General features: G+C 38.3%; 2 protein-coding genes across 4 annotated transcripts in view; both read right to left on the bottom strand.

Moving 5' to 3' along the window:
- Positions 1–2,176, bottom strand: part of LOC117406817 (serine/threonine/tyrosine-interacting-like protein 2) — a 14,442-nt gene extending 12,266 nt beyond the window's left edge. The window contains exons 1-3 of one of the 2 annotated variants that reach the window (XM_059029235.1): positions 2,087–2,161; positions 1,733–1,839; positions 827–965 (exon numbers count right to left, since the gene is read on the bottom strand). In XM_059029235.1, coding sequence (XP_058885218.1) covers positions 827–936 — 110 coding nt within the window. In that variant the 5' untranslated portion in view covers positions 937–965; positions 1,733–1,839; positions 2,087–2,161. Of the gene's footprint in view, positions 1–826; positions 966–1,732; positions 1,840–2,086 lie in introns of both variants that reach the window. The other variant, XM_034011141.3, reaches the window with a different exon arrangement.
- Positions 2,177–14,571: 12,395 nt separating this feature from the next.
- LOC117406949 (prolactin receptor-like) lies at positions 14,572–49,184 on the bottom strand. Of its 2 annotated transcripts, XM_034011418.3 has the most exons (10): positions 48,784–49,184; positions 47,841–47,947; positions 41,574–41,673; positions 24,611–24,752; positions 20,449–20,618; positions 19,069–19,241; positions 18,055–18,208; positions 17,448–17,535; positions 16,833–16,902; positions 14,572–16,044 (listed from the first exon to the last, which is right to left on the bottom strand). In XM_034011418.3, the coding sequence occupies exons 2-10, from the start codon at positions 47,886–47,888 to the stop codon at positions 15,265–15,267; spliced, it is 1,725 nt and encodes a 574-aa protein (XP_033867309.3). In that variant the 5' UTR covers positions 47,889–47,947; positions 48,784–49,184; the 3' UTR covers positions 14,572–15,264. The 2 variants fall into 2 exon arrangements, with proteins under 2 accessions (XP_033867309.3, XP_033867310.3); XM_034011419.3 differs by lacking the exon at positions 47,841–47,947.
- Positions 49,185–72,089: the final 22,905 nt, after the last annotated feature.

The raw sequence follows: 72,089 nt of genomic DNA, 5'->3' as shown, positions 1-72,089 counted from the left end.
CCCATTTTAATTCATGAGTTATTTAAAGTGCGTACTGATTCATTAAACAAAAGTTCACAACTTTCACAACAGTCTAGCAGACTTTTTAAATTGTACTGTATACTGTATAGCCAATCAAAAAAACCTTTTTTGATAGAAGATCTTTTTTTTCTGTTAAGTAAATAAATGCTATCTGATGGTACAGCTGTTATACTGCTGTCACTCCTGTCACCCCTGCCCTCAGCCACGTGGATTCATGCCAGAACCCCTGTGGCCTGGCTCTAAAGGTAGAATAAATAGACTGTACAAAATGAAATCATTTTCTCACCCACATAAAATTCATGTAATTTGAGTTTCCAATTCTTCTATTGCTTCTGTTTTCATTACATCCTTGCACAGAAGTTGAAGGTGAGACCGATAGTCAAGTTAGTCACGCTCTCTTAGCTTTAGTCTCACACTAATGATGCAAAAGCCCTTGTGGGAGAACTAACCAGAATCCTGTTTTAACTGTCTGTAATAGAGAATGTATTGCTATGAACCACACTGTGTTCAAAGATGTAATGACAAAATAAAAAAAAGTTCCTCCCATGTAACTGGAGTATATTAATTGATAAAAATGATTTTACATCATGTTATAAACCTGAACTTTCACCTCAAAACTGCTTAGCAAGAGCCAATAACTGGCAATGTTCTATAACAGTTTTCCAAGGAAAACCATTCTGATTAAACCATACTCCATTGTGCTTTGACCTTATAACAGCATCCTAGAACAGCAGCAAACCTTAAACTAACTAACACTGTGTACCATCTAGCAAGACACCCTATAACCTGTTCTATCTGTACCTACCGGCTCGGAGAGGGGCTGCGGAGGTACCTGGCCTGCACAGACCGCACATCTGCAGTGTCCTCTTCCTCCGGGACCACCTGCTCCCTGTCCGAGTCTCGCGGTAATGCCATAGCATGTAGTTTGTTTCTTTACCAACAGTCTGGAAAAGTTTAATGAATACAAAGCTTAATTTAATTAATTATAGCAGGAAAAAAAAAAAATTCTTTAAAAAGCTCATAAAATAAAGCTTTGTTGCCGACTTGCTGAGGGAGATTCGATACCAAACTAGTGTACCTTGGTATAGTTTAAAATTCGGACCCCCACATCGGATTTCTTTATAAGTCAATCACCAAAAAAAAAAGTTTCAGAAGTAATCAGCGAGATTGTGTCTCAGCTATTTTTAACCGTCTTAACCCTGGAGCCCCCTGCAGCCCAATGACCGAACAAATATACAGCATTGGAGCACATTCTTCCAAATATTTAACTTGATACCATTCCATCATACGGTGCGGTAGACTGAACTGACAGTACTTCACACAGCAAGGATGGTACTGTTAATCACTGTGATCGTTTAGATACAATAAAGGTAAGATGCATACAATAAAATGCATGAAAAAGGTCTGTGGAATAAATAATGAATTGAATTTAAAAAAAAAACAATGCTAATTTTCAATACAATACCATACAGAGCAGGAAAAATTATGTACATCTTTTTTTAAAAGTTTCACAACCATAATATAACAATAGTGGTACTGTGCATCTTGCGTCTTTTTAATTGTGAGCAATAACGCTTCGTTAATATTAATGAAGTTAAGGTTAGGGTTGGGCTAATAAAGTTAGAGTAATAAAATAAACAAATACAAAATGGTAATATCTTAGGACAACTGTGATTCCTGGAAATTCTCCATTTAACATAGTGTTTGTTACCTTCACTATAAGAGCAGAGGTGGTCTACTGCCTTTCAAAAGTGCTTCATGCGTTCAGGTTTGTAGAGGAAAAGTGACTCCTTTTCTGAATCTCAGTGGAGCTGTTCACTTTAACAAAACACATGAGTCTGAAATATATTTTAGGCTTCTCCTGACAGCTGCTGTTTGCCATCAGGGATGTGTCAAGTGAGTGACCAGTGTGGGCACACACACAAAGCACTTATTATGAGAACATGGAACTCAATGTAAAATACTAAAGCAAGCACAGGGAAAGGTTAACAAGAAAAACAACATTTAGACTACAACATAACTGCTTGCTTGTAAAATACAATAATGAAAAATGACAAGTGCTTACCTTTACTGGATAAAGGGCTCTTTCTTTCTTTGTCCCCTGCTAGCAGGACGGGTGTGACTCTGAAAGGCTTGAGTAAGAAACTAAACTTAGTGACACTGTCAGATTGGCTGTCCTCTTTGACAACCCACCCCCACTTGACATCTGAAGCCGTGACACATCAAGCTACTGTATGTGCCTACAGAGCTTTAACACCTTAAAGTTCTGAACCCGCTGGCCCCTAGTTTCATTAAACCCTGATAGCAATTAACAAACATAGCAAAGAAAAAACAGACCCCTACCAGAGATATTCACTGTGTACTTTACCACACAGTGCATGGGTTTTGTTGTAAGTGAACTAAGCTATTTTATCTAATGTTTATCAGAAAAAAACAAACCAGACATATTATAAAACACTCCTTATTTGTAGAAGGAGTTGTTTGAACAGAATCCCAGTCTTGGTATCAGAGGTTCAGCTCTGTTGTGCTGTTCGTTACTGTCTTCTCCTCACACAAGAATAAAATAACCACACAGAGTCATGGAGTTCCCTAGAAATGTGTTATTATGGACTTACATCTGCCAATACTAACAGCAAAGAATCTTCTAATTGGCAGATGTTCTCTTGTGTTTGTGATATCTGTATCACTGAATACATTGACAAACCCTTATACAAGTTTACCGTAGTAAAAGCATAGCAAGTGTAATAAAGCATGGGTAAGCATAGTAAAGAATAGCGAGGTATGGTAAAGCATATTAATAAACTTGGCAAACCAGGGCAAGCTATGGTAAATGCCTGGTAAAACTGCAAAAATACCATTAAAAAATAGTGAGGGAAGAATTCTTCTTGAAACGGTTGTTTTGTTCAATTTGCTTTTGAGCATTGAGCAGCACTTTGCTCAAGGCACTACTGGTCTACTTTTCCCCCTTCGCCCTTCTTTATTTTTCAGACACAGTCGACTAAAGAAGTTTGCAAAAGGTTACACTTTCAATATGATTTAAAGGGATGACGTCAAAGGCTTCCCTCTTATTTCCTTTAGCAATATAATTTGGGATTAAAACATTTTTCTTCTTTGCTTGCTTTTTTTAAAATTCAGTTTTTTATAATTAGATTGTGATCTGCTTGCCACTCTGAGTCACTCTATGAGCCAAATAGATGTGCTCTGTCAACTATCTGCACCAGTATAATAATGTATAATATTATATTATACAATATTATAGCAATAACTTTAGGATGCATTTACCAAGCTATTTTCAACATTCGTTTTTAGTTTTTTAACTTTTAACAACTACTCTAGCTTACTAACAAAGGTTTGCATTTTGTCACTAGTTAATATATAGTAAAGTATTTATGAACTAATTAAAAAACGACCAGCCTTGTACTTCAGTGAGCATCAGAGCCTTATTGGGGTTATCAACTCGAGTTTGATCATATTATTGTTCATTTTATAGTTGTTTGTTTCTGGATATGCAACTATATCAGAAATGGTTAAAGCATCAAGCTTAACCAGAGACTAGCCTCTTATTTTCTGCTTCAAGAAATCTCTTCTGCACTTAAACTGGTTATCCCTCAATGACTGTGTTTGAATGGTGTTGTTTTCCACACATTTTCTTGTTCTTTTACAGTGCGCAAATCAACTTCTATCTAGATTTTGTTTGAACCTATTTTTTATGCTTTATTATCCATAACTGTCTTTGTTATCCATAGCAATGGAGGTGTCGAGCTGTTTGTTACCATCTTCATGCGTACAACCTGAATTTCATAACAGCAAAGATGTACCCTCACTTCAACTCAAAATGTCTGCAAAACATTTCTCCATGCTACTGTGTGTAAATCTAACACTTACCAACTGGGGCTGTCAGAAAGGCCAGGTGCAAAATATCTGGTAATATCCTTACTACAGTAGACTCGAACATTGTCCATTTATATAGTAGTGCACAGTCTTTTCCATTAACACGTGCATATAATAATGTATTATAACATTGATTTGGAATGTAACAGTACTCTGTTGGAGGGCTTTATGATTTGTTGTCAGGTTCATTACAAGCATTCCCAATAGTGATGTCTTTAAAAATGTAATAATATTTATTCCTACATTTTAAATACAGTATATCAAAATAAAAATAAAAACTAACCTCTGTTCAAGACTCGCCTTAAATTCTCTTCTTTTTGTGTAGTACTCCTCTGCCTTTGCATCAGTTTTTTTTTCCCAGGGGGATGTCATTGTTTGGCATCTGGACCTTTGGTTATGCTAAAGCTTACGGGCGGCACTGGTCAGCACCAGAGGACCAATGAAGTACAGTACAGTAAAAGCAGCTTATTATTGAACTGTGTCTTTTTCTTATCTTGTGACCAAAACCTCTTGATGGAAATTACAACCTGATTATTATGTACAGACCGTTAAGAACATAAGAAAGTTTACAAACGATAGGAGGCCATTCGGCCCATCTTGCTCGTTTGGCTGTTAGTAGCTTATTGATCCCAGAATCTCATCAAGCAGCTTCTTGAAGGATCCCAGGGTGTCAGCTTCAACAACATTAGTGGGGAGTTGGTTCCAGACTCCCACAATTCTCTGTGTAAAAAAGTGCCTCCTATTTTCTGTTCTGAATACCCCTTCATCTAATCTCCATTTGTGACCCCTGGTCCTTGTTTCTTTTTTCAGGTCAAAAAAGTCCCCTGGGTCGACATTGTCAATACCTTTTAGAATTTTGAATGCTTGAATCAGATTGCCGCGTAGTCTTCTTTGTTCAAGACTGAACAGATTCAATTATTTTAGCCTGTCTGTATATGACATGCCTTTTAACCCGGAAATAATTCTGGTCGCTCTTCTTTGCACTCTTTCTAGAGCAGCAATATCCTTTTTGTAGCGAGGTGACCAGAACTGAACACAATAGTCTAGATTAGGTCTTACTAATGCATTGTAAAGTCTTAACATTACTTCCCTTAGTTTGAATTCAACACTTTTCACTATATATCCAAGCATTTTGATGGCCTTTTTTATAGCTTCCCCACATTGCCTAGATGAAGACATTTCTCCTAGATCTTTTTCATAGATCTGAGTCAGCATGATTCTTTCTATTGTAATCACTGTATTATTAGCGGAAGTAGCATTATTCTTCTTGTTGCTGTTGTGATTATCATCACCGGTATGTGGGGCCTGACCTCTCCTTTAGAAAAGGTTTCATTTATCTTCATGACAGCTGGGAAGTGGAGATGTTATTTATAGCTCACAATGCAATCAGTGCTATTTTGGGTGGAGAATGTGAGCACACTGAGTGGTACAGGGTCTTACATCAAGGGCTGGGCACAGCTTCTGGTTTGGTTTGCCAGAAGAATACAAACTTATTTGGATTGAAGCAAAACAAGTGAAACACTCTCAGTAACAGTCCATTAAATCATGCTTTACTTTAAAAATAATATTATTTTATTCAAAGCACTAATTTCTCATTAATAAGACCTACAAGTAACTTACTGTATAACCTTCACGGATCTATTCAGCAGTTCTACACAACTGACAGTTGTTGAGGAAATGCTCATTCTTTTCGTGATGAGCAGTTATACATTGCATGAATAAGAAATGCAATTAACTGTACACAATTGAAAACATATTGCCACTGCTATTTAAGGCGCAATGCTCTATTTTTCTTAAGTTTAAAGATTTCAGACTTCTGTTGGTTTTAAATTAATTAACCTTCCTATTTCTTACACCCAGATGTCCCTTATAGAAGTTTATTTGCACAGTATTTTGAATCTGGTTTTATTAATATGCTTGCTGTTCTTTACAGTGCTTACAGTACCCATGCTTTACCATGCTTTCACTGTGCTGTATTACATTACTATTAATCTGATCTAATCCAGGGGTTTCCAATCTCGGTCCTGGGGGGCATGAATTCAGTTTTGTCATGTTGGATTTGAACAGGGTTGGAACATTGATGTGGACTGGAAAGTTCAACTTGACCTGACCCTGATCTAAACGATGGAGAATGCATATTCTCCAGTCGTAAATCTTTAATATAGGATTGTCCCTGGCGTTAGACATACAGCATATTATTTTTACAATGCAATACTGTACACTAAATAGACTGTTTACATGTCTGATTTTCATACCCTTGGTACTTGGTGCGTGCTGCTCATACTCGCACAGGTAATTGCTTTTAAGAAGTCACTGAGTGGTACTCCATTGTAAAGGTGAGGGAAGGACAGCTTTACTTTTTTTGAAATCAACTTCTTAAAGGCAATTACGAGTCAAGAGTATGAATATCAGCACCTCCCTGATGCCATTTCATTCTGCCACTCAATAGATCAACAGAGTCGACCCCTCTGCCTGAATTCCCATCTTTATACCTGTTCCTTTTCCCTTTCGTTGCTACGCAACCCCCGACACTTCATCTCACTTTTCTTGATACAGAAGCAAAATATGACATTTTGACCATACTGTGTTTGTTTTTAATGTAAGTTGAAAACACTATGGACACTACAACTAGGTTCTCTTAATATATATATATATATATATATATATATATATATATATATATATATATATATATATATATACACCCACTTTCAAAACTGCAGTGTTTCTCAATGCTTTCCCTCTTTTGGTCCAGTAAGAAAAGATTGTAACCCTTTAAATGGTGTTATATAGTTATACACAGTGTAGTTTCACGATCCCACTATCGTCTCCACATTCAAGATTAAGACAAATACTTTCACATTTTGAAACAGATTTCACAAGTTTTATTGATCACAATAAATGATACACAGAAAAATACAAATTGTGTTGTTATGCATATGTTTCATCAGCTGTCACTAAAAGCATGTGTTCACTGCTGTTTTACATGACTACAGATCAGTATGAAAAGGAAAGCCGAGGTGAGAAAGTGCCATCCTGCCCACGGGCAGGGCAGTTTTAGATTTTACTACCTTTTTTCTAGATTTTGTTGGAAAAGGTACGTTTTTGTGATGGTGATTTTGAACACCCCATTATTACCCCAAACGGTGGTGATTTTGGGGTTACACTTTGACGTCTTCCAGAGTTGGATTGTCAATATTTAAAACACTGCGATAATATCACTGACCATGCTTGAGTAACATATGAAGCATAGTATATCATTTTCTAAGTGATCAGTCATTGCATGTTATATATCCAATATAGAAATGAAGATATTATACATGTTTAAACTTGTTAAGACTGCAATCAGCCACCCCACCAATAAAAAACAATGTCAAACTATGTAGGCCTTTAAGGTTTGACATCTGGTCTTATTTTGGCAGGTCCTACTTTCACTCTAGTGTTAACAGCAGTATGGGATTGAGGACTTTGGTCACCATGGCGATTTGTTTTTTCTAACCAATCAGGACATGAATTGCTTACTGTACATGAAAGTGCTGAATATAATAATAACCGACAACATTTTAAGGACACCAGGGAAACAGTCTTAAGTTACAAATAGACACTTAGACACTTTTTAAATTTACAAAAGCAATGCATTTTTAACAGCGGCCAAGTAAACGTTTAGTTACATTTTACTACAAACAGCAATATAACAGTAGGCTACTATTAAACATGTTGATGATAAAACATCTGGAAATAACATGAGGTAGAAAAGAAAAGAAACAATAGATATTTGAGGAAACATGATTATTTTTAGTTGACACACTTATTATGCATATTGACATATCCCCAAAAAAAACAGAATAAATGCAGGTAGATACTGGTATTAATAAAAATCACCAGATCCTAACATTGAATTAGAATTCATTCGATATATCCGAGGACAGTTGCAGAGGTACTGTATGGGTGAAATTGTTTAGTTTTCCTGAGGTAAATCACATTTTTGTGATATGATTAATTAATTTCAAAATCTGTTTTAGCAGTATTAGACTCTGTGAGATGAAAATACATTTCCATTATAGATAACATTTGAGTGCGGTATGCATTTCAAATGATCAAATATATAATTTTACATTTTATTAAAATAGAAATCAATCATGCATCCAAATTAGTATATTTAGTATACAGTTATTTCAAATAAAGTTACAGATAAGATACTACTGTATTACCAATATGGACAGTTTCCAAATTTTTTAAGAGCTACTTTCAGCCTGTTTCCTGTCAATATAGAGTATTCATTACCTGTGCCCTACATGCCCTAATTAAAATTCCCATTCATATTGCTGCCTGTGCCCATGGATTCAGTTTTCTCTCTTATAACTGGCTTAATAATGCCATCTCTGCCGGTATATTAATAATGCCATCTTCGCCGGTATATTAATAATGCCATCTCCGCCGGTATATTAATAATTCCATCTCCGGTATATTAATAATGCCATCTCCGCCGGTATATTAATAATTCCATCTCCGGTATATTAATAATGCCATCTCCGCCGGTATATTAATAATGCCATCTCCGCCGGTATATTAATAATGCCATCTCCGGTATATTAATAATGCCATCTCCGCCGGTATATTAATAATTCCATCTCCGGTATATTAATAATGCCATCTCCGCCGGTATATTAATAATTCCAATCTCCGGTATATTAATAATGCCATCTCCGCCGGTATATTAATAATTCCATCTCCGCTGGTATATTAATAATTCCATCTCCGGTATATTAATAATGCCATCTCCGCCGGTATATTAATAATTCCATCTCCGGTATATTAATAATGCCATCTCCGCCGGTATATTAATAATTCCATCTCCGGTATATTAATAATGCCATCTCCGCCGGTATATTAATAATTCCATCTTCGCCGGTATATTAATAATGCCATCTCCGCCGGTATATTAATAATGCCATCTCCGCCGGTAGATTAATAATTCCATCTCCGGTATATTAATAATTCCATCTCCGCTGGTATATTAATAATTCCATCTCCGGTATATTAATAATTCCATCTCCGCCGGTATATTAATAATTCCATCTCCGGTATATTAATAATTCCATCTCCGGTATATTAATAATTCCATCTCCGGTATATTAATAATGCCATCTCCGCCGGTATATTAATAATTCCATCTCTGGTATATTAATAATTCCATCTCCGCCGGTATATTAATAATGCCATCTCCGCCGGTATATTAATAATTCCATCTCCGGTATATTAATAATTCCATCTCCGCCGGTATATTAATAATGCCATCTCTGCTGGTATATTAATAATTCCATCTCCGGTATATTAATAATGCCATCTCCGCCGGTATATTAATAATTCCATCTCCGCCGGTATATTAATAATGCCATCTCCGCCGGTATATTAATAATTCCATCTCTGGTATATTAATAATGCCATCTCCGCCGGTATATTAATAATTCCATCTCCGGTATATTAATAATGCCATCTCCGCTGGTATATTAATAATTCCATCTCTGGTATATTAATAATGCCATCTCCGCCGGTATATTAATAATTCCATCTCCGCCGGTATATTAATAATTCCATCTCCGGTATATTAATAATGCCATCTCCGCCGGTATATTAATAATTCCATCTCCGGTATATTAATTAGCTGCTGCAGCCTTATCAGGCTTGCACATTCTATTTTAATAAGAATTCCGATGTGCTATAGAAACAATTTGAAGCAGCTAATTAAAACCTAGTTCTAGGTCGTTTAGATAACGTCATCTGTGGTACTCCAAAGAATCCAACCACACAAGATTTTACAAGTGTTTTTATGCTTTGAGTTCCCTTATAAAGGTTTACCACAGTACTTTTGCACAGCATGTTTGTGGTTTTCCCATGATTTTCCCATGGTTATACTATGCATTTAACATAGTTTGCCTGGTTTATTAATATACTTTACAATGCCTCCCTGTGCCTTATTACACTTTGCTATGCTTTAACTATGGGAAACTTTTACAAGGGTTCAACCAATACTGCAGTCAGAAAACTGATAAGGCACTTCACTTATTTGTTTTAATGAGGTTTGTCTTATCTTTCAGTAAACCTCAAACATACACAGGGTTACATATATATATCTGGTGGAGTATTATTCTCCAGAGAGTAAATATAGAACAAGTGATTCATATTGTTTTATATATATATATATATATATATATATATATATATATATATATATATATATATATATATATATATATAATATATATATATATATGAGAGCACATTTTATTTTTAAATCATTTACAGATTTGGAGGGCTATTAAATGAAACATATCTCAATATGATTGTTGCTGGGATTATTAAAGCAGGACAAACACAAGGACACCCCCACAAGCCTCAATACAAGTTACAGGCTGGGCTTTGATTTTCGTAAGCTTGGTACACAGACACAGCTGTGACAGTGCTGTAGGGGGTTCTGGTTTGGTAAGTTTGTTTCATGTGTTTTCCTTCTTGATTTTTTTAACTGATTTGAGAATTCATCCCTTTGTGTTTGTTATTTCACACAAATCCATTTTTGCCATTTGTTTTTGTTTGCCTATCATTTTTCATGAGCTTTTCAAGTGTTCATTAAATGCACGGGATAACCAGTTTGTTTTATCTCAATGTTGTGGTAAACATGCAGCATGCAGATGTTTAAAGGGTGCCTAATGTAGTCAAACTAATTCATCTGCGCTGCTGTCCTACCTCATTATGCAGCTAATAAAATAAAAAATAATTAAAAACACAGACTTTGTAGTTTCTGCAGTTTCATTAAACCCATGTTTGAATTGATATTTCATAATTAAATGTAACTGTAGCCTTTAATGTTAAACGTAGTTATTGATTAATAATGATGCATTCACATGCAACACTGTATATGTACATCCACGAGAAACAAGTCAGCAAAGTTTAAACTTATTTACTAAGAACAAATGTAACAGAACACATTGTTTTTTTGCACTACATGTACTATTATTTTATGATGCTTGCAGTGATTTTGTTACATCAAAATTGAGTTTAATTGTTTTTTTCTTAACCTGACTTTGAGCTTGCTGTAGAATCAAAAGTTCCAGCACTAGCCTTATATCAGCCCCATCTACTCTACACATGGCAACATATGATTCTACAGACAAACCAAGGAAGATACTGTAGCAACAGAACCTAGAACCACTTATTATTATAAATATCATACGGGAATTAACAAAAAAAGCCAGTTTGCACCCAGCCTGCTCCCAGTTACAAAATATAAATAAGGGTGCCTCCATCAACCACAAAAAAATTCACTTTCTTTTCTGCTTCACACAAAGTTATCCCTGCAAACTGGTAAAATTGTAAACTTGGCCTTAATTCATACCATAGCTGGGTGTTTTAATCTGACAGGTTCCTTTGAGATTCATGTACTTTTACATTGATCTTTGATGAATATATCCTCAAGTTACTGCAAAGCAAATATGTGGCTATCTGTGCTCCAGTATGATAAAACAAACAAAAAAAAAAAGAAATCTGGATTTGCTCTAAGGACCTCTTAAAAGTGTAGTGTTAAAGCAACATTAAATGTTTTATTACAGTCGTATATGCCGTGTAATTAGCCCTCAACAAGCATATCATGAATTGATGTAAGGTCAGCAGGTATTGTATGATGGTCTGATGAACTGAGAGTTAAACTGCAGGTGGTCTACCAACAGGACTGCAAAAGCAGGAGCAAAACATTTGAAAGTGCAGTTCACATGCAAACAGTTCTATGTGAAACTCACTCCTTGATAAAAGAAATAAAAAGTGCTTTGTACTTTAATAATGTAACTCTCTGACTAGACTTAAATGTACAACACATCTATATCCCAGTTTCGGACGATGAAACACTAGCTTATTATGCAGCTAAGCTTTTCACAAAAGATGCAAACTTCTGAAGAAAAAAAAAAAAACATTTGGAAGTACAAAAATAGTACACTGGGTGCAAAAAAAGAGAGCAAATCCTGAGAGAGTGCAGCTTGACCATACTACACTTTACAGCACAGTAATGTATCTTTAAATTATCTCAGCTACTCATCTATATACGAGCATTAAAAAGAAGTTGTACAGAACGCTATGTTACAAGCAGTGTTTTTATTCGTAACACAACGCTCTGCTTCTAACTTAGATGTGGTCATCGTTGGGACCTCTCTGGTTCCCAACAGGACCTGTATCTCTGTGTGCAGATTCGGTTTACCCCGTACACATCATACATGCTCTTCAGTGTTTTACACTCCAGAGTTTTAATCACAATTCCATAGCGGGCATCAGCAACGTAACTAAGAAATGAAGACACAGCTACAGGAAATTTCAATACAGATATCAACAACTGATTTGATAACATGTGATTTCCATGATTTACGAGCGTTAATGTTTGAGACATATCGCACGCGAGCGTTAATGTTTGAGACATATCGCACGCGAGCGTTAATGTTTGAGACATATCGCACGCGAGCGTTAATGTTTGAGACATATCGCACACGAGCGTTAATGTTTGAGACATATCGCACGCGAGCGTTAATGTTTGAGACATATCGCACGCGAGCGTTAATGTTTGAGACATATCGCACGCGAGCGTTAATGTTTGAGACATATCGCACGCGAGCTTTAATGTTTGAGACATATCGCATGCGAGCTTTAATGTTTGAGACATATCGCACGCGAGCGTTAATGTTTGAGACATATCGCACGCGAGCGTTAATGTTTGAGACATATCGCATGCGAGCTTTAATGTTTGAGACATATCGCATGCGAGCTTTAATGTTTGAGACATATCGCATGCGAGCGTTAATGTTTGAGACATATCGCACGCGAGCGTTAATGTTTGAGACATATCTCACGCGAGCGTTAATGTTTGAGACATATCGCACGCGAGCGTTAATGTTTGAGACATATCGCACGCGAGCGTTAATGTTTGAGACATATCGCACGCGAGCGTTAATGTTTGAGACATATCGCACGCGAGCGTTAATGTTTGAGACATATCGCACACGAGCGTTAATGTTTGAGACATATCGCATGCGAGCTTTAATGTTTGAGACATATCGCATGCGAGCTTTAATGTTTGAGACATATCGCATGCGAGCGTTAATGTTTGAGACATATCGCACGCGAGCGTTAATGTTTGAGACATATCGCATGCGAGCGTTAATGTTTGAGACATATCGCATGCGAGCTTTAATGTTTGAGACATATCGCATGCGAGCTTTAATGTTTGAGACATATCGCATGCGAGCTTTAATGTTTGAGACATATCGCACGCGAGCGTTAATGTTTGAGACATATCGCACGCGAGCGTTAATGTTTGAGACATATCGCATGCGAGCTTTAATGTTTGAGACATATCGCATGCGAGCTTTAATGTTTGAGACATATCGCATGCGAGCTTTAATGTTTGAGACATATCGCATGCGAGCTTTAATGTTTGAGACATATCGCACGCGAGCGTTAATGTTTGAGACATATCGCACGCGAGCGTTAATGTTTGAGACATATCGCATGCGAGCGTTAATGTTTGAGACATATCGCACGCGAGCGTTAATGTTTGAGACATATCGCACGCGAGCGTTAATGTTTGAGACATATCGCACGCGAGCGTTAATGTTTGAGACATATCGCACGCGAGCGTTAATGTTTGAGACATATCGCACGCGAGCGTTAATGTTTGAGACATATCGCACGCGAGCGTTAATGTTTGAGACATATCGCATGCGAGCTTTAATGTTTGAGACATATCGCATGCGAGCTTTAATGTTTGAGACATATCGCACGCGAGCGTTAATGTTTGAGACATATCGCACGCGAGCGTTAATGTTTGAGACATATCGCATGCGAGCGTTAATGTTTGAGACATATCGCACGCGAGCGTTAATGTTTGAGACATATCGCACGCGAGCGTTAATGTTTGAGACATATCGCATGCGAGCGTTAATGTTTGAGACATATCGCACGCGAGCGTTAATGTTTGAGACATATCGCACGCGAGCGTTAATGTTTGAGACATATCGCACGCGAGCGTTAATGTTTGAGACATATCGCATGCGAGCGTTAATGTTTGAGACATATCGCACACGAGCGTTAATGTTTGAGACATATCGCACCTGCTCTTGAAAGCTGGCTTGGTTACCCAGCATGTACAGACATGTATTCTTTTAACCAGTTAGGTCTGAATTGGTTTTACAGTGTATCCCACTTCAGTGAACTTGGATGAACGCTAGCAGTGCATGTAAGAAGCAGTTATTTGCTGTACCATTTCCAGTCATTTATGTTAAAAATAAATCCATTCTTTCTCAGTAAAGATTCAGTTGTTGTAAAGCAGTTACAGCAACACATTGCAAGGATTTCAGATCACCAACGTCTTTACTGTGAACCTTAAGAGAGTCCCACAGAGCTATGTAAGGCACAAAGACGATTCTAGGCAGTAACACACACAACAGAATAGCCATATCATTTTTGATAACCCAACATAACTGTAGAATTGAACCCGTTTCTACTTTAAATCAAAGGTGAGAAAATTAGGTGTTATCCACGTGGCATTTACTTCACACTTTATATATATATATATATATATATATATATATATATATATATATATATATATATATATATATATATATATATATATATTACCTCACATGTCCCAATTAGTACGTTATAACACAGTACGTCTGACAGTGATAGAAATATGGTTTCCTCTCTCACTTCTTTTTGTGTGTTACAGATAATGGGACCCCACCTCAGTATCATTTGCTGGTTTATAGAGGTGAGCGTGAGGCTCTGGGGTCATCCTAATCCCCTCTGCACTGGATGGGACTTACAGTGCTGTGGCAGGATAAATGCGTTTCACCTGAATAGGAAACTATGCTTTACACAGCAAAATGATAGGGACTTATTAGTGTAGTTATGCTAATGAGAGGCAAGACATGTTTCAAAGGCTTGTAAACTATTATTACTTTAAATGCCTTTCCTTTGGCAATAAGAACTTATTTATTGGTGTTCTGGTTTTGGCGTTCCCTTTTTAAATTGTATTTTTTTCTGCTGTAGTTTTTCTTTTCTATCTCAAAAAGGTAATTCAGAAGGATGCATGGCTTTATATTTTTATAATAAGGCTTTCATACAAAATATAATTTTTAAAGAAAAAAATAAAATGTAACAAAGTCTTTCTGTGGTGTGCAGAAAAAATTTGACTCTAAATTGAAGATCTTGAGGGAAACCAGAAAGCACTATCCAGAAATCCAGCTGTGGCTTAAAACCAGAGAACCAATTCATACGGGATATCCTTGCGAAAGACTCTCGGACCGTAGCTTACTTCTCTGAGATGGGACATGTCAGTAAAGGGGTTGTGGGGACATTGTGATCCAAACACAAATATTCATTGTTCCGGCTGAAGCCGAAAGGACATTCCACCTCCTCTTCTCTCGTCGCAGGTGCAGCATCCTGATGAAGGTGAAGGGCCTCCACCGTTGTGTAGCTTAAGTTTCCACAATTCCCCCACTCATTGAAACCACCCTTAACATCAGGCAGGCTGGCTGTGCTTTTTGGGCTGCAGGTGGTTGAATTCTGATGCTTGGGTTTTCCCATGGTGCCTTTTGAATCTTTGAGTTCCAAGAAGGTGGATTTATGTCCAAAGTCTGGTAAACAGCGAGTAAGCTGCACAGCTCCAGTGCAGCTCACTCTGTTCACACAGGTATAGAAATCATGACTGCCCGATCCTGTTGTTGGGCTGAGGGCGACGCTGTATCCCCCCCCAGGGCTTGTTACAGCTTCAAACGATTTCTCCACGTTGATTTTGTTTTCAGAACTCCAAGCGACGTTCTCATTTGGATTCATGCTTTCGTTCAGACTCAGCTGGCATCTGTCCAGCTCCAGAATGTACATTTGTTCCTCCTTCGTTTCTACCATCTTCTTGACAAGATCAATGGGGCACTGTGTACTGCGAGGCTTCCCATCGGCTTCCGCTAGGCTGTCTTTGGATGAAACGCTCCCGTCCATGCTGACCTCCAGCCATGATTCCTCTGCATACTGAGAAGGGATGTATCCGTAGATTGAAGTGAAGAGTCGATTGATTTCATCCATTTTGCCCCTCTGGAAGAAATGATTTATTACAGGAAGATGAACTAATTTCACATCTTTTCATATTCTAACATACATGAAAAACAGGACTTTCCTAGTTCAAAAAGTAATATAACAATCTCAAAGTTATTTTACATTTACAGCATTGTGTGTCTGTGTACAAGTTTTTAATTACTTCATTTAGCGCTCATAACAGGCAAGGGCCAATGGCACTGGCTACAGTACAGTAGCAGCAAGCAGTGCTCTAACCGCCTGGATTTTATCATTACTCTTTCTCAAGCAGGAAATGTGTTTTCGGGATCAATGGTCTGGTGGTTTTGAAATGTTCACTTCTGTACACTGGGGTCTAGCTTTAGATCACCAAATGACTTTTGAACCAGATTCAAACCTAGTCACCCAGAAGTGGAAGGCATGAAAGGGTACTGAATTAGCCCGCTGTGCCACCTAGCCCCATGCTCCTCTTTTTAAAGCATGGTAATACGGCTTAAAGTGACGCATCCTGCGTAAGCTGAAGGTGTACAATCTTTCTCATCAAACAGACAGCCAGCCCCCTGCTTTCGAATGTAGTGTTTGTGCGATGGGTAAAATGATCAATGCTTATTACTGAAGGAAAATCTTGAATGCCTGTCACTACTGTCGATTCAAAATAAACTGCTTTCTACAAAAAAAATTGTATTTTTTGTTGGATGTAGAAATTATTGTAGTGCTCATTATCTGATCACGGGACAAAGTCTTGAAGGACTGCTTTGGTAGGGATCAAGCAGGAGCTTATCCCTACTGACAGTTACGAGGGAATTTACCTTCAAAAGGAGCGGATCAATCCCACTGATTCTTGGTTTAGGAATGGGAGGCAGGAGAAAAGCTTTAATCCTACAAGAACAAAAATCAAAGCACAATATTAAAGGGTTTCTCAGAGAAACATTGATTCTTTTGAGAGATATAGAATTTACATACTACTGGAATTGTAATGACTGCCCTTGGCCAATGCAATTAAATAATTCACTTTCTTTTTACACTGCAATTTTTATACCATAGTCAAGTGGCTTATGTCATTGATTTGCTTTGTTATTTGTTTGAGCTGGTGTGTTGGGTTTCATGAGAAATGGGTTAGAAATTCATGTCATTTCCGACACCAATTTCATGAAGAGGCACTGAGCATTCACCAAATGGTGAAGGTTTACTTAAACTCTCAATAGTATTGTTAGAATACTAACCAGGAGCTTTGATAAAGCATTCACTACAGGGTGCTGTTTAGAGACTTGTCTGAGATGCACACTACAGTTTAGAACCGCAGGGAGCTAAACCGTATAAGGGCCTTTGTAAAACCAAGCTTGTCTAATACTGACACCTAGTGACGGGGCAGAGGATGGGAAAAAAGAATTTGTCTCATGTATTTCCGTTTTTTTTCTTTTTACCTTTTTCTTTGAGGTAAAATGCCAAAGCCAATTATCAAGAAAGCCATAATGCTGACTCCAGTTACTAGGATCAGTGCCAGCATCATATCTGTAATACACACAAAAATGAATGAGTGCTCAGTAATGACAGCAGCTGGAATGTTTTACCTGTCTGTCTCTCTGTCCTGAAAAAGAACCACATTATGGGATGTGAAATCTAATGTAGCTATTAATAAAATGTTACTTACATAGGAAACCAAGGTCAATTATCTGCAGGGAAGGCCCAATGCAGAGGGTATTAATGTGTTTTTAGATAATATTTTGGACCGGATCACTTAGGCCGCTTGTTCCAGTTACAGCAAGTTTCAAGATTCCCATTGTAGCTTCAGGGCACAGAAGAACTACAATGAACAGTCATGTTAACAGTCACATTACTGATACATACACTTCTTGTGGAGTTTAGTGCTCTGGTGTTCAGGGTTCCAGATGTACACAGCCATCATATCAGAAGCCATCTGTCTACGCAGCCACTAATGTCCAGTTCATTTGATGACCAGATAGATCAGGTATCAATGTGAATGTTATGTATGATTTCCCTCACCTGCAGCCACCCATAAAATATTAGTACCTATTGATTTCTCTAGTGAAATGTTCAATGTCATGGGTTGGCTCCATTTACTCCAGTGACCAGAATTCTTGGATTTACATCTGACTCTGACAATGTAGCTTCCTTCTGGAAAGTCCAGCAATTCTATCTTGGGCTCCCGCAGAATACCTTTTACCTGAAGAAGAACATATATTAATACACACCCATATTACATATATCAATACAAACCCATATTAAATATATAAATACACACCCATATTAAATATACAGTACCAGTCATAGGTCTGAGCCCACCAGAACAAAGTCCTTTATCTGTCTAGATTGTGGAGAAATGCAAAAGTTTCTGAAGGTAAAACACTATAAGCATTACAAATATATGTAGTAATCTTGATTTTTGTATATTTATTGGAAACTTGGAATTACAACAATTTTCCAGGAAGCTTTGAAAAGGATGCCAAAGCAACGACTAAAACAAAAGAAGAGCAGTGAAATAAGAGCTCAAATAATGCTCTCCCCAAAGAAATCTAGAAAATCACAAAATGTCTGGGGTTGCAGTGTGGGGGAAATAAGAGTTAACCTCTTGCAAGGTCAGAAGTCCATGGAAGACTTCTGGATGCTTTCCATCCAGGCAATATAGCACGACAGGATGTGTCATTGTGGGATATTGCCATGCATCGGGTACAGGAGGCGAAGCATTGTATAATAGGGGAATATCAATAAAAGACAGGCTTTAAACTAATATGAAGGTGTATTAAATGGGATATCGAAGCTACATTATTGACATGCACCTCCTCTTTGGAAGTACCTGCTAGTATTGCATGCTGACAAAGTATTCAGTCATTGGCTTTGGGTTTCAATCAGAAAGACAGGCCTCTTTATAATAGGCAGGTTCCTAATGCAGGTCTTGTCTTGCAGAGTGCAAGTTTTATACAATGAAACTCAAACGAGAACCACACTGATTGATTGGTTGTCCGTTTGTAGATGTGCTCCCTGGGGTGTCAATGTGCTGTCCACACCCTCATAGGGTTGGTTTACCTTCCAGTGATTTTCCGATTTCCGTCGGAACTGCAGCTCGTAAACCAGCGTGAGCCAGCTATCCACGTCAACAGTCTCGGGGGCAAGCCAGGACACAAGCACAGTCTGGCCACGACCATCGTGGCTGCTGTTTGTAAACGAGTATGTCATGTTAGTGGGCGGGTCTGGCTCAACTGTAAATAGATATAACAAGGGAAAATGATTTTACCGTATACAATATACCGTGGGTATATCTCAAAGGGTTTTTTTTTAAACCTGGGAAGGTTAATTAGATTTTACATATATGTAGACACAGACTTTTATATTCTTCAATACAACAATGACGTGCTTTTAGCATTACGGGTGTCGTTTTAAACGATGCAATTCAAGCAGAAAATGCAATTACATTAAAAAAATAAACCAATATCAATAGCACCACCACCATATGTAGATTATTGCAAAGCAGACTTTCTAAACTGGTTTATGATCTAAAAATCCTGCAGATGGCAGCAAGACTTGTTTAAGCAGCCATTAAAAAGGAATACAATAAAAAAGAAGAATTGTATCAGTTTGCATCTGAACAAAACAAAAACCATCTATGATAATAATATTTATTATAAAATCTAATAATGCAAAGGGACACATCTCGTTTCTGTCAAAAGAATGACCTTTTTTTTTTTTTTAATGGTAAGAAATCAAAATAGTACTAAAATGTACATTATTTATTAAAATTCAGATCATATGCAAATGTGATATTTTAAAACAGCTTTACATTAAACTTCATTGACCATTTTCTTATAGCTCTCTGTTCTAAAGTAAAAAATACAACTCCTTTAAAAAGAGAAAGCCTTATTTATCATGTAAAGTAATTGTAGGCCTTTTTCTGTATGCCAGCACATTTGCGGTCATTATTTATATGCGGTCATTTAATCTCATCCTTGTAAGTGGCTTCTGAAGAAGGGGATACAGTAATGTAACCTGCCTTGAAAAACAAATCCTGATATTTTAAATATTAAAAAAAAAAAAAAAAAAAGATTTTTAATTCTGGCAAGACAGGTCATCAAGTCTCCATATGATATTATTGTTATGGTATTTTGCACAGAAGCAGATTGAAATACTGACACCCTTTAACTCTCTGTTAATCTGTATGTGGAATTATGTAACCCTTTAATAATAGCATCATAAAAATACAGCTCTGTATGAAGCACATGTTCTAGCAAACATTTAAACAAAATCTTTCAGGTAGCACACTAGCTTAAAGAAATGTCTTGGTTTGTATGCCCTACAACCTCAGCAGTGTCTTTGGGGTGAAATCTTGGCTGCAAAGCATGTCAGTGTGGAAATAGGCGAGCTGTGTATTGCTACAAGCATGATTTGTAATACTCCTCATGCAAGCCATACCTATGTCTACAACATCCAGGTAGTGCTCATCTGAAGTCTGTGAGCCATGCTTGTTCCATGCTGTGACATTCAGGCAATAGACCACCCAAACCTGTGTGAGATCGCTGTCAAAGTAACAGCTGTTATTACCCCCAGTGATGTAGTCTGGGCATTCTCGCTTTGGCTCAAATCTATAATTAATAAGAGAGAGAACGAGGTTAGGCAGCAATCTGCTTTGTCACATACTCCGCTGGCACGCTGCAGATCTGGTACCAGCTGTAGAGGCACAGCACAATAACCTCCTGTGAAGGAATTTGCTTCTACAATTTCACGAAACTGAACTCCCTTTAAGCATAAGCAGGGTTGCTATGCTCTCTTCTACTCGATCAGGTCTCGTCCTACAACATGGTGCCTTTCTTTACATGACAATAAAAAGAAAGAGCACGACAACACAAAGAAAGGTCTTGATCAGAAGTACTGACACGCACTCAGTTTACCTTCATTGAAATGTAGTGTGACCTGTGGATTTAGCACACCCTCGAGGCAGCTCGTCAGTGCATCGGCAAACTGTTTTCATAAGTCAGCGGGTAGATGTTACTGCTTCTCTTTTCGACAGATCACTTTCAGTTTCAAGACCTGAAAACTGTGTTCTTTAAACCAACCTCTTGAAATCTATCTGGCAGTGCTCGATTGGTTTTAGAACTGGAGATGGTCTGGGCTATGGACCTTTATGTTTCCACCCCAAAATCATCAATTATTGAATGCTACTTGGGGAGCAATGTAAAGAGGCGTCAATACTTCTAGACTGCCCAAACTAATTCCTGTGGCGTCCCAAATCATGCAACAGAAACAGCTTGAATATGTTAGTAAGCATGCACTGATGTGTAATGTTCAGAGAAACTGATTTCACAACACAGCATAGTTCCTTTAAATAAGAATTGAAAGACACTTCCAGTATAATCACTACAAGTCTTTTTTGCTTCTGGTGCCAACATGATCTTGCACTTGACCTGTAAGAATGTTCTGCCATTAACCAATTGCAAATGACAGTGATACAAGAGCTTAATTGCTCACCTAGTGCCACCCTAAAGTTAAGCCTCGTTGCAACAGCCACACACAGTATCCATTTCTCAATTCTGAAGGGGCCAATTAGTATTGGTGTTCATCCCTGTTTTTAGACTGCAACATCATTTAAAACCAATAAACATGCAGCCAGAATATGTAAATTGCATTTTTGTTGATATTGCCTTTAGAATAAGCACAGTATTTAATGGTCAGTGCTGTTACAGCCTCATATTTTGTCTTAAGACTGCTGTCATTATACATTGTGTTCCATTTGAAGGTATTTACAGATTCCAAGCACAATGTCACTGGTTAGTACTTAAGACTTATTTTATATTATTTTAACTCTTATTTCTATCATTAATAGTGCATGGTATAATCATGGCATTGACATTTACACTGTATTGTAGTCACAGCTTCATTCACTAGCTGTTAAACTACATGTTCTTGATATTCTTTCTGCATTTTTAAATTTTATTTGAATACTTTTTATTTCCGTATTACCACAGCACTTTACCTTTCAAGGCTGTATGTGTTTGACATCCAATTTACAGTTCATGACCTTTCTTTGGCTCGACACAAAGAAATGACACGTGGCATACCAGCTGACACTGTGCTGTGTGTGGAGGTGTTGCTATTATTCTTTTATCCCTTCTGTCATGTCTGCCCACTTTTCTGTACAATATGTATTTTAATTTGACAGTTGCAATTTAAATTCCACTTGCTAACTATTGTACGTTTGGTACACTGTGAATTTAACACGGGCAGATCATTACCTAAAGCTGTACAGCAATTACAGAGCATCATGAACCTGACTCCGAGTCTTGCTTACTTTATTCTAATACAGAATCATGCAGAATGTTGCTTTTGTCTTTTTCTATCCAAATTTAACATTCAGGTTAAATCATATAATAAGGGTATAACAGCTCAAAACCTGGCTGTGCTTTGAGGATTCATTACAGAGTCAGTCAAATTCAACGGTCAGTTCACAATATTCATGGTTAGAAATGTCTATAATTCATATCATTCTATTCCCTTCAGGATCTCTGCTTCTAGACAGTTTCCAGCTTTACTAAGCTTGAGGTGAATCAGTACTTGTTAGTTAGGTTGACCATGTTTAATTTAATTTTTTAAAACTATACAATGATGTTTTTTTTAAGAATGCTTATTGTTTGATATAGTGTTATTATCACTATTACTGTTTTTCACCTTAAACTAACAAAAACAACAACCTCTGACTGCTGCACAACCGCTGCACCTACTCTGTCCAATTCGTGGCCACGTTTAACTACACGCTATAACCATACGTATTGCTGTTTTTAACCTTAAATGCTAGAATTTTGCATACTTTTAATTCAGTATAGTAACCTATATGAAAAAATATATATATTCTAATATGATTGCCGATTGTTTTCATAATTACCGCATGGAGTGCTGTCTGGCCTTTTTTTTTTAAAGTTTGGGGAAAAATGTCGGGACACCGGGACATTTAATGGAAAAAGGGGACGATCCGTGTCAAACCAGGACATGTGATCACTCTGTTGTTCTAGCTGAGGCCCCATTCGTCTGCTTCATACTGCAGGACAAGCTTCAGATATGTTCATTATTTTTAATAATGTTGTGGCTACATATTGGTGGGGTAACATAACCAATGTGATAGAGTGTGAGGCCTCGCTCTCTTTAAAATGACTCATCTGTATTGATGACATTTTCGCTCACTGAAGTATGCAAAGCCCCAGGCAGGCTGTTGAGTTTGAAAGCTGACTGGCAGGGCTAAATATACCTCAATTACTGGGCCTAATCAGTGCTGCACGGAGGATGCCAGCTGAGGTTTTCATTTTACTGAGGGGCAGCTTTGTACTTGTATAACTAACCTCCAAACACATTAACTGACATGTATTATACTGGATGTCAATTAACCAGTCTCTCCTGTGATTCTCTGGAAATCCACAGTGTGTTAAGGGTGTTTAAAGCTCTTGTTTGTGCAGGGAACTGGTGGAGGAGGAACATGCAGATAGTGTATGTGGGTGCAAAAGTGTGCTGTTATTTTGATGATCTTTTTATTGCTCTTTCTTTTACCTTTTATAGTATCGTGCAATATGAAGCTTGTTATGTATTACGAATGCACACACTCGCTTCACATTGTAGTAAATAAACTGGTAATGTTATAGAACTAGCCAGATACAAGAGGTCTGCAAAGATGCATGTACTGAAGGAACGATAAAACACTGTAGCATTCTGGTGTCGTTTATATGAAGTGCTGGAACGTTTTCGGAAATGTCGAAGATTGCTTCTTTGCTTGTCATTTTATTTGCTCAGTGACACACAGAATGTGGACAGGACTGTTTTCCAAACAGCTGCGTATCCCCGTAAAATACAGCACACAGTACAGCAAATAATTTCATTGATAACTTGGTATAAAAATGACTGAATAAATGTTTGACCTGCTTACGCCGTTATATGAGAAAAACCTGCCTAATGTCACTATTAAACACAGTTTCTAGCAGTCATGAAACGTACCAATTACAGCATCATGTTGAGGCTATGAAAACTGAAAAGGCTTAGTAGCAGTATCAATTGTTTACATCCATATGTGTATATTTACTATATTTACTGCAATACAATACATTCATTAAAAAAAAAATCAAATTTAAGACCTCAGCTGCAATTAAACCATTTGACCACAAGGGGGCACTGTGTGATAAGTGAAAACATTGCAAATCTTTTTGACCCAACTCCAGTTTACTGACTTTCTTGACCAAGATTTCAATATTCCGCATCAACCTGCAAGCTCTTATGTACACTGGAGAGTTGCAAAGAACTACCCAGGCATGTCCAAAGAGGTTCACTCAAGCACAAGAGGTAGATCACACCCCCCAGGATGTGAAAGTGCTGCTCTCACAAGGCTTATAAAGTGTTCTTAATGCGACCAAAAACGACAGTGCAGTGGGAATGCAGCACAATTCATCCTATTTTCCGATAATGATGTCACTCAGTTGTACTATCCTATTATAGAGCTAAAACATTCCACAAAATTTCACCGAAACTCAATTACTATCATTTTGTAGTTGTGACATTTTCCAATATAAAAGGTGCACACATTATGATAAACTGTACTTACCCCACAGTATAGGTCAGAGTGTAGTTGCTGTTTCTGGAATCCCCTGTGCCATCATCCGCTGTGCTCCACCAGCATGTGAAAGTTTCCATATCGGCCGAGCGGCAGCGGTCAATCTTGGGCTTTGGAGGCAGCAAAGCTGCATCTGTATATGAATATATAACAATATGAATCAATATATAATACATAAATACAAAAGTAAATCATTAACATATTCTCTTTCAAAAATGTCCCCCTTTATAATCTAATAATTGCAATGCTGTTTGCTGATGAGTTCCAAGCTGATATGATCAGCAACCATGACTTCCTTCTTATTAAAACTAACCCTTTGTCTGAATTATTTGGATTGTTCGAAGGCAGAGATCAAATTACTGTAACAACCCTGCTTGTATAAACAGAGATACAGCCTGTGCTCTGCTAGAGGCTTGCTTCAATTAACCCTGCTTGTATATACAGAGATACAGCCTGTGTTCTGCTAGAGGCTTGCTTCAATTAACCCTGCTTGTATATACAGAGATACAGCCTGTGTTCTGCTAGAGGCTTGCTTCAATTAACCCTGCTTGTATATACAGAGATACAGCCTGTGCTCTGCTAGAGGCTTGCTTCAATTAACTTCCGAGCAAGGAAAAGGGAGAAGGGGGTTTGGGGGTATGTTTGTGCTGGGCAGCCTGCCACTGTAATAAATGCATGGCTGTTTGTACCTAAAAGATGCCCTCATGCTGTAAATATATGTGTGTTTTTTGTTTACTGATATTAAATGCATGTGAAGAAGATCACATAGCCATGACCTTGAAATGTATTCTCTAGCCAGGAATTAACATTTGTGTTTCTAATACTGGTCTAGAAAATACGTCTGACTTGGATCAGACAGACTTACCATTGCTGGTTGGCAAATGCTGTGTGCTAATGGAACATAATGTGCAAGATGCTAAATAAGTCTCATGTAAAAAATCTAAATAGGCATTCATTCAAAGACACTGTAGTTACTGTTAGTTTGTGACACTTTCATCCACGTCCATTATATTCCCTGGTGAGGATAATTACAAAGAGAAAGGAAACATTGAGTGGAAGGATCAATTTGCAGAATTGTTGCTTTCCAGTCAATGCCACCTGCTCTGCATTGATAAGCGATCCTAAGCATGGGGACATATTGCTAATAACCTCAATGGGGCTTCCTAGCTTTGTGTGCCATTAACTGTAGCTGAAAATAACGAGCTACATATGAGCAAAAAAATGGTATTGTAGATTATTTTTATTTTATTTGTTTCCAAGCAACATCGACATCTTGTTCCAAACTCTAAAACTGTAACAGTATTTGCACAGGTATGGAGCTTTTTAAAAGAATCAATACTACCCAGGGGAGTGGTCCTTGATATATAATAAATCACTGTATGCGCTTTGCATGGGATTTCATTCATTGCATGGGATTCAATAATACAAAAGTACAACATTTATATTGAAAACGACAAATTATAATTGGCAATATGAAGATAATCACAGTAGAACCGATGATACAATGTGGCTAAACTGTTACACACATTGAAGCAAGTCCACGAAATGGAAAAAAAGGGATGGCAGTGATCATCCTTCCTTAAACAGAAGTAGACATGTCTGCAGTGTTTCAAAAGGCACAGTGCAGTTGCTGCAATGCTGTTTGTGTGAGAGTGTAGCTACTGATACCAGACTGTACAGAGGATTGCCGTTTCTTATTAGATTTGTAACATTGATGTTTAAAAGGCTGAAAGAAAATGTGTGTTGTTTAGCTAAAGGAGCTTTTCTGTTTCAGGGGTTATCCTGAAGAAGTCACGTTTGACAAGCTGAAGTTTAAGATTTTTAACATCCCTTACCTGGGGAAATATATATATATACTTGTGGCAAAGCGCCCCGCCCCTGTGTGCATTTGTGTTATGTGTATGTATGTATGCGTGCGTATGTTAATGTTGGTGTATAGATTGGTACACGGGATATAAACGGGTCTGTGTTTCACGTGTGTTTAAAGTGTATATTTGTATTTAGGCACGAGGAGAGCACAAATCACTTCACGTGCTGGTTAAATGTAATATGTGAGCACGGGGTTGCACAGAATTAATTCACGTGCTGGGATTCAAGTGAATAATTAATTAGTAATTGAATCCCAGCACAATAATATATATAGACGCACATTTCTTGCATTCAGGGTTGGGTGTTCGAGAGTGGAGAACGGGTGAGGAGAAGTAGGAAAGTAAAGTGAAAGAGATCGTAAATATAAGTGTTTGTACTCACCGTGTTTGTTTGTCTCCGTGCACCGTTTGTTAAGTGTTTAGTCCGTTTTGTCTGTCTGGGGGACCGCGAGCGTCCAGCGCCCAGACGGGGGGACCGCGAGCGTCCAGCGCCCAGACGGGGGGACCGCGGGAATCCGAAGCCTGAGAGGCAGCTGTTCCCACCTTCACCAGCAGAGCAAGAATGCCTGCTGGTTTCCCCATCACAACCAGCAGAGGTAGAATGCCTGCTGGTTTCCCCAGCACAACCAGCAGAGGAAGAATGCCTGCTGGTTTCCCCAGCCCAACCAGCAGAGGAAGAATGCCTGCTGGTTTCCCCAGCACAACCAGCAGAGGAAGAATGCCTGCTGGTTTCCCCAGCACAACCAGCAGAGGAAGAATGCCTGCTGGTTTCCCCAGCACAACCAGCAGAGGAAGAATGCCTGCTGGTTTCCCCTTCAGAAGCAGAGCCGCACCAGTCCGCTGCAAGAGAGGCAGAGCAGCACCAGTCCCCTGAAAAAGGGGGAGACTACACGCTGCTCCCACCTCCATCGGCAGGAGACTACACGCTGCTCCCACCTTCACCGGCAGGAGCAGAGCAGCCGGAGCTGCCTCTGCCACTTCCAGGAGCAGAGGAGCAGGAGCTGCCTCTGCCTCCGCCACCTACATCGGCAGGAGCAGAGGAGCCGGAGCTGCCTCTGCCTCCGCCACCTACACCGGCAGGAGCAAAGGAGCAGGAGCTGCCTCGGCCACTTCCAGGAGCAGAGGAGCTGCCTCTGCCTCTGCCACTGCCAGAAGCAGAACAGCAGGAGCTGTCTCTGCTTCCCATACCTCCACCACGGGGAGTACGGGGGCCGGAGCCCCAGAAAGGGGAGCTGTCGGCCACGAAGAAGGGGGAGGAGGTCTGGAGACCACCAACCCCAGCAGCAGTTTCGCTGCCGGAGATCGTGGGGGAGGTCAGGAGACCTGCTCCCACTGCAGCAGTTTTGCTGCCGGAGATCGTGGGGGAGGTCCGGAGACCTGCTCCCACTGCAGCAGTTTCGCTGCCGGAGATCGTGGGGGAGGTCCGGAGACCTGCTCCCACTGCAGCAGTTTCGCTGCCGGAGATCGTGGGGGAGGTCCGGAGACCTGCTCCCACTGCAGCAGTTTCGCTGCCGGAGATCGTGGGGGAGGTCCGGAGACCTGCTCCCACTGCAGCAGTTTCGCTGCCGGAGATCGTGGGGGAGGTCCGGAGACCTGCTCCCACTGCAGCAGTTTCGCTGCCGGAGATCGTGGGGGAGGTCCGGAGACCTGCTCCCACTGCAGCTTCTTCGCTGCCGGCAGTACTGTGGTCGGAGCCCCACCAAAGGGAGCTACCGGCTACAAAGAAGGGGGACGAGGTCTGGAGACCACTTTCCCCAGCAGCAGTTTCGCTGCAGGAGTTCTTGTGGCCGGAGCCCCACAGGAGGGAGCTGCCGGCTACGAAGAAGGGGGAGGTCGGGGGACCACCTGCCCCCGCAGCTTTTTCGCTGCAGGACGGGACCAACAGGCTGTCAGCCGTGCCACTACCGGCAGGGGTGCTGACAGCATGGCCAGCCATGGGCCCACTGAAGCCTCCCTTCCCAGCCCGAGACTTTGTCCTGGACTGCTGGATTTTTAAGGGGGGAGGTGGCCGTTGAGGCCATGTGTGCTGCGCACAAGGGGGGGTATATGTGGCAATTTGTGCATTTGTGTTATGTGTATGTATGTATGCGTGCGTATGTTAATGTTGGTGTATAGATTGGTACACGGGATATAAACGGGTCTGTGTTTCACGTGTGTTTAAAGTGTAGATTTGTATTTAGGCACGAGGAGAGCACAAATCACTTCACGTGCTGGTTAAATGTAATATGTGAGCACGGGGTTGCACAGAATTAATTCACGTGCTGGGATTCAAGTGAATAATTAATTAGTAATTGAATCCCAGCACAATATTATATATAGACGCACATTTCTTGCATTCAGGGTTGGGTGTTCGAGAGTGGAGAACGGGTGAGGAGAAGTAGGAAAGTAAAGTGAAAGAGATCGTAAATATAAGTGTTTGTACTCACCGTGTTTGTTTGTCTCCGTGCACCGTTTGTTAAGTGTTTAGTCCGTTTTGTCTGTCTGTTTTATTTTGGCTACCAGTGCCGTGTCCTGTTTTGTGCTGTTTACAACCCTTTTATTTGTTAAATAAACGCTGAGTGCAGCCATTGCACTCAGCTCATCACAACCACTATCTCTGTGTGTCACTTCCTGATTCTGGTCTGACGCCACCCACTCCAGCCGTCTTTGTGACAATACTGTAACGTCGCCTCTCCGTACTGGGCTCGTTTGCAATTTAAAACATAGGCCCAGACACAAGAACTGCAGCGAAGCACTTTCATAAACTTTTATTTTCATAAAACAAAATAAACAAAAAAAGCCGAGCTCAACTATGGGCAGCTCAACAATAGCACTGGGCATATCCTGCAGCTGCCAGTATCGGGCCCTGCATGTTGTGCACTTGAAAAGAACGGAATGCACCTCTTATCTATAATCCTTCTGCACACTGTGCTGGTTTGAACTGAATGGTTGACCCGTTTCAAAGGCCTTGGTAAACCAGATCTGCTTCTTTATAACAATGTAACGTACAAAAATGATCACACTCCTTTTGTACCTTTGTACAAGGGATGTTGATTTTGAAATGAAAATCATTTCAATTTGAGCCATTTTTATGTGTGGAAGAAATGACAGTAATGAGTGATATTTAATGGTCGGGAGACACCTCACCATATGACATTGTCGCTTAATGGACATAACGTCAAAACATAAGAACATTTAATGAGAGGAGGCCTTTCGGCCCATCTAAGCTTGTCTGGTTCCCAGTAGCTGATTGATCTCAGCACTTTGTCAAGTTGGGTCTTAATTTTCTGCCTCAACAACACAACTTGACTAGGTAGCCCATTCCATACCCTCATCACTTTCTGTGTGAAGAAGTGTCTCCTTCCCTCTGTCCTAAGTCTATCGCCACTTAATTTCCAATTGTGTCCTCTGGTCCTGGTTTCTGTACTGTGCTTAAAGTAATGGTTTGGGTTAACTATGTCAACTCCATTTAAGAGTTTAAAGACTTCAATCATGTCCCCCATGAATCTTCTTTGTTCCAGGCTGAATAGATTCAGTTCTTTCAGCCTTGCTTTCTGTCCTTTAACTCCTGAGATCAGTCTGGCTACTCTTCTTTGGACACAGGGTCCCTTTGGTGCTGTGGTGACTAGAATTAGACACAGTATTCCAAGTGCAGTCTCAGCAGTGCATTATACAGCCTCATCATGACCTCCATGGACTTGTACACTACACTATAAACCCAGGCTTGCTTCCCCGCACTGTGTGGTTGCTGACAGCGATGAATCTATTACAACACTATGGTGTGCCTTGGTGTGCCTGTTCTAGTTTTATCTAGTTCTAATTTGAATCTTACATTTTTGTGACCAGCGTGTAACACGTGTTGATATTTAATTTAATTTGTCACATTTCTGCAGTCTAAATCATTTTGGATATCCTGGGTGTCTGTAAGCATGTCTGCCACTCCCCCAAGCTTTGTGTCATCTGCAAATTTGACAAGTTGGCTAATTATCTCTCGATAAGAAACATCAGTGGTCCAAGGATGGAGCCCTTTGACACCCCACTGAGAACCTAATCTTTTTAGTGTCCTTCTGGGAAGAATTTTGCCCTCGGCTTTGTGCAATACAGTTCCCTGTCAGACAGTAGTTCTCCACTATACACCTCAACTCCAGTTCATATTTGTATAGTATATCATGCACACATGATTGAGAGGAAACAGAAAGGTAGAAAAAAACAACACAGTCACTTTGAAGCAAGGTATGAAAGTAAAAAGACTTTGCTACTCAGCTGAAATATAATGGTTATTCCTTACTCATAAAACTGTACAGCTCTCAAAGTGAGTAACCATCTTTTATTTCTCCACATCTTTGCTCTCTTTATCTCTGCATTGCATTGCATCAGTCTCAAAGAACCTCAAAGCAGAACAGGGCAATATTTGAGTTCCCTTTTATTTATCTTCTCGTCATTTTTTTGGACATTTTTTATTGAACCACTTCTAAACACGTTGATTTAAAACTGAATTTAACATTCTTGAATGCATACCCTTTCTGAAGAATAACCACTAATAATAAATACTGTGATACTATTATACCCCCAGTGTGATACCCTGAAGAAACCTTTGGAGAAACACTAGCAGACCACAGCATTGTCAGCAATGGCAACACAATACAGTAGGGCAGTTTTGGTTCCTCGCTGTACTTCCCTTGATGATTGTGTTGGTACAACAACACCACATATTGTCTAACTCCTACTTATACTTTTTCAAATATATCTACAATACCATACAAAAAATAACAAAACACAAGGTGTAACTGCTGCTTAGTTTGCACAGAAGGGCTTGGTATAATAACAACCAGCAAGGCATTTATTAATTTGTGTTCATTGTAATGCATACTGTACAGCAACAGGCCACCAGTAGGTCAGCTTTGTTTAACAGTTCTTTTGGAAGACGCATGTCACGAGAATGTATTTCCTTTAATTTTCTGAACTAATCAGCATGTTCTCTAAGGGGAAGGGTCAAAGTAAACTAATTAAAAAGGCTGAAGCACTTTGTCTCAGTGGAAAATGAAAGGCGACTGCTGTTTTGTTTGATTACGCTACAAGGCAGTTCTGCTTGGGATTCCTCAGGGAATACACTGGTATAAACATGGTATCCTGCTGGGGTTTCCTATGAGACATGTACATATTGTACTTACTGTATGCACTAATTATTGTCATATATTCAGATGGAACAGTGTGTTCAAAATAACAGGGCGGTCCCCGAATGGCTCACCTGGTAAAAGCACTGCCGCGCGTCGTGCAGGGTGAGTAATACAACCAGAGATCGCAACTTCGAATCCTGGTTGCACAAGGCAGCTACTCTTCGCTGGGGATTCCGGGGGTGGGGGGCCGCATTGGCTTTGGCGCTCCCGGGGTTGGGGAGGTGGGATCCGTCTCTTCACCCCTCTGCGGCGACCCCTACAGGCCAGGCGCTGAGTGAGCTTGGGGGCGGAGATTTGCTGGGCTGGTCTTTGTCCTCCAGAGGCCGGTAGCCTGTGGACATCCGCTCTCGAGTTCCTGGGTGTAAAAAGGCGCCGATTGGCTCGTGGGATCGGAGGACGCCCACTGAGCCTCGGGTCCCTGAACTGTGTGGGGAATCGCCGTGGTGAGAAGAAAAATAATAATAAATTGGGCATTCCAAACTGGGAGAAAATTAAAAAATAATTAGAGATTCTAAATTATGCTAAAACAAATAAAGAAATTAAACAAAAAAAACAACAGGGCGGAGGCAAGTATCTTGACCACAGTGCAAAAGAGCCAGGCTCGTCGGCATTCATGGTTATAGAGCTTCTAATCTCATTGAAAATAAGTCCATTTGATTCTCATTCATTTTATGCTGCCTAAATAATCAAGCTGGAGATTTCCTTCAACGTGGAGCTAGTGTGCAGGGGTGTGCATGTCTGTGTATCGACCGCTCATGACATGGAGTCCATTTCAATTATCTAAACAGCAGAAGGTTCTAAATACTGTCATCTAAAAACTCTAGAACCTCAAATAGCAAGGACAAGACATTCATAACCTCCTGCTGCTGAAGGCAGCCGTGCCTGGACAGCAGTGTCTGGTTTAAAAACGAACACAGTACACAGAAGGGTTAATGCTAAACAATGGGCTCTGTTCACAGAGCTTGAACTTGTGGGTTGTTTAAAGAATGTTTTTTTTTCAGTCTATTGTTTACTGTTGTTAATGAAACCATCAGTAGTCCTGAACAGTTTCAGGAACATCAAACTGAAAAAAAGGTTCTTTAAATCTTGTTACAGAATAACAGCCACTCAGGAATTCTATTTTAGTATACAACTGAGCCTTATTGTAGGACACTAAGCCTGTACGTGTGTGACCTCAGCTGCTGCGAGAAACCGCTTTCCTGCGAGAACACTGCAAACAGGAGCCATATGGTGAATACACTGCCTGAGCCAGTCTTCAGAAGTCTTAGCACTCAGGCGAGTTTACCTAGGGTGAAAGTTCTTATGTTGTATTATGGCGGACATTGAATGTTCCTTGTTTTGCATAGCAGCCGATTATGAATGGGATTACCAGGGGTTTACTGCAAGTGCTAAATGCATTTCTAATCAGCAAAAATGTCCCTTCTCTCTCTAACAATATGCTTGTTAAAAATGAAATGTTATTATGAGATTGCTCACTGTTCTATGCAGAATAAAACACCATAAGGATCCACCTCCATTCCCATTGTAATTTTTCAAAAGGGTACTGCATAGGGTTTCACAGACCCTGATTAGCAGTAAATTGTGAACTACCTTACCCAAGGTAATATCAAGCGGTCCAAGGAAACCAGCTGTTTAATGGATTTAGCCTGATTTCTGCTGAGGTTCAACTGTGAACTCCAATTTAAGTAATTAATATGTTTTTAAAACAGGGCTGCATTTAAATGAACAGTGCAATCTACACCCATGAAGCATTTCACATGTACTGTATGGAAGTTACAGGGCCTTCCCAGAACCTTCCCATAGACCTGCACTTACAAATGGAGGCTAATTTCATAAAGAAATAGTGTGTGTGAGTAATTACGTGTTCTGATAAAATCAGACAATAAATAATATGATGCATCTGATCTGGTATATTAGAGCCTGCAGTCATTAAGCAAACCCAATTGAAAGGTCAGCTGTTTCCAATGAGAGAAACTGCAATCGGCTGGGCAGTATTCCTTCAAGAATTCTAAGAGCTTTAATACTATAATCTGTACAGAAATGTGTCTGAGTTTGGAGCTGCTGTTGGTTTGTTTTTTTAACTCTTCCTACACTGTATTATATAACCAGCTTCATTATACTTAACTTGCAGATTGTAAACCAATTAAAACAGTAGGGTGCTTTCAACCCCAGTTTCTGTCGAAATCTATGATCATGTTTGTAGAAAACGACCTTGGTTTCAGTCCAATTTTGATCGTCTGGTCAAAGAGAAAATGGTACATAATGCATCTTCCAGAGCTATCTGAGAAATGTAGGGATGTAATGTGCACAGTGGGAATAGGAGACACATTGGGAAAGCATCAGAGATGTACAGTGGAGGTTGTGGACAATGCGAACATGATTCTCAGAGTCACTTTGCATATGATTATGAAAATCAAATGTTTCGATAAAGGATGCAAAGGATGTACAATAACAATATCAAGGTCCAAGACACGGGGGGTGCTGCTCATGGGGGATTCAAAGCTGTTTTAAGAAAAGAAAAAAAAAATTCAAGCTGTTTAACCTGTGCTCTGTGTTTATACATAAATTCAGTGGTTCAATGATGTTTTGTATTTTCACCCGACCCCAATTTGGTTCTGCCCAATCGTAGCGTTTAAATGAAATGGAGAACCTCAGGACAGATCGTACCAATTTTAATATGATATTATGGTTCATTGTAAAGGCTGGTATTGCTTTGAGGCGAATCCCCGGAAATGCTGTATCAATTCTAACCTAACACCGACAAGGTCAATCCGCACAGGACTAAAAAGACACAGGACGCCTCTGAGAAAATGGTCTGGGACAAAAAGAAATGGATGACTCCCACGGGACTAAATTTCAGCGATGTAGGTAACAATTTCAAGGCCACCTGTTTATGTGGTGAGCTTTTCACTCAAAAACTACTTTTTCAAAAGGTAAAAAAAAACAAAAAACTTTTTTTCCTAAGCCTACAATTTGCTTCTCCCGTCAATGGTTGAAGGAAACAATGTATAATGAGGCAAGTTGTTCAATGTACATCTCATCATTGCACATGTTACTTTGGGATTTACACCAAACGTCTGGAGATGTGTGCTCACAAGAACAAGCACATACAGTTTTAATTAGGCCTGCAGAGAGTAAATGGACAGATAAATAACAAACATTGAAGGACAATAATAATAATAATAATAATAATAATAATAATAATAATAATAATAATAATAAACTTTATTTTATATAGCGCCTTTAAAAGCAATCATCTCAAAGTGCTTTACAAAACAAACACAAATCACAACAACAAGAAACACAGTAGAAACATTCGCAAAAATGCCTTTCTAAAAAAGTAAGTCTTTAAGCTAGATTTAAAAGCACTCAAAGTGGCTGAATCCCTGATTTCTTTAGGAATGATGTTCCACAGTTTTGGGGCATAACAACAAAAGGCCCTGTCACCCACGGAGCGCAGATGAGCAGGAGGAACACATACCAGTCCAGAATCAGTTGAGCGAAGGTTGCGTGAGGGAGTGTAAACAGATTAAACAGAAAAATCAGATAAGTACTGATGAGCCAAACCATGCAGAGCCTTGAAGGTAAGAAGAAGAATTTTAAAATCAACTCGAAACCTGACAGGCAATCAGCGCAAGGACTCCAAAGCAGGAGTGATGTGATGCAACATCAGTATCAGGTTTAGTGTGGAGATAGATTTGAGTATCATCTGCGTAAAAATAATCATTCAGGCCATGTTTACCTTAGTATGTGACCAAGGGGAAACATATAAATACTAAATAGCAGGGGGGCCAGAATTGAGCCTTGTGGGACACCAGATGTTACCAACCCAACCTCTAAAACCACCAAGAGAGATGAAATGTTGACGCCAAGTAAGATAAGATTTAAACCATTTAAGAGCAGTGCAATAATACCACAAAGTATGAGAGGATAGAAAACAAATCAATTATCTTTCAATACCAGGTTATTCATTGCGGGATTCAAGCATAAAATTATTTATATTTTTTAACACATTCAAATTATATATATATTCTGGCCTGTGATTGGTTAAAACCCCATAATTGGAGGAAAAATAGATTGAACTATTGCCCTAACATCCTTAGACCACTGGGCAATAGTCTCCGTCTGTCATGCGATTGGTTCACATCACTGTCAGTCCCACCCCTTTTCAAAGGAACACCCTCCACTCCAACAACAAGATAAAATGGCTGAATGAAAAAACTGCTGAACGGCGATTCAGAACCTTAACAGAAAATGAATTACAAAACATGCTACAAAAGAAAGAAAAAAACTTGCAGTATGAAATTCAAAAACATTTTCTGTTATTTATTCATGTAGTTTAGTTATTTACTTATTCTGTATCAGCTATATTTAAACAAAATACTGACATAAATATTTTCAACCAAAATATTTGGTGAATCAAACCCATAAAACCTATTTTGCTCCAGAAATGTTGGCGACCTGTTGCACTAGTAATAGTATATTACTTGAACATGTATATTCATGCCGAAAATGTTAAAGGTTTTTTTTTTTCATACACGAAAAACACAAAACAAAAGCCTTGGAAATATTTATGGCTTTACAGTAAAGTCAAGCCAACCTTGCCTCTCATTATTTTGACTGACTCATCTATTAAATATGTACTACAGACTACTGCAGTACATATTTAAACCTATTATTATTATTATTATTATTATTATTATTATTATTATTATTATTATTATTATTATTATTAATTTAAAGTTCTTATTACCTATAAGGCCTTACATGGTCTTGGATCTTCAAGATCTGCTGACCCCATATATCCCTGGTTGTTCCCCGAGATTGGAAAATGCTAATCTTCTGACAGTCCCTAAAATCTGTTTGAACTCTGTTGGAGACTGGTCATTTAGCTATACTGCCCCTCTTCTTTGGAACGTGCTCCCGATTAATATCAGGAATACTAGGACAATTGAATCTTTTAAATTCTGTTTCAAAAGGTATTTGTTTGGGTCTGTTTATTTGTAGCTGGATTATATATAGGGCTTCTGATTTTCGGTTTTAACTGATAAAACCTGATAACACCCCCAATACAAAACAAATAAAAGAAAATCGGTGGAAAGCCAATAAACACCGGAAAAACTGCGGAAATGATTACAGCAATTCATGCTGACTTTACCCTTTTTCCATTAAAAAATTAAACCTACAACAAAAATAATAATAAATACATTTTCCAGTGCTGCTAGGCAATGTCCCGCCTTCCTGACTTGTATCTATCTTTAAACCTGCCCCAACTACTGAGTGACAGCACATTCCTACATTTCTATTGGAGACTCCGCTTGCGAGATTTAAAACAAGATTACAATCAGGAATGGAGGCTTGTTAGTGGGATTTAAGCTGTATTATTATTATTATTTGTTTATTTAGCAGACGCCTTTATCCAAGGCGACTTAGAGATTAGGGTGTGTGAACTATGCATAATATGAATCTGTAATCAATCTGTAGGTATGAGCATACAGTGTTTTAATGTAATTTAAACCACGTTAGAAACAGTATATACAAACACACACATGTGTACGTTATTATATAGGACTATTCTTTTTTTTGGCAAAACAATTTGTTAAGTTAAGATGAATTGATACATTTTCAGGTCCTGGTAATGTATAGACTGTCTCCACTAATATATCAAAAACGTTTTTATTTCACCGATATGTAAATATATAAATATGATTTTGTTTTTGTTTTTAAGTACCTGCAATAGTAATCGAATTTTTTCATCTGTTACCTGGGGAAGTCAGGAAGCATAAGAACATAAGAAAGTTCACAAACAAGAGGAGGCCATTTGGCCCATCTTGCTTGTTTGGTTGTTAGTAGCTTATTGATCCCAGAATCTCATCAAGCAGCTTCTTGAAGGATCCCAGGGTGTCAGCTTCAACAACAGTACCAGATCCTCACAATTCTCTGTGTAAAAAAATGCCTCCTGTTCTAAATGCCCCTTTATCTAATCTCCATTTGTGACCCCTGGTCCTTGTTTCTTTTTTCAGGTCGAAAACGTCCCTTGGGTCGACATTGTCTATACCTTTTAGAATTTTGAATGCTTGAATCAGATCACTGCGTAGTCTTCTTTGTTCAAGACTGAATAGATTCAATTATTTTAGCCTGTCTGCATACGACATGCCTTTTAAACCCGGGATAATTCTGGTCGCTCTTCTTTGCACTCTTTCTAGAGCAGCGATACCCTTTTTGTAACGAGGTGACCAGAACTGAACACAATATTCTAGATGAGTTCTTACTAATGCATTGTAGAGTTTTAACATTACTTCCCTTGATTTAAATTCAACATTTTTCACAATATATCCGAGCATCTTGTTAGCCTTTGTAATGGGGGGGGAGATCTGTACTCTTCTGGTGCATTCATAGTGCTGCAGGAGCAGGACAGCAGCCTTGCAATATCCGCCGGTCAGTCACACAGTGACACAGAGAGGTGGGAGAGAGGGTGTGTGGGCTTTCCCTCTCTCTGAGTGGCTGAGAGGCGGGCATTGGTGGGCTTGCTGGCCCTATAAAATAATGTTCTGTTGTTCCCTCAGGTCGGCCCCTGAAAGACGAACTAACAAGCTAGCGGAAGCTCTGCTCCAGGACCGAAAACGGCCGGGAAAAGAAAACCAAAACAACCCAAAAAAAAGAAAAGAAAAATATCGATAGCGGGGAAACCTTGGGCAGACCCCACAAGCTGAGGGAGCAGTTAAGCGTAGGACGGAGACCCGGGCCGTGCGGGTAGCGACGGTCGGGGTAACGCTGCCCACTGCAGCACCTTTTCTTTGTAGTTTCTGATTACTGTGTTTTATTTTCTCTTTTTGATTTCGCCTTTTGTTATTATTATTATTTGAGAGCACCTGCGAGTGCATCAGTGGGACTGTTCACCTGTGGGTATTTCCGTGGTCCTGTCTACCATCGCTGGTATTCAGGCCACGGACAACAGCGCCCTCTGCGGGCTAAAACACGCACTTGAAAATAAAAAAATTAAAAAAGTAATAAATAAAACTGGGCACCTGTGCGGTGTTTCAAGTACATCCTTCTGTCTCCCGTGTCAGTGAATACCCACACCCTTCCACAACCTTTTTTATAGCTTCCCCACATTGTCTTGATGAAGACATTTCCAAGTCAACATAAACTCCTAGGTCTTTTTCATAGATTCCTTATTAAATTTCAGTATCTCCAATATGATATTTATAATGCACATTTTTATTGCTTGCATGCAGTACCTTACACTTTTCTCTATTAAATGTCATTTGCCATGTGTCTGCCCAGTTCTGAATGCTGTCTAGTTAATTTTGAATGACCTTTGCTGCCTCAACAGTGTTTGCCACTCCTCCTATTTTTGTGGCGTCTGCAAATTTAAGACGTTTGTTTACTATACCAAAATCTAAATCATTAATGTAGATTAGGAATAGCAGAGGACCTAATACTGATCCCTGTGGTACACCAATGGTTACCTCGCTCCATTTTGAGGTTTCTCCTCTAATCAGTACTATCTGTTTTCTACCTGTTACCCACTCCCTAATCCATGTGCATGCATTTCCTTGAATCCCTACTGCGTTCAGTTTGAGAATTAATCTTTTATGCGGGACTTTGTCAAAAGCTTTCTGAAAATCTAAATAAACCATGTCATATGCTTTGCAATTATCCATTGTCGATGTTGCATCCTCAAAAAAATCAAGCAGGTTAGTTTGACACGATCTCCCTTTCCTAAAACCACACCGACAGTCTCCCAGGATACTGTTACCATGTAGGTCATTTTCCATTTTGGATCTTATTATAGTTTCCATAAGTTTACATATAATAGAAGTCAGGCTTATTGGTCTGTAGTTACCTGGTTCAGATTTTGTCTCCCTTTTTGTGGATCGGTATTACGTTTGCAATTCTCCAGTCTGTCGGTACAACCCGTGTCAAGAGACTGTTGCATGACCTTGTTTAGTTTGTAAATAATTTTTTTCATTTCTTTGAGTACTGTTGGGAGGATCTCATCCAGCCCAGGGGATTTGTTTATTTTAATCGGTGCAGCACACAAACAAACTAGATGCTGATTAAAGCCTGCTGTATTAATATAAAAAAGTAAATGTCAAGAAATAATAAACAATATTTAAATACAACTTTCTGTAGTATACATTCTACTATTTAACACGAGAGACGGTTGCTTTGATTATCTAATGTGCAGTAATATAGGTTGTTTTGCATCTAAATGGACAATTATTCAGCTTGGCAACAGGCAGAAATGTAATCTAGACATATTAAGGAACAAAATGATACCAAAAATCCTTTCTGGAATCCTAAAAGGGGTGGGATTAATGCATGTTAAAAAAACATTAATCTTCAATTAACGTGTTAATTGCACAAGTTAACTGCGATTAATTGACAGCCCTAATATTTATGTATTTTGGGCTTTATTATTATTATTATTATTATTATTATTATTATTATTATTATTATTATTATATTTGGTCACTCCTTCAAGTGGATCGAATTATTATTTTTTTCCATATGGGGATGACAAATAATGTTAGCATTTTAAATCTTGTTCCAAAGGCATTCCAACAAAAAGATAATTAATTGATGCAAGTTACTGATGTAAGGGGTCTAACAACCCCCACTTCAGCTTCAATGAACTTATTAGCATACACTCTTGTAAAAGGGAATAACTAATGTATTTAACAAGGGGGTTGGAAATGTAATCACAAACTAATCTTAGAAAGATATTTGCTAGATGATTGTAAAATTGAGATCTAGCCCGATTTCCTGTTTAATGTTTGAGTGACATTCCGTATTAGTTTGAATTACTGCCGTCCTTGAATAAGCGCTGCACTCAGATATCAGATTTGTAAAAGACGTTGCCCTCGAATAAACAACGCTCTCAATAATGAAACATGTACATTTTTTTCCTATCCCAGCTCAAATAAATGCAGCACTTAATAAAGAAATGCATACAAAACACAGTATGGCAAAACATTACAAATAGAAACAAAATGAATTGAATAAACTTGAATAAAATGTATTTAAAATAATACAATTACACACTGGAGCATACCGGTATTTTACTGTAAAGTTTATGGAACCCAAACAAAAAAAGAACACAGCGCTATGTACTGATTCTGGTGTAAGAGTAAACAGCAGCACTAAAATAAATAAATTTATATATATATATATAGGAATTAGCAAGACAAGTAATACATTTTAGTTGTACTGCAGGAGCTGTATGCTTATTACTTAAGTTTCTTAAATGCATTTCTGTTTTGGTTGTATACACGGTATTTTGGCTAACAAGAATCCTGATCCAGACAGGAAGTTCAGAGAGTGGGGGGTGTGGAGTGTCAATGAGGAGCAGAAGCCAGTGTAGCTCTCACTGTGGCGTTGCTGTTTAGGGAATAACCACGGGATTAACTCATCTTCCTCACCGAAGCCCTGTCTGGATCAGGAGACTGTGAGTGTTTAGTTGTCTTGCTTACATTTTTTAAAAAACAAACTGACTAAGTGATTGGCCCACCAATCAAGCCCCACATATGAATCCATTCCAGCCACATTCTCACATGGAAATTGAGTATTTTAAACAAGGCTTAAAATGAACCCTTTCCTGGGTCCAGTTAATATACACATTTAACAACCACTAAAGACTATTGAACATTTATAAAATAAACACATTTAAATAGGAGAATAAAGATAATACTGCTGATGTGTTGGTGGAATAATTTAAACTAGAATATAAGTGAATGAAGGCAAGTACCGGTTTGAATTAAACATTATTTACATGTGATCGCACCAAGCAACAACTAAGTAGCATTTCTATTAAAGAGATCATACTGAACATTATTGACTTGCTTACATTCTTTGCCCATGAAATGGCTTCAGTTGGAAAATAATATTACTACAGGACATGCCTCAAGGTTTTATTGTACCTACCTTGTGCTTTTAACAAACTTGTTTCAATCTTTCTTCCTTCACCAAGCCAAGCCAGACTCAGCATCACCAGCTTTAGCATCATGATGTGCACACAACAGCCCTGCAGGAAAACCACAGAAAGAAGACATGAACAGCTGTACTGTCCAACTCTTTTACATGACGCGCTGGTATTTTCAAGGGTGCTATCACATGTCAGCTCCTGTAAACGCCAAGTTTCAAAATAAGAGCTGGCTCTGTACTGCCGTACAATACCAAATAGACACTGTACCCAAAACAACAGCAATGAGAAACCGAAACGCCATTGATAGCAGTCTTTTTTTTGTCTAAGTTCACAATAAAATATAGTTTCAATAGCAAAAAATGTATTGTCCGTGGTTTTTATACAGGGCGTGCTGTTATATTCACCGATTGTTAACACCAGTGGCACTAGCATGTCAAACAAAAAAAAACTCCAGGGTGAAAACTATATGTAAATAATTATCAAAAGTGTTGTTATGATATCTCGGCATATCACACCACCCTGAAGTACCATAATGCTTAATTGAAGAACTGGCAACAAAAGTTCTGTCCTTCTTTTGGATGCCAAAAAATGTGAATTAATTCAAACTTCTACTCCCCATTCTGACTCCATCAAATCAAAGAAATGCAGAGGACACGTCAGACTCACTGTTTTTTCCCCTGCACTGGTGACTTTAACAACAAACTCTTTGAGAACTGAACTGAACAGAAAACATCATTATATTCAAAGTGAACAATAATTAGTCTGCATCAGAGTTATTAGCAAAACTGTAGCTACCCCATGAAAATATTACGGAACAAAACTTATTTTTATCCCAGTTTTCTTAAAGGCAGCTTTTAGGGTGGAATAATGAATTATCTGAACTTCAGTCATAAGTAAGTCACACTCTGCAAAATCAAACCAAAATGCCCCTTAAGCACTTCCTGCTCTTAGAAACTAGGAGCGTTTGTGCTTTGGGAACTAAAGATTAGGATAATGGAATCATACAGACAGAGGTGGCAGCATGGATCACATTGGTTGAAAAACACATCTTCATAGTCCATACATGTCCATTTGTATTAAAATTTTTAGCTGCAGGTGAAGAGCTGGAATGAATCTTTGTCTCTGTAAGCGTTCTCTTTGTTTCTCTGATGTACGGCAGGTTACATGTTTTGCAGCAGATGCAGTACGCAATTCCCTGTGGTGCGTGTGAAGTATTCCACCACACGTGATGGCAGACTTGCTAAACTAATGCAAACACTGCTTGTCCAAATGCATTGTGATTTTCTTCAGCACAAAATATTGAATGCATCACAATTGGGGAACACGGAGGCTGTTTATCTGTTGGTCCAACTGTCTGTCTGTATGTTAATGAATGAATAGCTACATGGTAATTATACAAAAACGTGATACATTTAGACGAGCTATGATGGTTACGTGAAGTCTGGATGCACATTAGACTGCAGATCAGACTGAGTTTTACAGACTAGTTTCATAGTGCAGATGGGAAAAATACTGTGCCCTTTTCTTAAAAGGTCTGTTTAAAATGAATTTGGCAAGATATTGTTTGGTTTCTCAAGAACAGCCTAAAAACATTTCATTTGTAAAGCTCTGTGGATACCCGCATACTGTTAAAGATTAAAATAAGACTTTGCTGTTCACATTATATTTATTGAACATGCTTAGAGAACTCAGGGCTTTTTCAGGTCAAGCAGATTATATTTACTGATCCATTTTCCATTTACCCATGGCAGAAAATCTGCCAAAGCAGAGTGGAAATCAAACATCAGATGTTCAACAGAACTATTCCCACTTGTTTGTGTAGATCCCCTGCCTTTTGTGTGAAATTCAATTATAGTTCAATTATAGACGATTTTTATGGCACAATATATGTCTCCTAAATTACCCTCATACATTTTACACTTTAGCAAACCTGTATTTATTTATGAACTGCACCTGTTGAAACATGCTTTTGTTAGGACGATTCAGGATGCCAATTGATCCCTGATTTATGTGAAGTTTATTTGGCTGTAATGTTCTGAGAGAGGCTTTCTGACTTTCTGAGGTTTGTTTTCTATGTTGTGTCTACAGTACGTCATATACCTGCTACTGCTTCCCTGCTGTTCCTCTAATATACTATCTCAGAATGCCCTTCTACCATTTCCATGGTACCAGCTTGCTTATTAACACCTACATATTCAACTCAACTACTTAATACTGCAGCAATCATTTCTGAGAGCCAAAAGGCCTTGTAACTCAAAATGGTTTTTGGTAAGGTTCCCAGTGATAACAACAAAGTTTAAAACATAGGAGTAGGCTTTTAAAACAACGCAATGTGAGGTTTCTACAATTTCTAGTCCTTGACCTGTATTTCACTTGTATTTCTCAATGTACAATTAACAGCCTGTTAACCCTGAAACAGGCTGACAAGCTGTGGAAACTCCTTACATGTATTTCTGTCAATACTGCTACTGTATATTTCATGTTTGTTCATCTAATATAAGTTTTAAAACAATGCCATTTTTGGCAGGCAGAGGTCCTTATTCCAATTGTTCATACTGTTATGGGTTAAGAAAAGAAGTCAAACAGAGCATCACAGTAGGTACTAACACACTTTTTAAGGTATTGGAGGAAACATCGATCCAGCCAGTAAATTTTAATAGAACTCTTTTTTTCTCTGTCTTGCTTAATTATTGGTAGTACTGCACACATCTAACATGCCATGGCCCTACTGGAAATATTGGACATTTCTTATATTTCTTTACTGTTTAGATAATAACCTATGAGACCTCAGAATATTTTCAAATATGGTCTCTATTACATACAGTACATTGCACATTAGCAGCACAATCCTAACTCAAACCATCTATATAGATAAAATGCAATTATAGCCAATCAGTTATACTACAGCTCCAGACAAAACTCAATTTAATTTAATGTGATTCACATGCCACGGTTCAGTACAAACACATCTTGGTTTCGTTACTCAAGTTCCACAGCCGCTACACCGCCTCTTTCAACCTGAGCTCACAATTGGAGTCTTTTAAAAAAACAACGAACAGATAGAAGGAGCTGTAAACTTATATCCAGCACGTTGTATCAATGAGATAATGGCTCATCATCAGCCGGTAACCTCAGGAATGACTTCACTTGGCCAGCACAACCACTTGTCTTGGAACGGTGAAAATATTCTCCCGGTAACCCAGCACTGCTACTCCGCTTCATTTTTTCCTATTTCATCCAGGGCTGTATATAAAAGTCTAATTACTCTTTTTTTCAGTACAACTGCTTTGTTTAAATTTGACATGGCTTTGTTTGGATTTTAGCTGTTACTACATAAAATAATGGCCTTCTGTGCTCCCACTGGCAGAATCGACCTTGAGCGCTGTATGAATAAATAATAAATGTGACACCTTTTTGCAGCACTACTCAATTCCCTTTGCAGTGCATGTGAAGCGTTCATAAATGAAAGATTAATACGCAACACACAACAGATCTGAATATCCTGCAAATGTGAGCGAAGGCCTCCTATAAACTAACAAGAACATTCCTTTTGTATATCTGTACTAGAATGGCTTGTCCAACTGTGATAAAGCTTGCCAGGGAACTTTGGCACAAATAATATCTGCTGTATGCCACAGCACATCAGAAATGCTTGGTACCAGCCGGTTCAGTTGTGTTTTATTTTCAATACTGGTTAAAGTCACCTGCTTTAAAGAGTCCTATGCAACAACTATAGATTTGTTAATGTGCAACGCTAAAGTTGGGCCAATATGCTACTACTAATTCAATTTAAGTAAACATTTTTTAACTATGTGCTTTGTATTTTACCTTTCCTTACTCAGCAATTCAACTACCACAATAGCTTCCCTGCTGAAAGACAGAATAAAGAAACAGGAGTCTTCTTATAACACCCCCTGTTGTTATGATATCTCAGCATATCACACCACCCTGAAGTACCATAATGCTTAATTGAAGAACTGGCAACAAAAGAAGGCTCAACTTCTCAAATTAATGATGACATGGGTTGTATTTGTTTCATTGTAAAAAAAAAAGGCTTATTTCGCAGCATTTCAGTCTGAAAAGAGGTATTTCAAGATATTCCACAATTAAACATGGTATTTTTTAAAGCAGAAAAAAATAGCGTTGTCACATTCAAAATGTAGCATTTACTCTAGAGTTATTATACAACAAATGTTCTTAAAATATGTAAATACTTACCTGAACAACAGCAAATGTTAAATGGTAGAATATATTGTTTTTTATGCCCACCTTTTAAAGACCTTCGATTTTCACCATCGGTGAATTGTCAAACAAAACAAAAACATAAATACATGTAAAAATAACAACAGACATGTGAAATGCCCCTTTGATGCAGCAGGTGTCTTTTTCTTTAAAGACATTTTAAAGAAATCTGGCAGCTCTGTGCAGTGTGTTAAATCATTTACCGGAAGCAAACTAAACCGGCTGCCAGGTTCCTAAATGTGGTGTAACAGGTAGTGCGTCAATAAGGCAGCCGTTTGTTGTATTTACTTTTAAGTGATAAACAAATATGTCTTTCAAAAATAGGATTTTTCACAAGTAACTACATATTACACAGCAATGGGTAAATTTCACGGAAATCGTGAAATCTGTGATAACTGTAATGATGAGGAAAGATGCTGCAACCTACTGTAGATATGACGTCCTTTTTTTTTTTTTTTTTAAATAGCAATAGTGACTAATTCTAGTATGTTTTATTTCCCCCCCCCCCAATACAACTCCCCTGCATATTTCTATGTCAAATTGGAACCCACACCAACACATACATTAAAATGAAACCCTCTGAAAAGCCTTAGAGTTAAGCACCACTTAACCAAAGCAACGTAATAATAGAGAGTTTTCATTGATAATTACATTATAATTGTGTTTCTTTTGAACAAATGAACAGATTTTCAATTTAAACACCCTGATGGCTAGAGAGAGGCATGTCATTTTACAGAATATTGCTAAAATAATTCCGTAATTCCACAGCAACAATTCTGTTGAATACATTCAATAATTCTAATAGTTGACAGTCATCTCACTTTAGAAACATTGTTGATCATTGGGTTTTTCATCTAGCTTAAAAAGGAGTAAAGCGGTATTGTAAAATATGATCATGCCATCTATACAATCCCAGAGATGGAGGGAAGCTGTTCAATATTTCACCCACATGCACAAACCTGTCTTGAATTTGACAAAGCATTCCTTGAGGAATCCGGAAAAGGAATTATTTCGAAAGTGTTATTCTGATCTACTGTATGACAGTCTTTCCTGCTGTGCTTTGTTTGTGAAAGTTCTGAAATCCAAAACTGCTCTCACATGACAATATTAATAAATTAAATAAAAACATTTACAGTAAAAAACACTTCTTTCATGCTGCCGTTAGGATTCAATAAAGATAAACTACTCATAAGAACATTTATGAACGAGGAGGCCATTAGGCACATCAAATCTTGTCTGTTTCAGATCTCAAAACTTTGTCAAGCTGGGTCTTAAAGGATCCAAGTAATTCTGCCTCAACAACATGCCTAAGTAACCCATTGCATACCCCCTCACCACTCTGTGTTAAGAAGTGTCTCCTTCCAACTGTCCTCTGGTCCAGCTTTCTGTACTGCACTTAAAATATTGGTTAGGGTCTTTATGCTGTAGCTCGGTCCTTTAAGACCTGGGACTATTTTTCATTGGACTCTCTCCATGGTCACAATGTCCCTTTGGTGCTGTGGTGCCCACAACTGGACACAGTACACTAAGCGTGGTCTCAGCAGTGCATACAACCTCATCACAGCCTCCATGGATCTGCACTTGACATTATTTTGACAGATTTGCAAAAAGATCTCCCACTCATGAATGTGCATTTTCTGGTTTTCTAAATCTCCTGTACAGCACAAAAATACCGTTGTATTGATCCTGCTGCATTGTGCTGTGATCCTACCTGCTATAGACAGCCTCTTAAAACAAACACAGCTGTTTGGATCTACTGGTATGTACAGTAAACTCCCATCTCGAGACTAGCTCTGAATATCTCCCTATATCAGTAGTAAGACTATTTTACTCAGTCTCATTGGTAAATCTTAAAAAGTAGAAGTCTAAAATAAATTTAAAAAGATTCCCTTTCTAAATTTTGAATTTTATTTTATTTGTATATACATTTTGCTTTGTGAGCTGTGTCTCTAAGCCAGAGAAAGTACTCCAACAAAGTACTATGTAACATTTTTAAGCCATTGATTCCACGAAGGATACCTTACCTTGTGAAGAATAGCATCAATATTATTGGCTGTAGGTCCAGGAAGCATATTATTTTCTGATTGGATGCCACTATGCAGTGAGAACCACTGATTTGCAGGAAGGACTACTGAAATACAGTATGCAAAGCAGGGGTATAAGTGAATTTGACTAGCCTTAAGCTTTACTTGTAGAGTACTGATACTCTTGTGTGTCTCTTTTCAGTCCATGACCTTGTTTGAACCATGTCCTTTACTGAATTGAGCAGCCCAGAGCCTTGCTCCAGTTGTTCAATTGAACCTAATAGTTTGATTGAGTAACAAAACAAGGTTCTGAATTGGAAAAGACTAAGGCGCACTCATGGCAGCACTGTTGAAGAGCATTTAACAGGCTTGGAATACAGTTCTGAGTATATCTCGCGTGCTAATAGTACTGTAGGTAGGTTCCAATGGACAGAGGAAGCTTGTGCTTTCCCCTCTCTGGCGTTATAGGAGGACCAATAAACAAGACATGGAGATTAGACAACACTACGTTTTCAAAACGTTTTGAACAAATTAATCTACACAGCACACCACGCCATTTCATGTTCTATTACACATGCTTGTGACTGAGACTCAATGGACTTGTAACGTATCTTTGAAACATTTTTTTTGTAATGAGACCCATGCCTAATAATATATGAGTTTCCCTTTCAAATCTACAGTTCTCTTTTTACTGTATTGATGGTCAAACAAAGCATAATTCTCTACTCATAAAAAATTCATTGCTTTTCCTAACTGCACAAAAAAAGCTTCGTATTTATAAAAGACTACACATCTTTTCTGAATAATGTATTCTACTCCATAATCTGTAAAAATCTGTTTATCATTTTTTATTTACATCTTGGATTGATGTGTCGTATAGCAACCTCCGAGTCTTTGCGATATTAACACTGAGACAAGCAGTACTTACAGTACCAATTCTTACCTTGAAAGTATGTCTTAAATTAACTCCTGGCTGGCTTCTCACACGTCTGTCACAAAGTCAACTTTACAAAGCTGTAAATAGTATATCACAGTGTCTCCCAGCGCTGTGCCAGTGTGCGATGTTCTTCAGTCCAGTGCATCTGATTGAGATTGCCTTTCTTGGTCCTCGGTAAATTGTTAAATGCGCTGTTCTTTACAGACTCTAGTTTGCAATGTTACTGTTACTCTTTATGTAACACCTTCCCCGGTTGGCTTAAACGTGTATTAATTTCTATTAAATTATATAACACGTCGCCGGACACTTCCAGTTTTTACCGCAAAGGGGGGTCCTTTGTTCTGTACGGACGATTCCACCCAACGTCATTTAAACACAAAACAAAATCTCACCGCTTGCAAGCAAGCAATAACCTGCAATGTAAACAGAAGGGACTTTTATTTTGGTTCGTTTTGACTGAGGGTGCGAGTGATGCTGCATGACTCCATGACATTTGTATTTTTTAATTTATTTTTTAAACTAAATAACATTTCCTATCAAATGCAATTTACACATAAAGGTATGTCTATAAATTGTAGGTGGTCTACTAGAATCCTTATTTTATTAATCAACAGAGGTTAGCCTAAATTATTGGACTTGTATCTGAATATTAACTGCACTATGCTAAGCACCGGGTTTGCAAACTGCACAGGTGTCCTGTCATTGGTTTAGTTCTAATGCAACACCATGGATCACTTAATTTAAATAAGAAAAAAACTGCATATGAACACATATTTTAAAATGGAACAGCCAGATAGATAGATAGATAGATAGATAGATAGATAGATAGATAGATAGATAGATAGATAGATAGATATGTAAACATGTCCAGCAGTGTGGAGTAGTGGTTAGGTTAACTGGCAAAATTATTCATTCTTTAAGAGCTCATACAGTATCGATGTCTCAAATTCTAATTTGTCAATCTAGGGATATTGTGGGACAGGATATCTACATAATAAGCCACCATAGCTACGCTGGCCTCAGGAGCAACTCTTACCAATCATTAGTTATCCATATTTAAAATTAGAAATACATGTATATAAAGTGAGAGTAAAAAACATTATATAGATAGATAGATAAAGATATAGATATATACTGTGTGTGTATATATAGTGATCTTTATACTAGAAAAAGCATTATGGAATATATGAGTAATATGCAGTCTTTTTTATTGTATGTACTGTAAAATGTATTTCCAGGTTTCCAGGTAGATTACTGTGGAATTGGTCAGTATTTAAAATCTTATTAATGCACAATAACTGCTTCCTTTTGGATGTAATTCTACATTCAGATCTAATGTGTTTATTGCAGTGTTTGCGTTTGCCCAATGGTCATATACCAATAAAATGATCCCATATTTATCCTGTAATTATAATCCTAAGAAGTTGCATTTTATCTGAAAAAATGAAAAATAAAGTTTTCATGGCAGTAAATAGTAATGCATGAACACAGTCTTCCAAAAAAGCCAGGTGGCTGTGTGTGTGTAGTGAGTGAAGAGAGTGGCTCTGTTAATGCAGATTTCTATCCAAGTCCCTGGTATGCCGAGGGACTGCAAGGGTACAGTATGTTCACATAAGCCTTAGCTTGTGCAACATGGGGCAGACCTGGCAAATTGTCAGGAGAGAATTAACATTATTTCAAGCGTCTTTATTGTTTAGACTTGTTTTCCTATTAAGCTGGTAAGATTGCTGTATATCATGTGCTATTCTAGCTGGTGCGGTATTGCCAAGTTTACATTTACTAAATCTACACAGCGATGAACTCTGTACATTTTTTCTTCCTCTTTATAAAGTATGTTCTGAGCAGTGAAGAAGGTATTGCTTCTAGGACGCTCAGGCAGTAATAATAATTAAGGCTGTATTTAATTTTTTCATAGTTAATGTAATAAGGTAATCACTGCCATGTAATATAGTTCCCTGTGAAAATTCCCAATTCTGCAGGAGGTCGTTGCCCTTCTTGGGGCTGAAGTGACCGGAGACCATTGGTGATTCGGCTCTTACTTGAGCAGCGACCAGCCGGTGCACCTGCGTGCACAATACCCGACAGCAGCTACTTCTCAACCGGGTTTCCGGTCGCAGTCAGGGGAGTAGAGCCCAGCTCCTCCCAGAAGCAGCTGACAGCATGCCAGCAAACTGCGCCAGCCTGCCAAGACCAGCTGTGGTTGTGGGGAGGATGACGGTGGAGGACTTCTGCCACATCTCCATCCAGATCGCGGGAATCCACGGCACAGTACTGGTAGATGCAGGATCAAGCGTGAAGCTGGTACGGCCCGTTGTCTACCAGCAAGCAACCGGGAGGAAGTGGCGCCGCTTGGAGCCTATTGCCATGCACATTGTGACCGGGGGCCTGTCACCAATGTGGGGGAAGGGGCCCATGAAGATCCAGGTCAGGGGCCACACCGTGTGCCACAAGGTGTGAATGGCTGATGTCCAGACCCCTGCATTCGGGGCCTGGATTTCCTTCAGCAGATCAGCGGCCAGTTGGACCTCCAGAAGGGGCTCCTCCAGTTCCAATGGGGCCCTCCCGTCACATTGACTATCCTGGGGGAGACTGCTGACCCACCGGGGCAGTCTTGTGAGGATTTAATTTCTCTCTGAACGCTTCAAGTCACATGTTAACCATGAGGTGCTATTTTAAAACAAGGTAGTACCCTTATAAAATTGTACCACTGTTTTTGCAGTTTTCCCCCATGCCCCCATTTCCTATGGTTATACTGTGCATAGTTTATCCTAGTTTTCCATGGTTATTAAATATGCTTTACAATACCTTGTTGGCCTTTACAGTGCTTAATAATGCTTTACCATGCTTTCACTACGCTTTACTACACTTTGCTGTGCTTTTACTTTTATAAGGGGTAGACACACTCTGAAATAGCTGCTCATCAAAAATAAGCATTTATTATAACACTGAAAAGTTTCCAAAGTTTTTTAGTATTGATGCCCATGGCTTACAGTAACACTGAGAGGGCACAGTACATGCAGATCATATGACATCAAGAGCTACGTTTACAATGACTTCTTATCAAGTCAAAGCAGTAGATGCTCTTCCCAGGATGCACTCGGTTGCCAGACACTTTATTTGTTTTTTGAAGCGCATGATTAAAAGTTGTATGATCAGAAAAAGGGTGTCAGTTAAATTTTGGCTCAATAACACTCTGTACCAAAAACTGTGTCACATGCTAGAGACAACTTGCAAATCCTTCACAAACTCACCTGCTGATATTTAACATCCAACCAGGTCCACTCGCTATTGTTGTAAACTTAAATTATAGCCTCAGAAAACAGGTTAAAACAAGACATTTGTGCTATGACAACAGCAAACCAGTTTTTGAAAGGGACAAGTGGAAGCCAGTGGCAATTTTATACAGGGAGCAGGAGAAATAACTTCCTTGAGCTTCTTTGCTGGCCATTATCATCTTCTAGGAACACTGTTTTAAAAATAAACCTCACAACTGATATGAATTATGACAGTGTGAATGTAGCAGGGTTTTCTGGCAGGCGCTGGTGGCTCATTTGAAGACATGGGAGTTTTGGCAGCACCGGTCTGATAGTATCTAAGTGATATTATTAAATATCCCAACCTTGGCAGGTATTAACTGCCATTCTCAGTGGTACAATATGTTCCAGGGGAGTTGGCTCAACATGAACAGGGATCTTTTTCAAAGCCAGAGGGTGCACAATCATCTTTCAAACATCTATTCTTATGTTCTTATATTGGTACAGGTGCAAACACAATTCTAGTTAATAGGTGGGGGGGGGGGGGGGGGGGGGCAGGAGGAGGAGTAGTCCAAAAGTGCCGGAAGTCTCAAGTCTCATTCTGAATAGCCTGGAACTGACACATATACAGGTAGTGGACAATGGAAACACCAATGTTAAGTCACTTAATAGGGTGTTGGGCCACTGTGGAATCCTGCTCTGTGGAGTTCTCGGCGGACCGTTTTTGATGAAACTGGTTGCTTGCGCCCAAGGTTGAAATTTGCAGTCATTTGATCTGCAGTTGCTCGTCTGTTTTGCCTTGCACTTTTAATTAATGCACGGATATCACAATCCTGGAGTATGCATTTCCGCCCACTGTTGCCCTTTGCTGATGATGTCTTTCCCTCGGAGTTCCATGCCGACATCACCTTAGACACCGTTGCTCGTGAAACATCAGCAAGTTGAGCTGTCTTGGTCACTGAAGCTCCTGCCAAATGCACCCCAACAATCACCCCTCTTTCAAAGTCACTGAGGTCTCCTCTTGGAGCCATGCTAGCCATAATTATAGGCAACCAGGCCTGTCCAGCATTTTTATACATGACCCTAAGCAAGCTGGGATGTTATTTGCTTAATTAACTCATGAGCCACACCTGTGTGGAAGCCCTTGCTTTCAATATACTTGGTGTCCCTCATTTACCCAGGTGTTTCCATTTTTTTGTCCACTACCTGTATATATAACAAAGTAGGAGGGAAAAGCAGTACCTGTAGCAAGTTGTGTTTGGTTTTAATGTGACCTTTTCTCTTTATTATTTATTAAGTGTTTTTTTAAATAAAAGTGCACATCAGAACACAACCACGTGGTGTGCAGGGTGAGTCATACAGCCAGGGAAGCACAGGGGTCCCCTCTGGTAAAGGCACGGCCGGGTATTCTGGAAGGATCATCGCATTGGCTCTGGCGCTGCTTCGGGCTAGGGAGGCAAAACCGGCAGGGATTGTTTCTCCTTATTGTGCTACAGCAGACCCTGCTGGCCAGGCACCTAGTGAGCTCAGATGGATGCAGGGCTGGCCTTTGTCCTCCAGAGGCCGGTACTCACTGACATCCACTCTCGAGTTCCTAGGTGTAAAAGAGGAAGCTGGCTTGGTCATGGATTGGAGGACGACCACTGAACCTGTGGTTCTCCTGAGCTTTGTGGGTAATTGCTCTCCAAATTGTAAGTTATTTGCAGACATATTCATTGCATCAGTTTAAACAGCCAATCTTGTCATAGATCCCTCCCCAAATTCCTCCCAAATTCACGTAATGGCCCCGGCATGCTAATAAGAGTAGCTCCAGTAATATTAAAGGAGTGTCACTGGTAACTAATGCTTTCCAATGCATTACAATTCATTTGACCTATTATTATTAGCATTAGCAGCTGTATTACTGGCTCCCCACTGTTACGCTGAATACCTTTTGGTTCTTCATAGCTTGCTTTTTCTAATATGTAGACTTTTCAAATAGATGCTTCTGTCTTAATCACTCCCTGTTCTATAGGTCAAATAGTTTGGCTACAGTTAAACAATGACCTGCAGCACACAACATAATTAGGGATCAGAAAACAGCTGGTGTAAAAAATAAAAAAAAATAAAATACAGAAAGCAGAAAACACTGTGCTGCAAAGAGAATAAGTATATTGACAGAAAAGAACAATGAACAAAATACCAGGTACTCTAGGTAAAAATATATCCCAATTTAAAATCCATACTGCACTTTCTTCTTGTAGAGTTTGGAAAAACTAGTGGGTTTTAGGGTCGCCAAAGGCTCACTTAGTAAAATCACTACTGCGTGGAATGCACAGTCAGTTAGATCCAAGATCCATAACCCAATTTAAAGGAGTTGGAAAGTAAGTTTCTAAGTGGATCATCAAATCACTTTCCGATTGGCAGGTCATATGACTTGACTGCAGCTAAACCATGGGAGCGAAAATGAGCAATGACACAGGAAGTAGTCTAGCTGCATCTTCCAAATGGAAGAATACATTCCAAGCAAAGAACCCCATTAAGTTCAATGGTAGAACGGGGGATAAGGGATGATCTTGCTAGAGGTAAACATGGAGTTTAAAACATTAGTTAGCACTTCTTTAAAATGAGCTGTGAATTATTTTCTAAACAAAGTAATACTTAAGGGAAGCTGTTCCCTCGCTGCTGCACGACAAAATCGGCAAAAATAGATAACAATCCTAGTAGTGTTATTTCAGTGTCGCCCCGTCGCATCACAGAAAGGGTGAATGGTTTGTATATATAATGGTGTTATGTCTTAATGAAACTCAGTTGACTGTCTGTTAAATTTGCAGGATGTATCCTTGGTTCATCAACATAAGCGCCCAACAACAGCTCAGCCCGTTTATGTGTGTAGAACTGTCAACATCAACAGAAGGAGGAAACGTAGCTACTGTAAATTGTGTTCCTGTTTTTTTGGGTGTAACATAACCAGAAGGCACTTTGGGGACATACAGTACACTACATCTTGTTACCTACGGAACAATTTTATGTATAGAGTGCAGCAGTCACTTTCACACATGGCATGTAAACATAGAAGAAATGTAAATGCCGACAGGAAGAATTGGCGAATGTCATGTCGGTACAGTAAGTTGGATACAGGATACAATTAGTGTAACCTTCAAGTTGTTTTGTTGTGTCGTTATTATTTGTGAAGAATGTCTTTAGATGTTCTCTCACTGATTGAGAAGTAGTTTTTGTTTAAACTACTCTTGGCTAAATTGATTGCCTGAATGGGCTTTAATTCAATCTGTACCCTTATAGGAATCTGTGGCAAAGCTTTTTCATATCACAGTATAATCGTCTGCTGAAATAGGTCACCTTGTCTGCTGCTTCTTTCTTACGTTTCTTCTTGCTTATGTTTAGTTTTTTTTTTAATTAACATGTTTGTTCTTTACCCCTTGCTCTCAATTCACAGCAAGTTTCTTCATAAAATCCAAAAGCCAGTGCGGTGACTTCACAACAAAAAAACGATATCTCCCTCACATCAGATGTACGCACTCAAAGAAGCAAATTCAAATATTTATTAATTCATATTATTTTATTTTCGAGGTTAAAAGCACAAAAAACGAACATGTTTTGACCAAACAATGGCCGTCCTCAGCGTTTCTCTCATCACACAGACAACTGCATTTTATTTAACCAAATCTTAATTCATTCTCATTTAACACATAGCACCTGTCAATTATTTAATTGCATAATCATATATTTGTTCACAAAAGACCATAACAGCTGCAGTATACCCCTGATAGTAATGAATAGTATTTAAATCACTATAAGTTACAAAAAACATATAAATCAATGCCATAGATAGATAGACATCAATCCATTTACTACTCAAAATACAAAAATACTTAATTTACCAATATACCCAACTCAATCACACAATTTATTCAACTTTTATTTTTAAATCTATCAAAATGAATCCAACAAGACATAATACCAAATCACAATAGATGATAAAATACATATGCATACATGTACAACATATACACAAATAAGAACAAACACATCCACAAACACACACATATATATATAGTATATACCTACATACATATATACATACATCCATATACAATGTATACACACATACACATTCACATTTACATGTGTGTATATGAAGAAAGAAAAATAGTAACCGGGAACCAATTATCTTTCAAGTAAGTATCCTAGAAATCTTGAAAGGTTATCTTACTACATCAAGAAAGGGATTAAGCCCAACTCCTCATTCATACCAAAGGGTGTAATTGTATTGAGAGTATAAGTCCAAAAAGCCCCACGTCTCAATATATTCTGATTAATATCACCACCCCTTCTTTCTATATAGACCTTCTCAATACCAATGCATTTCAATGCTTGTGCATTGTGGTTAAATTCTTTAAAGTGTCTAGCTACCGGTGACGCAAAATCATTTTTATGTTCACTTTTATGTTCCCTCAATCAGATTTTTAACTGTTGTCTTACCTACATAACCAATTCCACACGGGCATGTCAACCTTGTGTGGATCTTAAACCTTTTCCCTGTACTTGGATGGACAAATGAATCATTTTTCATCTAGTTGTTGCAGGAGGCACATTGATGGCATGGATAACAGCCTGGTGTAATTGGGAAGAAGGGACAGGGTAGTTTAAAAGAGTTTGCATGGACTAAACGATCCTTAAAATTACATGTCCTGCCATAAGTGAAAAGGGGAGGATCCCAAAAGACAGGCAACAACTTTGAATGAGTAGAAAGTATATGCCAATGTTCACGTATACAGATTGTATAGCACTACTTTGTAAACCATATGTTGACAAGGAAATTACAGAAAACTTCTTTTTTCTTTTATATGTGGTTTTCAACAAATCATCTTTACTTCTAGAACTTACTTGTTTGTAATGCTTGTGTTAGCCAGGTATCAGGGTAACCTCTCTCTTGAAAACGTTCATCCATGGCTGCTGCCTCCCTTTCAAAATCCTCCTCCTTCTCACAAATACTGTGCAACCTATACAGTTGACTCGTTGGTAGAACCCTCTTAAATGATTTAGGGTGAAAGCTGTTCGCCATAAGCAGTGTATTTTTGTCAGTTGGTGTTCTATAAACTGTTGTTCTCAATCTATTCCCGTCCTTAAGAAAATTTACATCCAAAAAATCCATCTTTTCTTTGCTTTTAGTACAGACAAATTTAAGTAAATTAACTCTACTATTCAAAAAATCAATAAACTCCAAATCATCTTCATTACCAGACCAAATAAAAAAAACACAATCTATATAGCGTCCCCAATATTTAACATGATCTTTAAAAGGGTTATTGTCATCAATGTTATCTCTCTCAAATTTCCATAAATAAATTTGCATAATTGGGAGCCATTGTTGAACCCATGGCTGTTCCTAATATTTTTGTTCAAGCAGAAAATAATTTTTTATCAAAACCATTCAGAAAATCTTATTAACAATTCAATAGGGGGTTCTTTCTCCTCTTGTTCATCAAGGTAAATTCTTAATGCCTCTAATCCTAAATCATTAGGGATGTTAGTATATAGACTTGAGACATCCAATGTTACAAGCCAATCTTTTACAGAAATCAATGGAAGATCAATGACTTTTCTTAAGACATCAGATGTATCCTTTAAGTAAGAAGGTAAAGTTTTAACTAGAGGTGCTATATGGAAATCAACAAATTTAGACAAATGTTCTGTTAAAGATCCAATTCCTGCCACAATCGGGTGACCAGGTGGATTACTTAAACTGTTATGTATCTTTGGGAGAGTATAGAAAACTGGTCTAATCGGATTATCATTAAACAGACATTTATATTCTTGTTTTGTTATTAATTCATTATCCAAATACACCTATAGTACTGTTTGAATTTCGTTTTTAAAAAACAATGTCGGATCATGATGCAATTCTTGATAAAAACTCACATCAGACAATTGTCTAATAATCTCTTCTCTATAAGAGTGTGAGTCCTGAATTACAACAGCACCCCCCTTGTCTGCTGGTTTAATTACTATATCATTGTCATTCATGAGTGAACAAAAGTGAACAAAATGAACAAAAGTGATTATATTTATCTTGCTCTTATTGTATTACTTGTATTGCAACACTTGAAATGTATTTGCTTACGATTGTAAGTCGCTCTGGATAAGGGTGTCTGCTAAGAAATAAATAATAATAATAATAATAATAATAAATAATAATGAGTCCCTTCAAAGCCAAAAATTTGTCCTTCGTTAAATTATTATGTACTTTGTACCCCCTAGAAGTAAATACAGTATATTGAACTTTTAGTAATACATCCACATCTCTTTCAACCAGTCGACAAACTGTATTAACAGAAGCATTTGTTACTTGCGGTGTGAAAGTGCTTTTAGACCTAAAAACCGTTGTACTTCTTGGTCGGTCTTGACAATCTGACAAACCAAAATAACTTTTGAGTTTAACATTTCGAAAAAACTTAAAAAGTCAGATTTTCATCATAAAAGGGTCAGTTTTTGTTGTTGGTACAAATGATAGTCCTTTACTTAACATCGAGGACTCATCTTTAGAAATTGTCTTACCGGATAAGTTGCGGACTAAAGTCTCTGTTGAGTGGTACTTCTTAGTCTTCTTTTGTTTACCTCGTAACTGTCCTGTTATTTTCCGATGTGTGTTCCATAATGGAGTTCTGTGTTGGCTATAAGTGAGTGGGTTACGTGAAAGCCTGACGAGTTAGTAATGTTTAACCCTAACTTCCCCTTGCCCTGTGGCAACAGCTATGTCCTCCTATGGCATACTAAACAACACGGATATTATTCAGGAATCCAAACCAAACCAGTGTTCAAAAACAAATGTAACTTTTTAATAATTTTCCTAAACTGCTCTCTGTGTTTACCTCAAATGAAAGGACCTTGGCCACTTGCCATTAGGGACGTGTAAGGGCCATGGTAATGTTAAAATTGAACTGTCCCATCTGACCCCAACAGCACCATAGCTGGGTACCAGAACCCTTTCTGGAAGCCATGCCCAAGAGAAGAGTGACACCCACCAAGGGTCATGGCTGTAATGGGATGCTAAGACAAATCCTTATGTACCGAGGCAATGAGCAGGTAGGTCAACTACTGTAGACAATCCTAATTCACTATGACTCGGGCTGATAAACATAGCTGTATTCATTGTCCATAATGTAGAAAATAACTTAGTTTCCAAACTGCCCTTGATGTTAGGATGAAATAGCCCTGAAACCTGCCAGAAAAAGGCAGTGGGTCACAGGCTAGAGGTGACATAGTTTGTATATTCCATTTCAGACATTGACCTGAAAATCCAGAAGGCATTGCCAAGCCAAGAGAGACGTAATTAGTTCACTATTTAGACTATTTTAGGCTCCCCTGAGCCAGAAGTTACTGTAAGTTGTAACTGCCTGTCTCTTTCGTTTCCAAGTTCCAAGTTGACTTACTGTGAAGACAGCAGTGAACAAGTCATTCAGAAACATTGTTAAAACATGCAACTCTTGTGTTTTTAATAAAGCTCACTAACTTTGTGTTTAGTTATTTGTCTTTGGTGTTTCTTTTGATCATGGGAGATTACACACTATTTAGTCTGTCAGAGTATGTTCCGAAATATAATATTGATATACAGTAAACTGAGAACACAAATTTGTGAGGACAAGCCTATATTTGCTAGCTATGAGAAGTAATTGCATTTGAGTTTTTTTGTAAGTCTATTACTTGTGGCAAGTGGGGAATAAAGCAGTGAACAGCAGTAATTCATATATCTGCATCACTTTAAGCCTATCATATATTTGGCAAAAGGGAATAGCTACAGTATTTTTGAGTAGTTTTCCAAGCTAAAGGCTCATCAATGTGTAAAATACAATTTTTTGTATTTTAGTCTCTTGAAAGCTAGGATCTTATCAGAAGCATTTTTTTCAATTTTATATGAGATGAAATAGCTTATTGGTCTATAGGTAGTGTAAAAAAAAGAGGAAAGCTCTGGAAATGTAAATACTTACATTAAATGTTTACTCTGTTGATGTAAAAAGAAAACATTTATGTAGCGCCTTCTATCCATACCATAAGGCCCAGCATTGGTTCTATGGGGGGAAAAGAACAATATAAGCTAGTTAATATATAAATATTTTTGCCTGTGGATGTATGTAAATGTAAAACAGTTCTTAAAGTTCTGTGAATACGGCCCTTTCGTGTGTGTTTTATTTTTTTATCTCCACCAGAAGCGGAAGTTGATGATCAGTTGAGGATTTCTCAGTGAAAATAGCCTTGGACACATAGTACAGCTTGTGCTGGGATGTGGTTTTAGATGTAGATTAGTGCAGGAACAGGATCAAGGTTCCAGTATATTGCTATATCAGTGTGGCAGGGTGCCCCGCCCCTGTGCGTAGTTTTGTGTTTTCTGTTTTATGTGGTTTTATGTTCTGTTTTATGTTCTGTTTTATAAAGTCCTAATTAGGATTTTTATATCTCCTACGTAGGACTTTTTTTTAGTCCTCTGTAGGAGATATAAAGTTCTACGTAGGAGATATAAAGTCCTGCGTAGGCGATATAAAGTCTTTTGGTCTAATTATTACTGCACTATACGGTTTTAACTGCTTGCCTGTACCTGTAATGCAGTTTGAAGTTAAGTAGGGATTTCTGTTGTGTCTGTTTAACATTTATTCAGACTCAGAATTAAAGTTGGTTAGTCGTCACACTCTTGGTTTTGTTAAGGCAGTTTCCAACAGTAATCTGTTTAGATTTGCCCAATATGTAAAGAGTAACTGAAAAATACAACTACTGTACTTCAACTGCAGTACAACAATACAACTACTAAGACTACTACTAATACCGCTGCAATTTTCAATTGATTTAAAATCAGCATAAATTGATAATTAACAATAGTGCTGTTTTTAAACTGGGTTTTTGATTAGGATTTATGGAGGCTATACTTTTCAAAATGAAAGGTTAAGCACTTGAGGACTGCAAACCGCGAGTTCGGTGTCTTTTGACAAAAATAGCAAATTGCAGCAATTATGCATTTATAAATAATATGAACTAGATAAATACTTCTTGAAGCACATTTTACTCTCCATCCAGCTGAAAACTGGCATGTTTTCAAAAGATATTGCATTGGTACTAATGGTATTACAAAGAAGATAACATATAATTCTGAAAGGCATGAATAAATATAGTAGTCAGATTCATCCTTTACAAAAATGTTGTGAAATCAGCAGACCAAAAAAGAAGGACACTTAATCAGTTAAACACAATTCACACAAGAGGAAGGCCTATAAAAGCACTGGAAGAGCTTGAGGCAACGCTTTAACAAACCCATTGTGTTTCCCCTGATGAGCACACACAGCATTATCACAGGTTGCTTTGTTTGAATTGATTTTAGCCTTAGCTAGCATCCCTTGAAACTCTCCCTATCTGCACTGCATTCCCTCCCCAGTCTCCTATAGCAGATGCACCCTATTAGGACACTTGCCTGTTCTGTATTAAGGTTCACCTTTCGTCTGGTTTCAGTATTTCCAAATCATACCTTGCAGACCTAAATAAATGGTTATGCTGACTGATTCCAGCCATTCAATCATACAACCCGTCCCAATACAATTAAAAATATATGTATCAAACAACAGATGCCGGATACACTCAAGCAATATCAGCAAAACAAATGTTTAATGTTTTGACTCGATGCAATAGTGAAGCATTTACTGTTACTACATTTTTTTTTTTAAAAGGGGCATGATAACTTTACACAGGTAACTCTCATAATGTTATATCCAACCCAGTATGTTGTAAATATGTTTAGAAATGCTTTTATAGCAACACTCCAAATAAAACATTATACAAATAAACTTCAAAGTCTATAAAAAATGTTGTTTTCATATATTTATTTACCTAAATATGTCTTCTAAATAATGTGCTTTTTATTTGAGCCTGGGTATTCATTTTTGTTGTTCATATGCAATCTTGCCACCAACAAAGATGGGGCATCTATGTAAGGATTTTTTTTTTATAGTTCTGAAGCCCAATTTGTACCCATATATTACTCTGCTGGTACTCGGACCATAATGGATACTGATTTATAAGTGTTCGTACTTGTGTTTACTCGGCACACTCCTACTGTATCTAGACCATGTATAAGGAGACTTCAGAGTCCAAAAAGATTAAATGCAAAGCAACAATGAAGAAACTTTTCAAATGTGTTGCTGTCTTTTTTGATTGTTTATGTCTTATTATTAAATAAAGATATAGCTTGGTTTTTCAAATCAGTTTCTTTGGTCGTACAAAAAAATCCATAAGACTCGAGCAACGACTCTGGTAAAAATAATTGCTAAAATATCATACAGATATCATAAATAACAAAGCAATGGTTCTAGGGTTTGTAAAATGGACTGTTGTTTTTCTTTGTTTTTCCAGTTGCACTGAGAGTTGGCAGGGTTATTAATCTTGATTCAATAGAGCCTGTGCTGAGTAGTATTGCAGACGCTATGAGAAAGGACCCTTGAGATCTCAATTACTTAGGGATCCTATAAAATAAAATAGACCAAAGAAGTTCCTTGAAACAGCTGTAACTTAGTTTTGTTCAAGACCCACACACCCTACAGAGAACAAGGCTGGCTTAGGATATTCAGTTTGTTATAATTGTGGCTGGTAGGATTGCATTTCTGTGTACAGATCGGATTAGTCACAGTCAATATGTAGTCACGGGAAAAGTCACAAACATGGCTTTTGCTTTAATTGGCGAAAAACATTGAAACATGTTTGATGTACCTATGGTGAATATACAGGAATGCATTCTCTCCTGACATCTCCTATTGTTGGTCCTATTTCCCAGGTAACGATAGCAAGGTCCTTAAGTAATCAAATGTTTTCATCCTGATTTGCCCAGAAAATAAATACAATTTATTACGCTAATCTTGTAATAGTGTAATAACCATTGCTATGTTTCCCTGATAAACATTTTCCATTGCTTAATCTTCTTGAGGCTAAGCCATATTTGGCTCACAGGTTTTTTTCTTTTCAAAATTAATTACACAAAAATGAGTTTCTAGTGAAAATTAAGTGAGGATTAATCAACTTGCAGGGCCTGTCTACTTAGTTTTTTGCCTTGTTTACACTGCCTGGAGCTACAGGTTTTGGCTGCCCACCGTTTCAGTGCCTGGCCAACCTCTGAAATTCTTGCCGTGCGTCAAAGGTCACTGGGAGATTGTGGAATCATATTGTGTTTTGTTTTAATGAAACCGACGGTAACAAATAAATTTGACCAGAATCAAATGCTTTATGAATGAAAATCAGCCACAATGATAGAGAGTTTGGTAGAGGTGACGATGCACTTCCTTTTGTAGACAGTTTGGCTCCATCGAGTATGAGATCATAACCTGACCAGATAGCTACGCTCAGCCACTTGGACGAGCCATGGAAACACTGTCTTTTGTTGCCATGGGCAGTTATACCCAGGAGCGGCTGGCAGTGGAAACGGGGCATTAGTAAACACAAGCTGAAGGCTAAGGGTAACACCGTGTAACAAAAATTTTATTAGAATTTATGTCTTTTCGTTCAAATAAAGTCAGAAAAAAACAACATATGAATCAAAATTAACATGTATTTATACTAAAGTAATACAAAAATGACTACAAAAGATTTAGAAGTGAGTAGTTTTTCGAGATTTACGATTATACTGTAAATCACTTTCACGAATCAGCCCCCAAATGTAGTCTCCGTTTTCTCATTGGAAATAGGTAAATTTCAAAATATCACTGTCCTGGTCACAAAAGCAAAGTTTGTGGGGAATAATAGCCATTTTCTATACTTTTGAGGCATAAGCAATTAGGAAATAACACTTACTACCCAGGAACAAAAATTGTGTTACATAGTGTAATCACTCCCAAAGTTTCCAGGTGATGCTTCTCGATTATTGCATTTATGCAACTCTTTGAATATTAAAGTTGAAGGTGTCTTCTATATGCAGGTTTTAAAAAGAGAAAAATGTAGTGGGCTCCGAGGTGGCAGTTGAAGGAGTAAGGCACTGTGTGCTTTGTTTGAACTGAACTGTGGCAGTCACGCTCAATTCAATAGCTATAACTGCATAGCCATATATGACACATTTAGAAGTACATGAACATGGTTGGAACTTATTAGTAATAAATGAATGGCTATCTGTGCTCACAACTTTGTGTGTTGTATACATTTTAATATACAATTAAATATGCTTATGGCACACTCATGGATTATATAACAAGTGTGTAAGGACAAAGCCAGTATATTATACTGTTCTATACCATGCAAGTTCTGTACCATAAAGAACAGTGTATAACTCAGATGTTAACATAAATTTGGCTTGTTTCCCAGTACAGGTCATTGTGCACCCCCCTTCTGTTTGGGTTCCATGCATCTAATTATCACTAATCAACTAGTGGTCTGATATCAGTGCTTTGTTAAGAAATGTGCTTATTATGGAAATATATTTTAATACTAACTTAATACTTTATATTGAAAAAGTCTATTCAGTGCCACCTCACAAATCTGAAGATAATGATTAAAAATTAAAGTTTTACTTTAAGAATGAATGTCCTCCAATTAATTGATACTCAAGATTTCATAGTTCTTCACCCATTCAGCTACAACATATATCTGTTTAAATATTTTATCAATATAATGTTATAGTTTTAATTTCTAACACTGGTCTTTGTTTAAATGACAAAAAGATGTAGTCATTCTTACCTTGGATTCCACGCTCGTCTCAAATTCTTGGAAATGAAAGAACCACTAATTTTCAATGATGTAAAATTGTATTGTACTAGGAAAACTTAAAATGAATGGCTTCATATGAAAAGTTTAAGTTGATCCCATGTGTGGCAGGGCAGAAGCCATGCTGCTGTAAATAGTGTGTGGGGGGGGGTAAGGATGGCAGGGATGGGGTTACATCTGTATAAAAGAGGCCACATGTATAAAAGTGAAGTAGAAATGGTGGAGGAAGCTTGGTTCCTTTTATACATCTGGCCACTCCCCAGTTGGGGAATGTTCGAGCACTGTTCTGCTGATTAAGGGAGGTCCTGCTGACACACCTCCTATACTTGTGGGATTTAGATTCTCTAAACTAATGCCTGTTCCAGCAATAATACAAATAATATCAATGTTAAAAACCCTGACCCCAGTTACACACACCGTGGTCAGGGGCTTTTAATTCTTACTGATGAATTACCTTTCCAATTTTCATAAAACTTGGTTTGACCATATGTTTTTGAGATTATCAGATTCTGGGGCTATAGAGGGGTGTCTGTCTGTCCAGACGTCTGTCCATTTGTCCATCTGTATGTCGTACTTACAATGTTTGCAGAAATCTGGAGAGCATCTTAGGAGAGCACCTCGTTACAAAAAGGATATTGCTGCTCTATAAAAAGTGCAAAGAAGAGCAACCAGAATTATCCTGGTTTAAAAGGCATGTTGTATGCAGACAGGCTAAAAGAATTGAATCTATTCAGTCTTGAAGAAAGAAGACTACGCGGTGATCTGATTCAAGCATTCAGAATCCTAAAAGGTATAGACAATATCAACCCAGGGGACTTCTTTGACCTGAAAAAAGAAACAAGGACCAGGGGTCACAAATGGAGATTAGATAAAGGGGATTTCAGAACAGAAAATAGGAGGCACTTTTTTACACAGAGAATTGTGAGGGTATGGAACCAACTCCCCAGTACTGTTGTTGAAGCTGACACCCTGGGATCCTTCAAGAAGCTGCTTGATGAGATTCTGGGATCAATAAGCTACTAACAACCAAACGAGCAAGATGGGCTGAATGGCCTCCTCTCGTTTGTAAACTTTCTTATGTTCTTATGTTCTTATCCAATGGTCATTAAACATGGCACTAACATTATTTAGCATAAGTTACTGTGAATTTCAGAGTCTGGAGATACTGGGGTGGTGTCTGTCTATCCGAATATCCATCCATAGAGTTGTCCTTGAAATGTCGACGTATTTCAAATTGAACTGCAAAACATAAGCAGAGAACCTAAAGATCTTCAACAAAATAAGTGGTTCTAGTAATACTATTCGAAAGCCTTGGTTCGCTCTCATTTATATGCCCTAACAATTGAATCAGGAATGCAGTTGAGTATATTAGGATACTTTGCCGTTTGGTTTTGTAATGATTATTCAGTATAAAGGATGTATGAAGATGAGACAAAGTGCTTTTCAAAACAGCAAAAAGCAGTGTTGAGTTTACATGGCATTTGATATAAAATATTTAAACAAACTTTGAGTATGAAAAATGTCACCTGCAAGGAAGAGCCTGGTATTGTGTTATTCATACAAGAGTACATATTTAAACAAACAAACAAACAAATAAATAAATAAATAAACAAACAGAACTGTGTTCTGACACATGACTGATATTATATTCCACTCATGAACAAATGGGTTAGCTGTAGACTGCAATAAGGCATATTTCCATAGATGAGAACATTATATCTCAATACATTTTAAATGTAATTTAAAATTACAATAAATTAAGGGGATTTGAATCTGCTCTCGCTGAAATACAGGTGTATTAACAGGGTCTAATAATAGGGTATCCAATGGCAACCCACCTACAGATTTTTAAGTTCCCTTTGTGCTTGGCATAAAAACCCCTTGAGGTACAGTAGATTTGCAGTTTTCCCATGCTTTGCCCATGGGTACACTTGCCATGTATTTTGCTTAGCATGCCTTACTTATGATGATTTAGAATGCGTATCTGTGCTTTACCACACTTCCACAATATAAGGGAGTGGAAAACGAGTGTCCTTGAAGGGGATACAGTGTCTGACATACTGCCTTTATATTCAACCTTTCTCTGCATCCTGATTCTGCTGCTGACTGAAATGAATCAGTCTGATATCAACCAGTCAACCCCAGTGGCAGACAGAAATGATCCCAGTGGCAGACAGAAATGATCCCAGTGGCAGACAGAAATGATCCCAGTGGCAGACAGAAATGATCCCAGTGGCAGATACAAATGATCCCAGTGGCAGACAGAAATGATCCCAGTGGCAGATACAAATGATCCCAGTGGCAGACAGAAATGATCCCAGTGGCAGATACAAATGATCCCAGTGGCAGACAGAAATGATCCCAGTGGCAGACAGAAATGATCCCAGTGGCAGACAGAAATGATCCCAGTGGCAGACAGAAATATACACTAGTTTAAGGCTCCGGGGAGGTCCTAACACCCGTTGCACAGGAAATGAATCTATAGTGTGGTGGCAAGATAAATGGGTCTCACCAAATCCCCCCAAAAAAGCCTTGAAAATGAAACAATCTAATTTGATTAGCATTGGAAATGTCTGCGTTCCAAGGTAAGGAGAGCAACCACATTGAAAAGACAGCACTGGCCCTTTTTTATAGTTCTGTGGAATGTGTTGCCAGTAGTGAATAGTGTTCACATTGACAAGTGACGCCAAAGGCGTTTCACTGTGTCAAAGAGCAAGGATCGTCAAACGTAATTTGTATACATGTTTTCTGTATTATATTTGCAATCATTCTGAATAGTTTGTACTGCAATTGCTCAAATGTTGTGTCTTGTGTCATTGTAAAAAGAAAAATGACTGCTACATGAACCGTGTATGAAGGGAACAGAAAAAACACATGCAAATGAAATGGGTGTGAATTGCTCTTTAATATTGAGATCACATTTTGTAACCAGCAGTATTAACATGAACTACAGTAATGGGATCATTATTCTAATGTGCTTTTCTAAAGAAGAAAAAACAACCCCCTTTTTGTGTTGAATGAATAGCCCATTGACTCATTCAATTGTGTTAATATTGATTTCATGAATCTGGCATTGTTATAATGCTTTTTATTCTTACCATTATATTGCTTAAGTACTGTGTGATAGGTCAGCTCAGAGTAATAGAATATTATGTTCAAATGAATTTGGCTGGAGAGTAATGGTAAAATAAGCACTTAAATTACTGCCCACATCAAAAACACACACTGCTGTGATGTTTTGACTGATAAGCACATGAATGGAGACACATTTTGTCTATTTTAATGATAAATGTGTCAATATCTGGGGAAAAAATGACTAGTTCATATAATTATATGTTCATAGATAAGATACAGTACAACATATTGCAAAAAAATACATAGCTATATAGATAGATAGAAGCTATTAGATTTGTACAGTGCTTGTAAGATATATTCTTAAAGATCTGCAGAACAAAAAAGAATACATTTTGTAAATTGAATGTGTATTTTGTGCATTGTCTTGTCATCATGTGTTTTTATTATTTGTATTTTTGAAAACTATAACCTGCTGCTGTACTAGGACACCTTTGAAAATGAGCTACCTGAAGCTCATATGGCCTTCCTAAATAAATAATTTTACTATAATACAATCTGTAAAAATATGCGGCAGTATTTGTCACTTCTTCACCGCCTTCTATTATAAGAGCGAAAAAACTGAAATGGCAGTGGGCTGAACATGTAGCAAGAAGAACAGACCATCGCTGGACCAAGGAGATACTAGACTGGATCCCAAGAGATATAAAGCGACCAAGAAGAAGACCTCCAGGAAGATGGCAAGATGAAATTAGTAAACATGCTGGACCAATGTGGAGGAGGGACGCACCAGACAGGCTTTTGTGGAAGAATCTTAGGGAGGCCTTCGTCAAGGCTGAAGATGATGATGATGATGATATATATAGATAGATAGATAGATAGATAGATAGATAGATAGATATACTAAAAACTGTGCAAAACATCAATAATTCTTCACAAAGGATTATTGTATGCTAATCAGATTAATGCACTGTTCTTTAATTTGAAATCTGATGTGTTTGGTGAAAGAGCATAAACTGTGGTTTCTTAGTACCACCTAGTGTTCATTTATAGAAAGGGCTGAATATTAAAGGAAAAGTGTGAGGATGAAGGTTTTTAAGGGACATTCCCTATCGAGTGGGATGAATACACAATGTGAGGCACCACAGTAATCAGGGTATGACTCTCATTGCATCGCAGTTTACGCCATTAAGCGTAATTAGACACAGCATGCTCCTTTTATACAGGTAACCGAGGAATATAGGCTCACAGGAACATAGAATGGCTCAAACCTCTAAGCAAAGGGCATCTGTAATGAGCATCCAGATTACTAACTTGAAAAGGGGTGCAGCAGTAGAGGCGTCTGTGTCAGAAAGAAAAGTATCATCAGCAATAGCTGGTAGGATTTCTTCAGCACGAATGCAAATTAAGCTTGGTTTCTGTGCTCCAAAGGGGCACCTTTTAGATCACATCCCAGGAGATCAAACATGGTTCATTGTTCAGCATCCTGGAGAGCATCTGTGAAGGACACGTGCTTGGGCAGCTTCAGCACACTGGCTGGATCTTAGTGGAGCAAAACCCAAATGTACAGCACTTTGGTCTTGTGACGGCCTGCCTAACTTTAGATTAAATAGGGAGCTCACAACAAGACAACTGGCTTTGATGCCTCCGACTTGCACGTGACAAAACCAACTAGTTGCAAGTCACTGGTGGAGATGTGGGTGTCAGTATCATGGCTGACACATATGGGACATATGGAAAACCATTTCTGGGATTGCTATGGACATTCTTCTGTAGCATTAAAACAGTTCCAGATAGTGCTTGGCCCCAATGATTGCACATTGGGTCAAGATCACCAACAGCTTAATGACTGTGGCCAGACTGAAACATTGGGCTGATATGGGGGGCGGAATGACGACTGGGTGCGTTCACAAAAATCATTCTGCGCAGATTCTGTGCAGAATCTGACCAATTTAGCCAATGATCTTCTAAGAATGTGAACGCACCCATTGGCTAAATTGGTCAGATTCTGTACAGAATCTGCGCAGAATGATCTTTGTGAACGCACCCACTCTTCCCCTATCTCAAATACATTAGCTTCCCGTTTGAAGACCTGGGATTTGCCTTTTGTCAGCATTGCTTCTCTGCTCTGCCACCTCTGCCATGGTGTGATCACTCTGGGAACCAGTTGCCCTGATCCCCTGTCTCAAAGGCCCGTTTGTTGTCTCTCTTCAATTCTCTGAGGCCAGCTGAGTGGTTAACAATATACACACGGCAGTCTCATTTTCAAGTCTGACTCTTGCTTTGCATAGCGTGATTATTATTTTATATCGGGGGCCTTGTCCGTATTCCCTTGTACAAGGTGCAAGCACCTTTTTTTAAGTGAAAGGTGTATGTGGCAGAGATGGATTGCTCTTTGATAGAAACAGCTTAATTTATTTGAAGTCTTCCCACTGCTGATGGGAATGAGAATGTAGAGATGGGAGCCCCGCTAACAAGATTTAAGTTTTTTGCAGATATCAGGCTTTTAAAGACTGTCACCCACACCTGTGGTGGCTTTGACAGACTCACTGAGAGCAGAAACTGACCCAAGACTGTGACCGCTACTGGAAGCAGGCTGATCTTTGGGATACAAATTAAACATTTGTGAAACTCAAAAAAATATTGTAATGACTGTACAGTATTTTAAATAATATAAAGTCAGCAGAAGTATTAAACAAATTGTTAAAACACACTATTCAGAATATATATATATATATATATATATATATATATATATATATATATATATATATAATGCACTCTGTATTAGTCTATGAGAATATTGTAGGCTTCTGTGTTCCTGCTTATTCTAGTATAACAGTAGAAAAATATTATTCGTGAATCTGTGTAAGATCTGAAAAGAGATCTCCTGGTATCAAAAGGTCAGGCCGACCTGCTGAAAGTTCCAAACCTCCCTTATCCCTACGGTGGCCCTGAAGTGCAAAACACAAGCAAATAAAAAAATACAGACAAACAAAAAAATGTGTACCTGCAATTAAAAAAAAACTTACCTGCAATTAAAAAAACGACTGCAAATACAAAAACAAACGCCTGCATCTTAAAATTTGTGTACAAACACAAAAAAACGCTTAGATCTTAAAATGTGTGTACAAACACAAAAAAACGCTTACATCTTAAAAAAACAGCACCAAACAAATCAAATCCTATAACGGAAATGGCATAGACAAGTGGGCGGGTGTTGCTTGTGGAAAGACATCAATCAGATCTCCGATTGGATGAACATTTACTTAGTTACTGTGATCCTGGACCGTGGAAGCTGTTGTCTTTGTACACTTTTGACTCTCTCTCTCTCTCTCTCTCTCTCTCTCTCTCTCTCTCTCTCTCTCTCTCTCCACATTTTTTTCTTTCTATAAAAATATAGAATCACGTATTTTTTTAAAAAAAATATTATTACCGTGGTAAAGGTGGGACTGAACAATGGAGTATACAAAATAGTAGCCTGCATTATAAAATTGTAAAGAGCGCTGAGCTTCCACACCATTACTACAGTCTATGAACAGCAGCTATTTTATAGATATGAGTGATTACATAATGGTGTAACTGTATGAGGGATTCTGTCTTCCTTTTAAGAATTTAGATATTCCTATGTGTAAACTTTTAGACGAGGAGCGTATAAGAAGAGTGTAGGCTGAACTTGGGTAAAGCAGAGAGGAGTTGCCCTTCGATTCCTCCTAATTATGAAAAACTGTTTTAATAACGAGGTTAGATTTATTTTTTTAACAGAGATGCACTTCCTTCTTCAATGTAAATTTAAAAAATTTGCAAATTCCCTCCCAAATTTCCCAAACATGACCAACCCTGAAAAAGTCCCAATCCTCCTGGGAGAGGAGGGAAGCACAGCCCGGTATGTGTCTGCATGTCACAGACTGAGGGACACACAATGAGAGCTATGCACAGAGACACACACACTTATGTATATACAGTATGTATGTTTTTGTTCTTTTTTTACTGTACTTTATAAATCACTTTGTTTATATAATATATATATATATATATATATATATTATGATGCATTGTATATATACATGTATGTATTGTATAATTGCTTTGGCAACACCTGCTATTGTAAGTCATGCCAATAAAGCACCATTGAATTGAAATTGAATTGAAAATTGAGAGAGAGAGAGAGAGAGAGAGAGAGAGAGAGAGAGAGAGAGAGAGAGAGAGAGAGAGAGAGAGAGAGAGAGAGAGAGAGAGAGACCCAAAAGTGTACAAAGACGA

This window comes from Acipenser ruthenus, chromosome 8 (assembly GCF_902713425.1).
Source record: "Acipenser ruthenus chromosome 8, fAciRut3.2 maternal haplotype, whole genome shotgun sequence".
Classification (NCBI taxonomy): Eukaryota; Metazoa; Chordata; class Actinopteri; order Acipenseriformes; family Acipenseridae; genus Acipenser; species Acipenser ruthenus.
Note: the sequence above shows the minus strand (reverse complement) of the source record. Positions and strands in the feature narration are given on the sequence as shown.

Bases quoted from the DNA above. Each gene is read 5' to 3' on its own strand.
- LOC117406949 (XM_034011418.3), bottom strand. From the start codon at position 47,888: ATGCTTCCTGGACCTACAGCCAATAATATTGATGCTATTCTTCACAAG. The intron at 16,903-17,447 runs GTAAAAAGAAAA...TTGTTCTTGTAG, and splicing joins ATTTTACCTCAAAGAAAAAG to GATTAAAGCTTTTCTCCTGC. The intron at 16,045-16,832 runs GTAAATTCCCTC...CATTTCTTCCAG, and splicing joins TTGATCCGCTCCTTTTGAAG to AGGGGCAAAATGGATGAAAT.